General features: G+C 35.6%; 6 protein-coding genes and 1 long non-coding RNA gene across 9 annotated transcripts in view; all 7 read right to left on the bottom strand.

Annotated features, from left to right (window-relative positions):
* LOC108347511 (protein-ribulosamine 3-kinase, chloroplastic) overlaps nucleotides 1-4,378 on the bottom strand; it is a 10,046-nt gene extending 5,668 nt beyond the window's left edge. The window contains exons 1-6 of one of the 2 annotated variants that reach the window (XM_017586795.2): nucleotides 4,221-4,378; nucleotides 3,734-3,893; nucleotides 3,461-3,551; nucleotides 3,285-3,359; nucleotides 3,126-3,214; nucleotides 2,889-3,007 (exon numbers count right to left, since the gene is read on the bottom strand). In XM_017586795.2, the coding sequence (XP_017442284.1) occupies nucleotides 2,889-3,007; nucleotides 3,126-3,214; nucleotides 3,285-3,359; nucleotides 3,461-3,551; nucleotides 3,734-3,893; nucleotides 4,221-4,308 (622 nt within the window). In that variant the 5' untranslated portion in view covers nucleotides 4,309-4,378. The remainder of the gene's footprint in view (nucleotides 1-2,888; nucleotides 3,008-3,125; nucleotides 3,215-3,284; nucleotides 3,360-3,460; nucleotides 3,552-3,733; nucleotides 3,894-4,220) is intronic. The other variant, XM_017586796.2, reaches the window with a different exon arrangement.
* Nucleotides 4,379-32,820: 28,442 nt separating this feature from the next.
* Nucleotides 32,821-34,213, bottom strand: LOC108347288 (uncharacterized). Of its 2 annotated transcripts, none has more exons than XR_008245341.1 (3): nucleotides 33,643-34,213; nucleotides 33,201-33,327; nucleotides 32,821-33,069 (listed from the first exon to the last, which is right to left on the bottom strand). It is a non-coding gene; the product is annotated as an uncharacterized LOC108347288 (long non-coding RNA). The 2 variants fall into 2 exon arrangements; XR_001833855.2 differs by having other exon boundaries at nucleotides 33,892-34,213.
* Nucleotides 34,214-39,809: 5,596 nt separating this feature from the next.
* LOC128194073 (uncharacterized) lies at nucleotides 39,810-41,714 on the bottom strand. The gene is made up of 2 exons (XM_052868737.1): nucleotides 40,576-41,714; nucleotides 39,810-39,955 (listed from the first exon to the last, which is right to left on the bottom strand). Exons 1-2 carry the CDS (start codon nucleotides 41,332-41,334, stop codon nucleotides 39,875-39,877), a joined length of 840 nt encoding a protein of 279 aa, XP_052724697.1. The 5' UTR covers nucleotides 41,335-41,714; the 3' UTR covers nucleotides 39,810-39,874.
* Nucleotides 41,715-49,089: 7,375 nt separating this feature from the next.
* LOC108347248 (RING-H2 finger protein ATL79) lies at nucleotides 49,090-50,395 on the bottom strand. Its single transcript, XM_017586412.2, has 3 exons — nucleotides 50,052-50,395; nucleotides 49,590-49,687; nucleotides 49,090-49,478 (listed from the first exon to the last, which is right to left on the bottom strand). Exons 1-3 carry the CDS (start codon nucleotides 50,208-50,210, stop codon nucleotides 49,175-49,177), a joined length of 561 nt encoding a protein of 186 aa, XP_017441901.1. The 5' UTR covers nucleotides 50,211-50,395; the 3' UTR covers nucleotides 49,090-49,174.
* A 2,269-nt stretch (nucleotides 50,396-52,664) lies between these two features.
* LOC108346472 (probable xyloglucan endotransglucosylase/hydrolase protein) lies at nucleotides 52,665-53,318 on the bottom strand. Its single transcript, XM_017585550.1, has one exon. The coding sequence runs from the start codon at nucleotides 53,316-53,318 to the stop codon at nucleotides 52,665-52,667; it is 654 nt and encodes a 217-aa protein (XP_017441039.1).
* Nucleotides 53,319-62,317: 8,999 nt separating this feature from the next.
* Nucleotides 62,318-63,565, bottom strand: LOC108346470 (uncharacterized). The gene has a single exon (XM_017585548.1). It carries the CDS (start codon nucleotides 63,563-63,565, stop codon nucleotides 62,318-62,320), a length of 1,248 nt encoding a protein of 415 aa, XP_017441037.1.
* Nucleotides 63,566-63,585: 20 nt separating this feature from the next.
* LOC108346469 (uncharacterized) lies at nucleotides 63,586-64,938 on the bottom strand. The gene has a single exon (XM_017585547.1). It carries the CDS (start codon nucleotides 64,936-64,938, stop codon nucleotides 63,586-63,588), a length of 1,353 nt encoding a protein of 450 aa, XP_017441036.1.
* Between the last annotated feature and the right edge of the window lie 7,151 nt (nucleotides 64,939-72,089).

Genomic DNA, 72,089 nt, shown 5'->3' with positions numbered 1-72,089 from the left:
TGTTGAGGACGGACGTCCGAATAGTTGAGGCCGAACGGCCGAATAACTTGAGGCCACTGTAAGGCCGGATGATTGCAAGGCCATGGAAGGCCAAGTTGTTGAGGACGGACGTCCGAATAGTTGAGGCCGAACAGCCGAGAGTTTGAGGCCGAATGGCCGGATGGTTGAGGCCGGATAGCCACGAGCTTGAGGATGAATGGCCGAATAACTTGAGGACACTGTAAGGCCGGATGGTTGCAAGGCCATGGAAGGCCAAGTTGTTGAGGACGGACGTCCGAATAGTTGAGGCCGAACGACCGAGAGCTTGAGGCCGAATGGCCAGATAACTTGAGGCCACTGTAAGGCTGGATGGTTGCAAGGCCATGTCCAAATAGTTGAGGCCGAACGACCGAGAGCTTGAGGCCGAATGGCCGGATGGTGATGCTGGTTCATCTGCTGAACGTGTCGTTCCATAACTTGGATTTTATCTGGAATCGAGCGGTAGTGGTTCTATGAGGAACTCGTTGTTCACCGCCCGACCAAGCTGACAGTGATTCCTTTAGGAACTCGCCGTTCATCAACTTGGGCTTTGTCTGGAATCGGGCGGCAGTGGTTCCGTAAAGAACTCGTCGTTCACCGCCCGGCCAAATTGACAGTGGTTCATTAAAGAACTCGTCGTTCATAAACTTGGGCTTTATCTAGAGTCGGGCAACAGTGGTTCACTAAAGAACTCGTCGTTCACTGCCCGGCCAAATTGACAATGGTTTATTAAAGAACTCGTCGTTCATCAACTTTAGCTTTATCTTGAGTAGGGCGGCAGTGGTTCATTAAAGAACTCGCCGTTCACCGCCCGAATTGTTGAGGCCGGATAGCCGAGGCTAGATAACGGAGGCCGGATGGCGGATGTACTTGAGGCCGCACGGCCTAATGATTTGACATTGATGCCAATTTTGACCATGTACCTACAAGGCCTGAGGCCAGATTTTACCGATCGGTAGAGGCCACGGGGGGCCAAGAGGTTGAGGCCAGATGGCTGAGGCCCGACAACAGAGGCCGGATGCTTATGTACCTGAGGCCATGGACGGCCGAGCAAACGAGGGCGGACGACCTAATGATTTAACACTGAGGCCAGATTTGGCTATGTACCTATGAGGCCATGGATGGTCGAGCAACTGAGGGCGGACGATTGAGGCCAAGAACGGTCGTGAAGTCGAGGCCAAGGTAAGGCCGGACGAGTTGGGCCATGGACGGCCGTGAAGTCGAGGCCTAGGTAAGGCCGGACGAGTGGGGCCATGGTTGGCCGTGAAGTCGAGGCCTAAGATAAGGCCGGACTACTGGGGCCGAACGGCCGTGAAGTCGAGGCCAACGTAAGGCTGGATGATTGGGGCCTTCGACGGCCGTGAAGTCGTGGCCAAGGTTAAGGAAGTACCTGATGGTGAGAGTTTCTACAGTTCGGATCAATATGTAGGGGCTGAGTCGACGTACTGATGTTGAGATGCGTCCTTGTCTGGTTCCTTGTGGATCACTGGGGATGCCGCTCGGCCCCACGGTGGGCGCCAAAATGTTTCGGATATAGGGTTGACGTCTTATACTCAAAGCACTCAAGATTGTGTGGATGGCGGGACGGACCTTGAAGACTGGGCGGACCTTGCAGACCGGACAGACCATGCATTATTGAAGACCGGGCGGACGTTGCTCCAAGCAGACGGATGTTGGGATCCGGACAAACATTAAAGCGGACGGGCGATTCTTGAAGCGGACGGGTGTTGAAGACTTGTCGAACGTAGCTCCAAGCAGACGGACGTTGGGAGCTAGACGAACGTTGAAGCGGACGGACGTTGAAGCGGACGGACGATTCTTGTGGCGAACATGTGTTGAAGGCTTGTCGGACGTAGCTCCAAGCGGACGGACGTTGGGAGCTGGATGATTGTTGATGCAGACGGACGATTCTAATGGCGGACATGTGTTGAAGGCTTGTCAGAAGTAGCTCCATGCACTCCAGGTGGTCGTCCTCCTCCTTCTCCAAGCCGAGCGGGCACCTGTCAAAGGCACTCCGATGCTCAAGTTAGTAATGTAACCGAGCGGTAAGTAATGCATGTATATAGTGCATCGTGGTCTGAAGTCATACCTGAGACCTTTATTTATATTAGTTGTAATGGACTTTTACCTTTCGGTGGCTTAATGACAGTCCAATCGCACCTTAACCTTCATGAAGGGCTTAATGAGTCATTACTGTTTATAATCTAACCATGTAGTTAACCCAAGTGGTCGGCCAGTCGGTTCTGCTGGTCGGCCTGGATGGTCGGCCTGGATGGTCGTCCTGGATGATCGGCCTAACGGTAAGTCTGGGTGGACGACCTTGGGAAGGTCGTTCGGTCCACGTGTGGTCGGTCCTGGGACGACCGTTCGGAGGACCGAACGGGAGATAAGCGTTTTGGGGGACCGTTCGGTCGGGAGACCATACGGTACAATTACCATTCATTAAATTAATGGTTTGGTTGATATGAATCGTTCATAACTAGTGGCTTATTTTACTTGTATTCTAATATAAATAGATACATAGGATTCTAACAAATCAAATGAAGCAGAGAAGAGAAAAACAATCCTTAGAGAGCACAGAGAGATAAAGAATTCATTGAGAATTCTTCTTTGTAATTTTTGTTCTTTTCATAATAATAGAGATTCTTAAAGCCACCTATTCTTCTAAGATGTCAAATATGGATTTTACCATAACAATATATAATCTCTGCATAAAGTAAGTTTAGAAAAGTCAAATTCACTTTTTTCTTCTCTTTCTTCCCTATAAGAACTTATGGAAAAACTCGTCTAAATAGACTCACAAGGATAAAATGTTATGTACAAGCTAGAATTAATTAATAGGAAGAATAGTAGTATCAGAACAAATTGACCTTTTTCGTAAATGGTTCTGTCACCGAATTGGTCCAATAATAACTTCAACTGGTAACCCAATCTATGCTCTCCATAAAATTGAACCCAATCTGATGACCAGGTGTTTATTTGTGGAGTACTGCAGCATAATATACATTACATTCTCAGCAATCAATTAGAAGAAACAAAAGATGATAACTGATAACAGTAACATTTACAACAACAATGATAATTTTCATGAAGAAGGTGCATTAAACCTGCCAATGGTGTTATCTACATCGAAACCATAGCCTTTACTGGACTTTCCAGCTTTATGCATTTCAGCAAGCTTCCTCCCTAGTTCAGACTGAGAAGCTCCAAATGAAAATTAAGGAGCATACACTTTCCTAATCAGAAGTAATTTCTAGGTTTCTCACCTGATAGCCTCTAGATGCACCAAATTGTATGAATTCCATGATGATGAAAGAACCACCAGTAGGTAGCGGTCCAAACTACAACTCCTAGCAGCAAGTCAACTCAAGCTCGCTCCAGCATGATATAGATAGTAAATACTAAATTATAGCTGTCACGGACAAATGTTAAGTATTCTCACCTTATATGGCTTAGGTACACAGATAGTCCCGGTTTCATACATAGCTCCTAAACCAAGAGCCTCTGCTTCAAACATGGATGGTCCAATACTCCTGATATAGAGTTTCAACTTTCAACCACATAGAACTTGTCATATATAAGAAGCTTTTGCTCCAATACAAGATGATCGAAACAACACAACACATTCAAAAGCAAAAGTTAAATCATAAGGCAAAACTCATCAACTCAACCACTAAATCAAAAGGAGAAGTTCCAATCCCCCCATCCGCTATACCTGTTTGTTTTAACAAAGAAGGAACCGACATCAGTATCATAGCGACTGGCAAGATTGATACAGCCACCACCAACAGGGCTAATTTTGGTTATCTTTGTAGCTTTCCCTTCTGAAAGAATCCACTCACGAACCGGATCCTCACTCATGCTCATGCTGAACTCTAGCAAAGAACTATAAACTTAGAAACCACAGTTATCTTTCATCAAATAATATATATTTAAATTAAATAACTTAAACCAAAGTACAATTTTGTCCAAAAAAAATCAAACAAAAATACAATTTTCTTCCGTTTTCGTACATACCCTTCTAACAATTGAAATAAGAACTGTAAAAAAGACAAATTCATAAGAGAAATTGCGTGTAATAGATAAAACTGTGATTTGCTACAAATGCATAGACATCCCATAAAATTGTTTTAGACAGTGATTGACAATGTGTTGTAGAATAAATGAAATTAGAATGTACTGAAGTAACACAGTGGACGCACTTGGTGATGATTTAGTGGTTTTGGTGAGAGAAGTTGGAAAACATGGAGGAAGTGAAGTGAAGCATGTCGAAGAGGATATCAATCTCATCTCTCTTCTCCTATCTACTTCCTTACTCTATCTTTTCTTCTTTATACTAACAATCGCACGTTCTGAACTCACCCTAAAAAATAAAAATACAAATACAAATATGGTGCAGTTTATGCCAGAAATAAAACTTAAATACTCTAATATATTATTTTCTCCATAAGATAAATTCTCAATTTAGATCTTAAAATGTTTAATTTAGTTTTTTTTTTAAATATTGATCCGTCTGAATATATAAAAAAATACCAAAATTACATCATAAATTTTATGAGATTATTTTATTAATAACACCTTGCATGATAAAAAAAATCTTAAACAAAAAAAGTTTAGCACAAAGAACAATTTCTTAGAAAAAAAAAGTATAAATTGTTAGCTAAATGATGAAGAGGAACTTTTAAAGCACAAAAAACCAATTCACCATGTGATCTTGGTTATTATCCAATTTATCGAGTAAAACCATTTCGTTGCGGCCGCTCTTATAATTAGTATCAGAGCTTGTTTTGATAGTCATTCAATATTTTTTCGAAAATATCTGGATAATATCAAACATTTGCCGAGGGTGCTTCAATTGACAAACCCTCTCTTTTTGTTGGGAAAATTATGTTTTTTGAAAAATAAGATGCAAATATTTTTAGAGTATGTCGATTTAGATATTTGGGATGCTGTTATAAATGGTCATTTTGTTCCTACTATCACTATAAATAATATGCAGGAAACTAAGCCATTTTTACAATGGACTTCTGATGAGAAAAGGAGAGCTCAATATGATGTTAGGCCAGAAATATAATTTAATCTGCTTTAACCCTTGATGGGTTTTACCGAATTTCTGCTTGTAAAAGCGCTAAGGAAATGTGAGAAATTTTAAGAGTAACTCATGAAGGAATAGATGAAGTTAATCGTGGCCGAAATAGTTCTTTAAATAGGGAAGAGTATAATTCAAGCTCTTCATCAAGCACAACATAAGGCATTGGCAATATTGATGAGCAAGCATATATTTGTTTAGTCGCGAACAACGATATAGCTAGAAGCCAAGTAAGTACTTCTAACGATTCTAATAATTCTAATGATATCGATTTTGATGAGAATGAATTGCATAATACTTATAGAGAATTATTGATAGAATCAGAAAAACTAGATATTATTCATAAAAAGTTGAAAAAGGATTTTAAAGAATTGCAAAAGAAATATGAAAAATCCTTAGAAGAAATCGAAACTTTAAATAATAAAGTTTCAATTTTAGAAAATAATATATAAGTGTATCTGCTAAGTGTAAACTTTGCAATGAACATAAATTGAAAATTAATAATCTTGAAAAGTCAATTGCAGTTAAATCAAACAAGCTCCTAAGAATAAGAATAAGAGAACACATGGGATATGGATAGAAAACGATAAGTCTTATTCTATGAATAAAAATTGTGTAACATGTTTTTATCGTATGCAAAAGGAACATACTTCTAAAAAATGTAGAATAAAACATTTTGATGTTCCTAAAGGAAAATAACCTGTCTTTAACTTCAAAAGACCCAGATAAGTGTTTTTAGGACCAAAATATTATTTTTCTATTTTGCAGGTTATTTCAAAATTAAGAATTTTGTGGGTGCTCAAAAGTGAACATTTGTACTAAAAATTTAGTAAAGTATGGATTGTCTCTTTCTGTCTTCCTTAAGATGTCCGATTTAGGGGGAGTTTAATTTTGTTTAAATTAACTCACTTAGGGAGAGATAACAAAATGAACATTCTTTTTATTATGATGAAAGAGGAGGAGAAAAAGTTTAAAGTTTAAATTTATAAAATTTCAATTCAAATTTGCTTCAAATTTGAATTATTTCTTCTAAGTCCATATAATGCACTTTTTTTTTTGTCTAAGTTGTGTACATGCATATTATTACTAAAAGCTTTAAATCAAAGGAGTTTTTTTATCATCATCATAAAGAGGAGATTATTGTTAGAAAAATGATGAAGATGAAGTTTTGATGATGTCCAAATCAAGTCAAGAAAAATCAAGAATAAAAAAGATTTATTTGAATACTTGTTTTGCATTGTAAAGCTTTTGTAATAAGTATAATTTAATGTATAGAACTTAGTTTAAGAGTAGAAAATGTGTTTTGCAAAATCACTAGTAAATCACGGTTGCAAAATCATTATTCACGTGAATAGTAATTAATCAATTAACATGAATAGTAATTGATTAACGTTAATCGATTAACATGAATAGTAATCAATTAACGTTAATCGATTAGCACTTAGGTTAATCGATTAACACTAGCCGTTTTGAGTTGTTGAACTATTCGTTACTTTGTCTTTTAGTGGTTAATTTATTAACATTTAAATGAATCGATTAACACAGAGAGAAATGGATGAAAACGAATTTTGGAGGTCTCCATGGCTTGAGTCTATAAATAGACTCTCATTTCTCATTCTTGGAGACACATAACACTTAAGAAACTTTGTAAAAGTTAGAGATCTTGTGAAACTCTCTGGAGGCTTGGGAAACTTGGTGTTGGTAGAGTTGTTGAAGTGCTACTGTTGTTGTTGAGGAAAAGCCTATCATCCTTTGTGTGTCAAAGGAGGTGTAGAAGAATTGTCCATCCGTTGTTTGTTAAAGGAGGTGTTCTGAGGTAGCTGTCATCTTCTGTGTGTCAAAGAGGTGTTCATCCTTTGTAAAGATTCAGAGGAGGTTTTCATCCCTTGTGGTGTCAAGGGAAGGGAAGTGAGTCTCATTTCTTGTGCATCAAGAGAGGTATTTTCTAAACCTTTAAACTTGTATCTTTGTGATTGTATGTTTATTGGTTATGTGATACTGAATCATTTCTCTTGTTTTAGAGATTAACAACTGGACGTAGGGTCTGTTGATCCGAACCAGTATAAAATTCATCTGTGCAAATTTCTCTTTACCTTACTCTTTTTTTTAGTTAATTTTATTTGGTTAGTAAGTGTAATTGAGAGCAAAATTTTAAAACCCAAGAAACCAATTCATCCCATCATCTTGATTATTGTTCAATTTACCATGCAAAACCATTATGGGCAGCCGCTCTGACATAAATATATTATTTGTCATCAAATATCTTTTATGTTGACATCAACTAAATGAAATATTGGATGAACAATAATTTTTTAAATAATTACTTATTTAAATTTAGGGGTTATCATAAATAATAATTTGAATGATTTTCAACTAAAATTTTTTATATTCTTCGTTTAATAAAACTATTATTATTATTATTATTAGATTTATTTAAATATTAAAATATCCAGAAATTTAAATTTCTTTACTGAATCTTTGATAATTTTTTTTATCAAATGAATATTTAAATATTTTATATTTTTTAATTAAGTCATTTTCATTGGTTGGACAATGTACCTATTATCTTACTAGATCATTTTACTTCATCACTAACAATCTCTTGATTACTAACATGAAAACTATCTAAATATCATAATTAATGATCTTGTTGTTCACGATGTTTTCAATTAATGTAATATAACTTACTTATTATTTTATATTAATGATATAATACCATTTTATTAACAATCACATTTCCCAAAACAATTAAATCATAAAAACTAAATTAGAAAATATAAAATTTTAAATACTTAATAAATAAAAATTAAAAGACACATATTTAAATTATTATTATTGTTATTTGTCATATTCAAAATCATGACAAAATCTTAAATATTTATGAAAAAAATAAAAGATAAAGATAAAAAAAACATAAATTATAAAATATCTTAATTAAGATTTACTATTATCATATTTATTATTATTATAATTATTATTATTATTTATCACACTCAAAATTATGACAAAATCTTAAAAATCAATAAAAAAATAAAAAGATATTATAGTTCATTAAAAATTATAGAAAGAAATTAAAAAATAGTATATTCAACCAAATTTGAATCGAATAGTGAACATACTAGCACCTTAAATTATTTAACCTAAAATTATTACATTAATTGAATATATAAAGCTAATCTAGTTTTGAAAATAATTTTTTTCCGATTTATTTATTTTTATGAAACTTAAGTTTAGTTATATAATTTATTTGAGTTACTTTCTTCGTCTTAGTAAATTTATTAACAACCAGCACATAATATTATTTATTATAATCAAAACTATAATCTCTTAATCAAAATTTTCGGTATATCCTCACTTTTTATGTGTATCTCACAACAAAAAACAAAAAACTTAGATACGACAAATATTTAAAAGTGGTTAACATTCATGTACTATATACCTTATACCTGGGTAACCGACCGTTCGAGGGGAGTGTCATCCGCACCAACCGGTAATTCAGTGATCACGAGCCAGGTAAGATAGATGTCATTAATGACCAGTTAATATATTTAATGACCATATCAAAGAAAAATATATAGTATTTATGAGTGATTGGCAGATTATATTGCACAAATATATTGTATTAATGAATAATTAATATAATTAATGGGCTGGACAATTATGAGGCCAATAAATACAATATTAATGTTCAGGTAAAATCATCTTATTCCAAATAAATACACTCCCCTCGAACGGTCGGCTACCCAGGTATAGTACATTAAGCCCCCCAAGCCCCGAGCAGCTGTTTGCAGGTGCGAAAGGGTTTTATAAGTCAAGCAGTTAAGTAGTGGTAGGAACAGTTGGACCGAATGCGATTACGGGTGATTGTCTTCTTCTACCAAGGAGTTTTGTGGTCGAAGTTGATTCATTTGTAGTGTCATCGAGTAAGTCGTCGTTCCGCTCTGGGTAAAGGTGATTCGTTTGTGGAATCACCGAGCAAGTCGTAGTTGCGCTCTGGGTAGAGGTGATTCGTCTGTCGAATCACCGAGCGGTGCATTTGCTTCGCTCTTGGTTGAGATGATTCGTTTGTGGAATCACCGAGCGAGTTGTAGTTCCGCTCTAGGTAGAGGTGAGTTTTTGACTGCAAACAATAAGCTAACAAATATCTAAAAACATCTGGTATTATTTCTTGAATATCATATTACAAATTGTACTTAACTGATATGACCCCTAAGAGGTCGTTCCCTACTCCTGCTCCTACTATGTGAATCGTCATGCCGCCGATCGGCCCTATCAGGTTGCCGATTGTCTTCCCTCGGGGCCACCGTCACGCTCAGCCCTTAAAGCCGCCACCTTTGCCCTTAGTTCTTGCATCTGCCTTTGCATCTCCCGAAGCACATGTAACTAGAGCTGCTCTGCCATTGTGGTCTCAAGCTGGGTTTCTTCTGCACGCCTCGGCCCCACGGTGGGCGCCATTTGTTTCGGTTTAATTGGGGTCTGAGGTTGTTCGTCTTCAATCCTAACCTCTTCTACCTGCAGATATGCCCTTCACTATGCAAATCCGTTTGTCCAGTGTTTAAGTTAACTAGTAATCTAGTGATCGCGAGCCAGGTAAGATGGATGTCATTAATGACCACTTAATATATTTAATGACCATATCAAAGGCAAATATATGGTATTTATGGGTGATTGACAGATTATATTACATAAATATATTGTATTAATGAATAATTAATATAATTAATGGGCTGGACAATTATGAGGCCAATAAATACAATATTAATGTTTAGGTAAAATCATCTTATTCCAATTTACTATCAGAATACACAAGGGGCAGTTTTTTCTGACTGGAGCGTCGAAGTATTTTCTACAGGACCACCCTTGGCCGGGAGGACAACTTAAACACTGGACGAACAGATTGGCATAGTGAAGGACATATCTGCAGACAGAAGAGGTTAGGATTGAAGACGGACAACCTCGGACCCCAATTAAACCGAAACAAATGGCGCCCACCGTGGGACCGAGGGGTGCAGAAGAAACCCAGCTTGAGACCACAATGGTAGAGCAGCTCCACTTTTTATTATAATTTATAAATTATAATATATTGAAGCATTTATTTTATTTTGTTTAACTCATATATTTGTGAGTAAAAATATCCTTTACAGGAAGGTTCAGTCTTACTTTCAACCTTCTTAGGTTACACTTTTTATTATAATTTATAAATTATAATATATTGAAGCATTTATTTTATTTTGTTTAATTCATATTTTTATGAGTAAAAATATTCTCCACAGGAAGGTTCAGTCTTACGTTCAACCTTGTCAGGTTTCACTTTTTATTATAATTTATAAATTATAAATTATAATATATGGAAGCATTTATTTTATTTTGTTTAACTCATATTTTTGTGAGTAAAAATATCCTGTAGAGTAAAAATATCCTACACATGAAGGTTCAGTCCTACGTTCAACCTTGGCAGGTTCCACTTTTCATCATAATTTATAAATTATAATATATTTGTTTAACTCATATTTTTGTGAGTAAAAATAACCTTGGCAAGCTACCACCAGTATACTAGAACTCCCTATTATCACCACCAGTATCATCATATACTGGAACTCCAAGCTACCACAATATTCATTTCAGAATTCAAATTTAGCACCAAACATAATCCAGTTCAATGCAGAAAATGAAACAGGCTAGTGAAAATACCATAATGAAAATATCATCCACAAAGAAAATTTTCCTGCAAAAACAAAGCAAATGTGTTAATAACATTTGAAGTGAACGTTTTAAAGAGAAATGTAAGAGTGAGGTTTAACCTGTAGCATGTGAGATCTGAGATTTTTCACCAAGCAGCACTAAAATTGGGGATGGGGATCTGGACTAGAACCCTAGGAAATGACTTGTCAGACATGGTGGCGATGGTCTTGAAAGCATGGATGAGGGCGCGGTTGGGGTTGGAACCGCGACTCTACTAGCGGCTGAGGAAGGAGGAGAAGAACTTGCCGCCGTAGCCGTTGGGCTTGGTGATGACAGTAGACAAGCCGTCATCCGTGAGAAGAGGGTTAAAGGGATCGCCAACACGGTTGAGGTCGTTGTCGCCGGACTCGTTGGCGAAGGTACGCCCCTCGGAGGTCTCTTCGTTGGAGCGAGACTCAAGGACGAGGCTGCACTCGGAGCAAACGATAAGCGCAAGAACATGAGCTAGGTTGGAAGATAATGGCGAGAAGAAGGCACATGGGAGATGGGAGAGGAAGACGCTCTTGCGTGAGAAGAAGAATAGTGCAGTAGGGTAAAGTGAAAATATCAAGGCATTTTGAAAATAAGTAAAACGTATAAGCACATGACCGTTCGGTTAATGCCTCAGTTACTTACTTAACCGATGCCTAAACGTTCAACCGAGCGTCCCCTTTTGGGAGATGTCCGTTCGGTAACTACCTCGGTTATTCACCTAACCGAGGTAATGGACTGGCTGTTGCCTCAGTTATTCACCTAACCGAGGTAATGGACTGGCTGTTGCCTCAGTTACTTACTTAAATGAAAATGTTTTTAACAAATTTTTTTTTAACAACTTTTTTACAACACTTATGTGGTGACTTGTGATTGGTCCAATAAATTTAAATGGGCCAATAAAATAGTGACATGTAACATATTGTCAAAAAATTGTTATGAAAAGTTGTTAAATCTATGAGAGTCCTTGTCCAAATGGTGAAGAATATCCAAATTTACATTGAATTGACAGAAATAACAATAATGATAAAGTAAATTTCTTTTAGCTTTTTGCATTAAAATGTTAATAATGATAAAATTTTCCTACGTTCTTCTATTTCAAATAAATATTGGTTTTGAATTAAAAAGAAAAGTCATTATTTACGGTGATTGATGTTATTTTTTATCAATAATTATAATAACAGAGAATATCAAAGAAATGAAGTTGAAAAAGTTTTTAATTGTTTTAGAATTATAAATTAATATAGTAATGTTACGATCAAGTTTTTCAATGTGATTTTTAAATCGCCTTCAATAGGGTGACAATTTTTTTTTACGAAAAAAAAAACATATTATAATGAAAATTCTGAGGATGAATTTTTTTTTGCCTTCTCTAGTGTGTTAAGAGTTGATTCTTGAAAGTGATTCATTAATAGTTATCCAACTTATTAACTGGGGAGTCATTCAACAAATACATCCATTTTATGCTCTTGTTTCTTCAATAATTCATATGACTGTCAATATTGATTACATTATTTGGAATCATGTATTTAGAGAGACTAATTCAGTAGTAGATGGTCTTGCCAAAGATAGACTATCATTATCTTCAAACTCACCTATTATTCTTTTTAAATTTGCTTCAAATTTTCTTATTTTATCTTTATGTGCGGATAAAATTGGAACAATGTATTATCGTTAAATATATTTTATTCTTATATTTTGGATGAGAGTATTTCTTAATAAAAAAAAGCATTTATTTTCAATTTTGTTTCATTCCACATTTCTTTTATTTTAAATATTCTAAAACATAATAATTAGTTATTATATATTTTTTTAATTCATTGTATCGTTATTATATAGTCAACATCTAATTTTGTTTGAGTAAAAATAATAGAAAAAATAAGAGTAAAATTAACTTCCAAAAACAAAGGTTGTGTTCGCTTTAGTTTATTGATTTGGGGGAGTGAGTGAATGGATTTGAGGATGAATTGATGGTTGTGTTTTTTTAATGGATTTGGAGCTAAGTGAAAGTAAATTTAGAAGTAAAGTTTGTGAAAATTAGTGTAAGATTTGATTGATGTGACTTATAATTTTTTTTAATTGATAGAAATTAAAGATGATCAAAATATCCATAGTTATGAAAATAATATAAAATGATAATGATTAATATTATATTTAATTGTAAAAATGTTTATAAAGAGAAAAAAATAAAATTAATTATTAAAATTAATTTTTAAAATATAAAAAAATAATAATTTAGTAATCTTGCTTCTGGAACAGGACTCCATGCTGTTATCAAGAGGTCCTACGCAATCTAAAAGGTAAGTCTATAGTCTTTTTAAAATTATGCATTCACAATAAAGCATGATACTCCATGCTAGAGTTTGTTGCCATATAGAAAGCAAGGTACTTCTTTATTATAAAGATGGAAAACAAAACTTTATGTCTCATCTCAATTTAAAATAAGAAACCAAATGAAAAACAAGACAGATTATACTCATAAATGTGGACTTGTCTAATGCAATATAACTAAGCAGTGAGACATTTTGCTTTAGGAGTCAGGTTAAAAGAAAAGGCTCAAATCAACCAAGATAGAAAAACAAACTTACAATATTTCAATGAAAAGGTTTATAAACTTGAAATTTTAACTCTAGCCACCCGAAATCTATAACTCGAAATCATGGTCCACAAGAAAAATCATTAACATGTAGGTAGAAATTTTCATTTTGATCTGGTACTTACAGCCATGCGAGGCACGAATCTCCTATAACAGCTTACATTTCGCATGATCCTTGCTTGGATTTTACGCTCCAATACTGGATCAAAACCATCATACAAGCGCCATTGTTCTTCTATTTTGTGTCTAGTGCTTGTAATGACTATTTCAGACCCATCGAGGGCTAATTCCTCAGCTTCTATCCTACGCATGATCTTGTAAGTTGCATTTATTTCATCTCTCAATAGTCGACCTTGCTTTAGAAGTTGTTCCAACTTATCACGGTAAAGTGAGTGTCCAATAAAAAGCATAGAACATGTAAGGCGCCAGATAAAAGAGCAGCAGAGTCACCTGCATCTGCATAATGTCCATGGATGGCGACTGGCCAGATAGCATACCTGCTGCCATCAGCGCATGGACGAATGGTGTGCAGCCTTCTGGAACCAAATAAATGTGAGGGGGAACCGGATACATGTAAGGTGAAGCAGATACATGTGAGGGAAACCAAATAAAACCCAGCAGGACTCGAATACAACCATAGTTTAATTTCTTCACTGAACTCGAACCAAATACTCGAATGGGAACTGAATACAACCATGACTTGATTTCTTCTCTTCACTAAAATCGAATACCCTAACATGGGAAACGAATACAGCTCTTCAACTCCTTCTTCAAGCTCCGATCTTCATCTTCTTCATCTTCAACAACTCTCCATCTTCCTCTTTAGCCATCAACCTTCAATCACCATACACCAGCCTCCATTCCTGCTCATCATCTCCAACCAAACATGCCTCCATATCTAAAACTGTGTGTATGCTTTATTTATTATTAAACATGGGTTGGAGTTGAACTCGATTCTACAAATTTTAGATTCGAATACAACAATATTGTGGGTGATATTTCTTCAAATAAGTGCCGGCAAAGATGACATTTTAGACCAAATCACTCTAAATCTCATCTTCTTAACCGATGACAGAAAATGTGATATGTCGCAAATCCACTCGAATCAATCTTCGCCTATCCAACCAAACGAACATATTCCATCTCGCAAATTCGCGTTTTTCTTTTTTTAACAGTTCATTCATTTAAAGCGAATAGAGCAAAAATGAAAATAAGAAATAAAAATTATAAATTTTTCTTTTAATAATTTGAGAAAGGCCATATATATTTATATGCATTTATTTCTATTTTATTTTCTATCAATTTAGCTTATTTTATTTTATTTTAATTTATTTTTTTCGTTTATTTTATTTTAGCTTATTTTAATTAAGGTTCTGTACATACTATCAAACCTTTTTTATTTAGACTTAAACCTTAAATTATTATTATTTGTCACACTCAAAATTATTACAACATCTTAAACCGTTATGAAAAATATAGATAAAAAAACATCTTAAACATTATTACATTAATTTACAATCTAAAATTTTTTTCAGCCTCATTTCTTTGTTATTCTCCATTATTATTATTATTGATAGAAAATAACATTAATCACCATAATTTGTGAATAATATGAGTTTTCTTCTTAATTAAAAACTAATATTCATTTAGAATAAAAGAATAAAGTAGGAAAATTTTATCATTATCAACATTTTAATGCAAAAAGATAAAAGAAATTCACCTTATCATTCTTAAAATTGTTGTATGTGTCAATCCACCAATGTAAATTTGGACATTCTTTCCTTTGGACAATTACTATTTATCCAATATTTATATGCAGTCATTGATAATCTTTGAAAAGTCTTCCTTGCTAACTCCATACTTTGTAACCATGAAAGTAGACAACTGTGTTTACTGATAACTCTTTCAAGGAAATGATGATTTTCAAGAAAATGGAAATGGAAATGGAAATGATGATTTTAAAGAAATGATGGTTTAATATCTTTTGGATATGTTTCATTTAAATTGTGAAATGAAATATCAAAAGATAAAGAATTAAAGATATAAATAAAATAAAAGATAATAAGAAAAGATAAAATCAAAACGCAGTAATAAAAATAAAAGATAAAAATAAAATAAATTCCAAAAGATAAAGATAAAAAATAAAATAAAGATAACCATCAACCATATTTAATTATTTTATCTTTGATTTTAAATAAACCACTAAAATTTCTTTATTTATTAACATGATAAAAAAATATCATTCTAAAAACAAATATTTGTGCAATATCAAGTACTCCAAATTGATTAAATTCTCTGCAACCCTAAACGAATATATATATATATATATATATATATATATATATATATATATATATATATATATATATATATATATATATATATATATATATATATATATATATATTTAAACATCATTAATATTTTTATATTTTTAGCTAGATAACAATTAACCACTTTTAAATATTTGCAATATCTAACATTTTGTCTTCTTGTTTTGTGATATACATATTGAAGTAAGATATACAAATTTAAATACGTATAACTGAAAATTTTGTTTAAGATATTATCTTTTTGATTATAATAAATAATATTATGTGTTGGTTGTTAATAAAATTACTAAGGTGAAGAAAGTAACTCAAATAAATTATATGACTAAACTTAAGTCTCACATATAAATAAATAAATCGTATTAAAGAAGAGAATTTATTTTTGTTAGAATATTTACCCTATTTATCATGATTATATTATGTCTAGGGTTATCATGATTATATTGTGTCTAGGGTTATCTTATTTATCATAATTATATTGTGTCTAGTTATCCTATTTATCATGATTATATTGGGTCTAAGATTAACCTAATTATCATTTACATTTTATCAATTTCTTTTTATAAATAAAAGATTATGTGAGTGATCAATTAAGCCTTTAATAATTATTTGACAATTTCAATCTAAAGTATTTTCAAAACTAAATTATATATTAAATTAAAATTTTAGGTTAAATAATTTAAAGTGTTAGTATGTTGATTATTCGAGTTAAATTTGGTTGGGTATATTATTTTTTAATTTTTTTTCTATAATTTTGTAATGGACTATAATATTTTTATATCTTTTCATAAAATTTTAATGATAAATAATAATAATAAGTATAATAATAATAAAACTTAATATAAAATTTAATTACGATATTTTTAATTTATGTTCTTTTATCTTTTATATACTCCACCACATCCTTTGCTTCTTCCACCTCCCCAACCTTATGTAAAAAAATTTAATTACAAAAAAAACCTTTTTTTACCTTTTAACCCTATTTAATTACTATAAATCCTAAATTTCTACCATTTCCAACTTTCCTTCTCTCTTTCCGCAGCGCACCCCTAACTCTCCCAGCCTCAGTTCCTTTCATTCCACATTCTCACCCCACTCTCACCTACCCTACTTCACCTTTAGCTACTCTAAATATTTTACACAGAAAATAAATTAAGACAAGTTACTGTTTTTAGTTACTTAAGGAACGCCAAATTGTGATTAGTAGTTTATGTGGTTAATGCTGATCAAAGGTTTATTCTGCCATGACAATATTGCACGGCCATGCAGTGGAAAATGGTTGCAATTGTCGGAAGAGGAAATTTTGATTTATGTCGGCCAATTTTTGGCGGAGCATGGTTTGTTCGGACCGAAGCCACTCATTTTCGGTTTGTAGACGGTAACAACGGTGAAGGAGAAACTGAAACCCGTTGTTCAGTTCCCGGTTTTCAACTCGAAACAGGTTCATGTGGTTCCGTAAGTTCTCTAGGTGTCTCTGTTTACGCATGTGTGACCTTCGTGTCGAATCCATGTTCGATATCATTCTCGTGCGTTTTTGCTCCTCCATGAGGGACACAACCCAGTTGGACTGGTCCGAGGGCGATTTTTGGTCGGCAGGCGTTGTTTTGGGGTCGTCCGAAGCGAAACTGGAGGTGACGAGGTTGGGGCTAGAAGGGTTGAAAGACAAAAAATCTGGCCCATCCCAGGGCGCGAAATCATAGTCGAACGTGGGGAATGCATTTCCCAACAGAGAATCGGAAGAGGTAAGTTCAGAAAGCTTGGTCTGAAACTTGGGAGGGGGAAAGGAGGGAGAAAGGGAAGAAACACAACTTAGGGTGGTCGTATTTAGGGTGGTCGTATTTAAGGAGATGCGGTAGGGCTAAACCTATGTAATTGGGTAGGATTAATATAAAAAAATAAAGTAATAAAAAAAACTTAAAATAAACATGAAAACGTTAAACGGATGCTTACATCCGTTAGCGGATGTCAACATCTGTTTAAGGCAAAACAGATGTCGATATCCGTTTTAGCTTAAACGGATGTTGACATCCGTTGACGCATGTTCACATTCGTTTAACATTTTCATGTTTATTTTAAGGTTTATTTTAGGGTTTATTACGTACCTGGACGACGAAGTTGCTCTGCACTGCACCTTCACCACCCCACCGACCTTTGACATCGATGGATCAATTCCTTCTGCCACCACCTGCAACCTCTCACTAAGCAGAACAACTAATGAAACTTCACCATACTCTCACACCACAATTCTATCACAATGAAAGAATAAGAGGAAGAAGTGAAACATTAAAGAGAAAGAAGATCACAATGAAACAATGAGAGGATGAATCGAAAGAGAGGAAGAAGAGTGTGTTTATCGTCATGCATTCATGTAAAGGATTACAGTGAATAAAAGTTATAAAATATGAATCCTAAAAATAAAATTTTACTAATGATAAAACATGAATAGAGATGTGAAGGGATGGGTAAAATAGAAATGAGGTGGTGGAGGAAGAATGGGTGGTGATGGAGGGAGCAACACCCTTTATTTATTTGTTTCATAAATGTTTAAGATTCTATCGAAATTTTGAGTGTGACAAATTGTAATAATAATTTAGATCCGTGTCTAGTGTTTTTTATTGAGTAATTAAATTTTTTTATGTTTTCTGATTTAGTAGGTATGGTTTAATTTATTTGGACGACTTGATTGCTATTTTGTTTAGTCATATTATTTATTCTGGTAAGATTTTATAGCTAATATAAAAAGATATTAATGTAATATAATAAGTGAGTTTTATTGTATTAATTGAAAGTATTATGAATAACAAGTTGACTATGTTATTTGAATGACTTCCATGTTAATATCTATATTTATCAAAGAGGTGTTATGCTTACAAGATTGATGTAAATGATTTAGAAGATAAGAAGTACACTGTCCAAGAAAATAACTTAATTGAAAAATATTAAATTTTAAATATATATTTGATAAAAAAAAAATTAACAAGATTAAGTTAAAAATATTTAAATTTATGGATATTTTAAATATTAATTAAATCTAATAATAATAATAGTTTTATTAAAATGAAGAATATAAAAATATTGTGTTGAATATCATTCAAATTTTAAAAATTATTGTTTATCGCATATTTCATTTAGTTTATGTTAGTATAAAAGATATTTCATGACAAATAATATATTTATACTTTTTTTTTTCTGCGAAGTTTTGTTTAAGATTTTTTATAATGTGAAGTGTTATTAATAAGATAATCTCACAGAATTTATGATGTAATCTTAGTATTTTTTTTACATATTCAGACTCATTAATATTTCTTTCTTTAAAAACTACACTACACACATTTTAAGATCAAAATTAATTATTTATCTCACTTTTATTGATTCTGGAAAAAAAATATAATTAATAGGGGATTTAAATTTCATTCCTAACCTAAACTCGAATAAAGTATAAGGGTTTTATAATAATTAAGATATTGGACAACTATTTTAAGTCTTTAGAATTGTATTTTTTTTTCTCCATGTTAATAAATAAAGCAATTTTAATAGTTTTCTTAAAATCAAAGATAAAATAACTAAATATGGTTTATTGTTATCTTTATTTTATTTTTTATTATCTTTTTAATTTATTTTATCATTTTATTTTTATTATTGTATGTTGAGTTTATCTTTTATTTATTTATTTATATTTCTAACTCTTTATCTTCTCTTATTTCACTTCACTAAACATATCCAAAATGTATTAAACCATTATTTTCTTGAAAATCATCATTTCCATTTTCTTGAAAACTATTATTTCCTTGAAAATCATTGTTTCCTCAAAAGAGTTAATTAGAAATAAAATTGTTTTCTATTCATTGTTATAAAGCATGGAGATAGAAAGAAAGATTTTTTAAAGATCATCATCAACTACATGTGAATTTTGGATAAATGGCAATTATTCAAAGGTTGAAGAATATCCAAATTTACATTAGTGGATGAACACAAACAACAATTTTAATAAAGATAAGGTGAATTTCTTTTAGTTTTTTGTATTAAAATGTTAATAATGATAAAATTTTCCTACTACGTATCTTTATTCCAAATGAACGTATCTTTATTCCAAATGAATATTCTTTTTGAATTAAAAGAAAAGTCATATGGTTCACAAATTATGGTGATTGATGTTATTTTCTATATATAATAGTAATAACCGAGAATAACATAGAAATGTGATTTAAAATGTTTTTAATTGTTTTATAATTGTAAACAATGTTTAATGTTATGTTCAAGTTTTTCAATGTGATTCTTAATTGTGCTTTGAAGAGGGTGATATATTTTTCTTATAGAAAAAAAAATATGAAAGTAGATTATTTGAATGTTTTATTTCTTAAGAGCATGTTTATCTCGTCATTTTTTTTCAATATAAAAATAATCTTTTATTATAATTATTTATTTTTATAATAATAATAATTATTGTTATTATTATTATTATGTTATTAATATTATTATTTTATTATTACTTTTAATTAGATGTTAAAACTTTTAATTTTCATTTCACTTTTTACATTGTTATATTTTGTAGTTTAATTATCAATTGATAAACAAACATTTCTTTTTCTAGAGAGACAATTCAAAATTTACACGATTATTAGTTTGTTGGATTACCACCTTCAAAAGGATGTATTAAAATTAATTGTGATGGAGCTTACACTTAGGATGAAAAAAAGGCCGATGTAGGAGGCATTATTAGAGATTCTGATGGTGAATTTTTTCTTGCCTCTTCTCCAGTGATTCAGCAGCAGAAGCTGAATTATTTGCAATCAAGCTTGGAATAGAAATAGACATATCAATAGATATAATAACTTAATTGTTGAAAGTGATTCCCTAACAGCTATCCAACTTATTAATTAGGAAGTCATCCAACAAACACTATTGTTTTATGCTCTTGTTTCTTCAATAATACATATGGCTACCAATGTTGAATATATTACTCATGTATTTAGAGAGACCAATTCGTAAACAGATAGTCTTGCCAAATATGGACTATCGTTATCTTCAAACTCACTTGATATTTTTTTTAAAATTGCTATGAATTTCTTTCTTTTACCTTTATGTGCGGATAAAATTATTATCCTAAATGTATTTTCTTCTCATATTTTAGATGAGAATATTCCTTAATAAAAAAAATTCTTTTCAATTTTGTTTCATTATACATTTCTTTAATTCTAGATATTCTAAAACATAATAATTAATTATTTTATTATTTTTTAATTCATTGTATCATTATTATATTGTCAACACGTAATTTCCGTCTTAGCAACATTAAGAAAAAAAAAGAATAAAATTAACTTCAAAATAAAGCAAGAGGAAATGCAAAATGAAAAATTATAAAAAAATATATCTATTAATTTGAGAAAAAGGGCATATCTAATTATAGGTATTTATGTTTGTTCTACTTTTTGTCACTTTAGGTTATTTTATTTTATTTTAATTGATTTTGTTTTATTGTATTTTATTTTATTTTAGATTATTTTATCTTATCTTATATTTTTATTTTTATTTGTTTTTAAAAGGTCAAGGTTATGCAGACGTTATCAATCATTTCTTCTTATTTGCTATTAAACTCAAACCTTAAATTATATATTATTATTTGTCACATTCAAAATTATTACAAAACCTAATTCAGTTATAAAAAATATAGGTAAATAAAATAAATTAAAATAACCTAATTAAGTTTTATTATTATTATTATTATTTATTACATTTGAAATTATAACAAAATCTAAAAATTTTATAAAAGAAATAAAGGAATATTATGATGTAACATCCTAAAATTTTAATAGTAATAACGTTATTATAGGGTTAATCACACATTCAATAGAGCTAGAACAATAAAATATAAAACATATATGAGATTATCCACATATAACTTGAACTTGAACTTGAACTACCTGAAAAACACTAGAAAATGTTAAATAGTATTAATGAAAAAATTCTTTCTGCAACCTTTTTGATATAACACATAGTCCAGCTTTAATTATATCTTATGAAAACTTAGACGCTTCCCCTAATAAGAGTTGTAAATAGTGATTCCTTTTGACGTGCTATTCAAAAGGCACTCTACAGAGTTTTATAAGAACTTCCTTAGTTGAAGATAATCGTTTAGCTTGGAGAGTTCTTGTATTTGGAAATAAAGGCACAACTGTAAGTTTTTATAAGAGAAGCGTTTAGGTAAGAGAAGAGATAAATGCATAATTATTTTTATACTGGTTCACTCCAACATGTCCAGTTTGCTCCGTAGAGGGTTCCACTATAATCTTCACAAGATTACAATTGAGTATTCTCATCATTCCTGGTCTGAGTATTCGCACCACTCCCGATACTAGACTACTGCTGTAAGACCCGTATAAATAAAATGATTCCTTACCTTAAGCATCTTATTTTGTGGTATTAAATAATAAATTGTGATGAGAATCAATGTTGAGAAATATTTAAGGAAGGGAAGAAAATTAAATTAATATTGGTTTCATATTAATTTTCAAAAAAGTTTGAAAGAGTGTTGAAATATAATTGTTTGTGCTATTATATCAGTGGATGGAGCTTGGTCTAGTGGTTGATGTGAGTGTACATGGAGGGTGTGTGTTTGGTCTCAAGTTCAAACCCTCTTAAGACCAAAAAGGCTCCTAGCTCTTTTTAATTTCCACCTTGGCATGTGGATCCCACGTTGTGTGGTTGGCACTTTCGGTTAATGCTTCCATTATTTGATTCCTAAAGGGAACTTTCATGAGTGCTTGAATCATTGCTTTCTTTTTTCTCCACTTTGCTTGAGTGGGCACATGTTTTCTAGACTTAGGAGGCTTGTAAGTAAGTGACCTTTGGGAGGTTAAAGCTTGGAGAGTGGAAAATAGATTTTGCAGAGCAACCAAGTTGGTAAGAGAAAGGAAGAGCCACCCTAGCCTTGGAGTTTTTGGACATCACTTGTAGGAGACCAAGAGGAGTGGAAGCTTGTTGTCTAGTGATGAAAGAAACCTAAAAGCCTTTGAAAGCTACCTTGGAATTGAGGTAAGGGGTTTAACTTGGGATATAACATAGTGTATGATGGGTAGAAGGTAACAATATAATGTTGTTGCATGCTTTCTTCCTTGTGTGTTGGATTAAAGTTAACATGTTGAGGCATGTACTTTTCTTTTTGGTGGCACGTTTTATGAGTTTTTGGGTATAACACGCAGAAGCTAAAAATGAATTTTTGCGATTTTTCCCAGATTTATTTGAGACCCTTCTCGAAGTCCAAAATAGTCGTATGAGTAGTCAAATTAAAGATATTTCAGTCTAGTTTCCAGCAAATCAAGAATCAACTCAATTCGAGATAGGTAGAGAGAGTAATGAGCAAAATAGTCATCAAAGGTCAAAGCAAAGCATACCAGAGCGTGAATAAACTTCCAATTTTAATAATTTTACTACAGCTAGCTCTGTAGTCCAAAAATTTCGAGTTTTGTGTCCAAAGAAAGATATTTGAGTCTAGTTTTCAACAAATCAAGAATCAACTCAATTGGAGTTCGGTAGAGAGAGTAATGAGCAAAATAGTCATCAAAGGTCAAAGCAAAGCATACCAGAGCGTGATTAAACTTTCAATTTTAATAATTTTACTGCAGCTAGCCCTGTAGTCCCAAAATTTCTAGTTTTGTGTCCAAAGAAAGATATTTGAGTCTAGTTTCCAACAAATCAAGAATCCACTCAATTGGAGTTCGGTAGAGAGAGTAATGAGCAAAATAGTCATCAAAGGTCAAAGAAAAGCATACCAGAGCGTGATTAAACTTCCAATTTTAATAATTTTACTGCAGATAGCCCTGTAGTCCACAAATTTCGAGTTTTGTGTCCAAAGAAAGATATTTGAGTCTAGTTTCCAACAAATCAAGAATCAACTCAATTGGAGTTCGGTAGAGAGAGTAATGAGCAAAATAGTCATTAAAGGTCAAAGCAAAGCATACTAGAGCGTGATTAAACTTCCAATTTTAATAATTTTACTGCAGCTAGCCTTGTAGTCCACAAATTTCGAGTTTTGTGTCCAAAGAAAGATATTTGAGTCTAGTTTCAAACAAATCAAGAATCAACTAGATTGGAGTTCGGTAGAGAGAGTAATGAGCAAAATAGTCATTAAAGGTCAAAGCAAAGCATACCAGAGCGTGATTAAACTTCCAATTTTAATAATTTTACTGCAGTTAGCCTTGTAGTCGACAAATTTCGAGTTTTATGTCCAAAGAAAGATATTTGAGTCTAGTTTCCAACAAATCAAGAATCAACTCAATTGGAGTTCGGTAGAGAGAGTAATGATCAAAATAGTCATTAAAGGTCAAAGCCAAGCATACCAGAGTGTGATTAAACTTCCAATTTTAATAATTTTACTACAGCTAGCCCTGTAGTCCAAAAATTTCGAATGTTGTGTCCAAAGAAAGATATTTGAGTCTAGTTTCCAACAAATCAAGAATCAACTCAATTGGAGTTCGGTAGAGAGAGTAATGAGCAAAATAGTCATCAAAGGTCAAAGCAAAGCATACCAGAGCGTGATTAAACTTTCAATTTTAATAATTTTACTACAGCTAGCCCTGTAGTCCAAAAATTTCTAGTTTTGTGTCCAAAGAAAGATATATTAGTCTAGTTTCCAACAAATCAAGAATCAACTCAATTGGAGTTCGGTAGAGAGAGTAATGAGCAAAATAGTCATCAAAGGTCAAAGCAAAGCATACCAGAGCGTGATTAAACTTCCAATTTTAATAATTTTACTGCAGCTAGCCCTGTAGTCCACAAATTTCGAGTTTTGTGTCCAAAGAAAGATATTTGAGTCTAGTTTCCAAAAAATCAAGAATCAACTCAATTGGAGTTCGGTAGAGAGAGTAATGAGCAAAATAGTCATTAAAGGTCAAAGCAAAGCATACCAGAGCGTGATTAAACTTCCAATTTTAATAATTTTACTGCAGCTAGCCTTGTAGCCCACAAATTTCGAGTGTTGTGTCCAAAGAAAGATATTTGAGTCTAGTTTCCAACAAATCAAGAATCAACTCAATTGGAGTTCGGTAGAGAGAGTAATGAGCAAAATAGTCATTAAAGGTTAAAGCAAAGCATACGAGAGCGTGATTAAACTTCCAATTTTAATAATTTTACTGCAGCTAGCCCTATAGTCCAAAAATTTCGAGTTTTGTGTCCAAAGAAAGTTATTGAGTCTAGTTTTCAACAAAGCAATAACCAACTCAGTTGGAGTTCGGTAGAAAGAGTAATGAGTAAAATGGTCATCAAAGGTCAAAGCAAAGCACACCAAAGTGTGATTAAACTTCCAATTTTAATAATTTTACTGCAGCTAGCCCTGTAGTCCAAAAATTTCGAGATTTGTGTCCAAAGAAAGATATTTGAGTCTAGTTTCAAACAAAGCAATAATCAACTCAATTGGAGTTCGGTAAAAAGAGTAATGATTAAAATGGTCATCAAAAATCAAAGCAGAGCATAACAGAGCGTGATTAAATTTTCAATTTTATTAATTTTACTGCAGCTAATCCTGCTATCCAAAAATTACGAGTTTGGTGTCCAAAGAAAGATGTGTGAGTCTAGTTGCCAGCAAAGCAATAATAAACTCAATTGGAGTTTGGTAGAGAGAGTAATGAACAAAACAATCAACAAAGGTCAAAGTTGAGAATACCAGAACAATATTAAATTTCTGATTTTAATAATTTTACTGCAGCTAGCCCTGTTGTCCAAAAATTACGAGTTTGGTGTCCAAAGAAAGATGTGTGAGTCTAGTTTCCCGCAAAGCAATAATAAACTCAATTGGAGTTTGGTAGAGAGAGTAATGAACAAAACAATCAACAAAGGTCAAAGCTGAGAATATCAGAGCAAGATTAAATTTCCGATTTTAATAATTTTACTGCAGCAGCCCTGTTGTCCAAAAATTTCGAGTTTGGTGTCCAAAGAAATATTTTTGAGTCTAGTTTCTAATAAAAAAGAAATCAACTCATTTGGAGTTATGTACAAAGATTTATGAGTAAAATAATAAGCAAAAGTCAGTGTGGACAACATTTAATTTTACTCGTTGGGAGCACTTATCTACACTCTTTATCCAAGAGTGTGGGTAAGAGGGTATTGAGAATTATCTTCCATTGTGGGAAGAGGAAAGAATGAATTATGAGAATGAGAAGAGTGAAAGAGATGTTTGGTGAGTTGGGGTACATGTGTTTGATGAAAAACAGTGAAGAAGAATGAAAGTTTGATGTCTTGGGTAGAAGAAGAACATGATGGAAGAAGAATAGAAGTGGAAGATGGAGATGGGTATGGCTTGGTTGATGTAAAAGTGGCAAAGAAAAAAAAAAGAAAGGTGCTGGAAGAGGACCAAAGACCGTGAAGGAAGAAGCTTGGGATGGCCTTTGAAAGCAAAGAAAAAAAAAATGAAGGAATGGTGGGTTACGTAAATGGTAAAATTGTGAGAGTAAGCGTTCTGTCATTTCCTTAGAATTTTTGTCGAAATCGATGGTGTTCGTATTGCGATGCGATAGTGTGTAGAGTCTCTGCGGAGACTGAGGTTCGAGTGTCACCCTTTCCTCGTGCGCGGGGACTAGAGAGGGTTGAATGTCTCGCCCAATGACTTCAGCTCGTGTGAGTATAGTGCTCGGTGGGTGCGCCTAACCGAAGTTTTTACTCGTAATTCCTTGAGGAGTCGGGGAGATAGGTCCGAAGTTGCGATGGAAGACGGCTCGAATCACCCTGTTTTGCGAAACAGGTTTGGTACGACAAAATTCAAGGAAACAACAGAAGCTTGAGTAAATGATTGAGTCGTGAGTTAATACTGTGATGTATTGTAACATTGTGACTTTGATAGTTTGAGTGGTGATGATCTGAGTTATGAGTTGAATAATGCGTTGTAATGTAAGGTTGTGACTAGGATAATCTAAGTTGTGATATTTTGATATTGAAATTATATGCTATGTTAGGTTTTTCGTTACTCACCCTTTCCTTTTGTGGTTGTGGTTCCACCTACGATGATCGTACTTGTACGGGAGTAGATGGTGTTGCAGATGAGACAGAGATGAAGTAACACGACGACATGTTTTAAAGTAATTTATGTCTTTGAATAATGAATTTGATATTTGTAAGGTTTTAACCTTATGTTGTAAGACACTTAGACTTTGATGGTTTAGTTCCGCGATGTTAATTTAAAAAAAAAAACTGGCGTAAAATTTTGGATTTTGTTATTTTCTAGTGGCACTCTGTAAGGGGTGTTACAACCGCACCCAGATTTCCACTAAGTATTTGCACCACTCTTGGTACTAGACTACCATGCCTAAATTTCCACTAAGTATTCGCATCACTCCTGATACTAGACCACCACGCTTAGATTTCCTCAACTCAAAATGATTTCAGTTGCAAATGTTTTAATTCTCTCCAGAACTGCAATCAAAGATTGTTTACAAGTCGTTCAAACTATTACTCTCACAGAGAGGATGTTAATACAATACAAAGCAGTATAAACACTCGTAGATGTTTCTCTCTTTTCTCTTTCTCTCTTTTCTCTTTCTCTATTTCTTAGAATCAGTAAGCAATACAATAATGAAGCTTGAGAGTATCTCTTTTCTTCTTGTCAACACCTAATTTCGTCCGGATGAATAAATAAATAATAATAGAATTAATTTATTTTATTTTATCTTTATTCAAAATTTATTTTATCTTATTTTGTTATTTTGAGTTATTGTATTTTATTGTATTTTATTATATTGTGTTCTATTTTATTTTATTTTTTGGTTATTCTAATTTTTCATTTAGAGTTTTTTTTTTATTCTAGGCTGTTTTATTTTATTCTATTTTTATCTTTATGTTCTTTTATTTTAATTCATTTGTCAAATGTTAGAAAAAAAAAAGAGAAAAGAATGTTTGGTTTGGAGGGTGTGCTGGGAAGACGGGGGCAGAAACCGTTTCTGCAGAGTGCGCGGGGTGTTGGCAGAGACAATTTGAAGTGTACGGGGCTAGTACAATCCGTTTTGGAGGATACGGAATGGGGTACGAGCGATTTGGGGGCAGAGAGAATTGCACAAAACACAGAGAGCGAGCAGAGGGAAAGGGAGGATTCTGGTTTTGGGGAGAAAAGCAAAGGAGTGGATACTGCTTCTTGGGACCTTCATCTTGAGTCATCATCCAGTCACAGAAGGGCATCCACCATTGGCACCGGCAAAGAAAGACAAGGGCCAGAGGAGGAAGGAGAGGAAGTCACCGGATACTCGCAGCTAGCAGCAACCATAGAGCTCCGAGAGGTAAGCCTCTTGCTCACCTGTGTGGTCATGTATGCTTACTGCATAACTGCCTTTTATGCTTATTCCATTTTGCTTATGCTACGGTGAGTCTGCCACATTCCCCATTTTAGAATCTTGTAGCATTCGTTCATCCTTTTCCTCTAAGCATCAATCTTCATCCCTTCATGACACTGAACCTCCAACACCCTTCATCCATATTCACCCACTGCCACAAGCCATATTGACACCCACGGCCAACATCTATCATCTTCGTCCCTTCCCTTTTCGTTTTCACCTCCAACATTTGATCTCAAGCACACTGACACAATTCCCTTTTTGCTCACCACCCCATCTTCATCCTTACCTCCCAGCCAACATCCATCTCGTCTTCCCCACGGGATACCACCTCCAGCATCATCACTGTGAAATCCCCAGCACCACCATTCACCGTCACAAAACCCCTTCTTCTCCTCTCTTTTCTCCCATCCTCGGAACCCAATCATCCTTCCCCCCACTCACAACACAATCATCAACAAAACCCATTCGTCTCAACTCTCAACCCAACTCCAACCCTCAAGATTTCCTGCGCAAAGTTTTGATATAGCCATGGAAGAGTTTGAGTCTGTGGAGCGTGCCGCTAAGGTGGCGGCGGCAGCAGCGGAGAAGAAAAGGAGGGAGGTAGAGGAGCGAGGGCTTGGCGCGGCAACTGGCAGGATCTAAGGCAGCCATCGGCGCACTGGCGGCGGCCGGTCTTGGCGGAGGTAGTGGCGCACGTGTAAAGGAAGCAAACCCCTCCTTGGGTTGCCGTTTTCAAACGGAGAAGAGGGAGAGAAGGTGGTGGCGCCGCGGCCGGCAGTGGATCCGGTGGCGTTCGGGGTCGCCGGCGAGGCTGTGGGATGAAGTGGGTGCTTGAGTGATGGAGCAAGTATGTGAGGGAGAGACTTGGATCTTGGATGTTGAGTGCAAGTGATAAAATGAGAGGAAGGAAGAAGAACCCCTAATGAGTTTCTGAGTAAAGAAGCTTTGGGCCTAGGCCAAGAATTACGTAGCGCACCCCCACTACCCACTCGCACCCCTGTTCCATTTTGGGCTTCAGCCCATTGTGTTTCTGCAAACAAAAAAGGGTTTGGATCTGAGTACACTATTTCGGGATACACCCCAATTTCGTCCTTGCACCCCTGATAAATACCAAGCTGGAAAGAAAAGACTTTGACCCAAACTTAAGAACCTCAATTTCATTATGCACCTCTAGTTTTTATCTCCACACCCATATTCCTATTGGACTATTTTCTTGCTTTAATTTCATTTCTTGTTTTATTTCTTTATAATTTTTTTTATTTTGTGTTTTATTTTTATTTATTGGATTTGTTTGTTCCCCGCACTTTAAATATTAAAAAATATGATAAATCACAAAAATACAAAAATAGTTTTTTATTTATTTTCTAGTTTCTATTGTTTTATTTTAAACACTTACATAAATGTAATTTTATTTTATATATTTTTATGAGATTATTATTTTTATATTATAAAATTAAAAAGGGTAAGAAATAATAAAAACGTAAAATAAAATCTAAAAATAATATATAAAATAAAAAATAACAAAAATACGTTTTAAAGGTTAAGCACACGTGAGACCGCTCGCGTCGTCCTTGTGCTAAAAACCTCTTCTTCTTCCTTATATAAAATTTACAAAAATACGTTTTGAAGGTTAAGCACACGTGTGACCGCTCGCGTCGTCCTTGTGCTAGAAATCTTCCCTTCTTTCTTAAATAAAATTACAAAAATACGTTTTGAAGCTTAAGCACACGTGTGACCGCTCGCGTCGTCCTTGTGCTAGAAATCTTCCCTTCTTTCTTAAATAAAATTACAAAAATACGTTTTGAAGGTTAAGCACACGTGTGACCGCTCGCGTCGTCCTTGTGCTAAAAACCTTTTTCTCTTTCTCTTAAATAAAAATTTACAAAAATATTTTAAAGGTTTAGGCACATGTGTGATCGTACGCATCGTCCTTGTGCTAAAAAACCTTTTCTTCTTTCTTAAATAAATTTACAAAAAATATGTTTTAAAGGTCGAACACTCGTGAGATCATCCGCATCGTCCTTGTGTTCAATACCTTTCTCTCTTATTTAAATAATTAAATAATTATATAAGTACTCGTGCGATCGTCCGCATCAGCCTAGTACTTAATATCTTCAATCTAAAAAATTAAATAATGGTATGAGTGCTCGTGCGATCGTCCGCATCAGCCTAGTACTTAATATCTTCAATCTAAAAAATTAAATAATGGTATGAGTGCTCGTGCGATCGTCCGCATCAGCCTAGCACTCAATACTCTTAAGTCTTCCTAAATAAGTAGATAACGGTATGAGTGCTCGTGTGATCGTTCGCATCGTCCTAGTGCTTAATATCGTTATTTCTCTTTTAATAAATAATTAAAAATATTTAAATACCATTCTAAAGGTATGAGTACTCGTGTGACCGTTCGCGTCGGCCTAGTACTCATTACCTTCTTTTTCTCGAAAATGTCAAAAACAAATATATAAAATCTTCAAAAGCTAAAAACATCAACACTTTCAAACAAACAAACAATCTTTCTCCAGAAATACGTGATTCTTGATTCTCCATCAAAAGTGGAGATACGTAGGAGAAAGGTTAACCCTTGTCAGGTTCACTTCCCAAAAATCCAAAATCATTTTCAAACAAAATTCTCAAACAATTTCCTAAACAAAATTTCCAGCACAGTTTTCAAAAGAACTACGTAACCCTGATTTCTCATTCTGAATGAGAATACGTAGGAGCAAGGACCATCCTTGTCGGACCCAAAAAACTAAAAAATATATTTTGTCTCTTTAGATTTTATTTTAAGGGATAGTTAAACATTTTGAAAACCACATCATATTCGCGTATTTAGTTAAAGGTACTGCCTTCGGGCAGGCGTTGTAGGGTGCTAATACCTTCCCTACGCGTAACCGACTCCCGAACCCAGAATCCGGTTTCCGCAGACCATGCCTTATCATTTTATGGTTTTTCTATAGTTTTCCAGAATAAACTATGGTGGCGACTCCAAAATCTCTTTTCAAAACCCGTCATTTTTTTTGGATCGTCGTCCCGTCGCGATTTCCGGTTGCGACACTTCTCTTTTCTTTCCTCTTCTTCTCTTTCTCAGCTCATATATCATCTTTTTCTTGAGCTTTTTCTTTTCTTCTCTTTTGAACACTTCTAGGATAGATATTTCGTTGTAAGCTTTTTCTTGCTATTCTCTATCTATTCTCTTAATTATCTTCTTGATTTTTCTTTCGAAGGCTCTTCTATTTAAAGGCTTCTTGAATATATGTCTTTTAGACAGAGCGTTCGCTTTTATTCGTGTGCTTTCTCTTTCTTTGTGTATAGTAATCGTTGGATAAGTCAACTTGTCAAAACAGACATGTTTTTTCAGTAATTTGCTTGAAGTAGGTAGTATGTCATTTTAGGCATGGCTTCAAGTGAAGAACATTATGTGAACATCTCTTTTGTCTCTAACGTCCACTTCTGATATTTGATCTGAAGCTCTATGGATGTGTGTAGAATAGCTTCTCTGCAAAGAATAGAGTAAATTATGCATGCAGTAGATAGGTTTTTTCTTATTAGTTTTGATTTTTTGTTTTTAAACGTTGAGCATTTAATGTCATTTCACTGGTAAAAAATGATCTTTTTAACGCGCTATATACGCTTTCGTTTTGGAAAAACTGAAGCGTATAAAAATGCGGTAGCATTTTCGTAGTTATGGTGACATTATATGCCTCAGTTCATTGAGAACCTATGTCAAACGAGTATATTGTCTCGGTTACTGCTCATAACTGATGCAGTATCTCCTGCCAGAACCAGACATCCTATGAACCGAACGTTCTAATTCATTATGTCCATCCACAAGCACACATCCTCTAAAACCGAACGTTCCAAAATCCATTTTGGTAACCTCTATTGCCTTGGTTCCCTCTTAGCCGATGTTGTAGGCTCTTTTTTCCTTGGTTCATTGAGAACCAATGCCAAACGAGTATACTGCCTCAGTTGCAACTCAGAGCCGAGGCAATATCTCTTACCTGAACCAAACATCCTCTGAACCAAACATTCTAATTCTTTATTTCCTGCCACAAGCATACATCCTCTAAAACTGAATGTTCCAAAATCCATTTTGGTAACCTCTATTGCTGGTTCCCTCTTAGCCGATGTTGTAGGCTCTTTTTGCCTCGGTTCATTAAGAACCAATGCCGAATGGATATATGTTAACGGTTGAAAATAAGGTTATTTGTGATGTAATTTTGATACCAAATGCATCATTTTCTGCTTAGAAACTTGCTTGGAATCATGTTTTTGCTTTAGTTTTGTGAATAAGAGAGTTGAGGTTATACTTGATAATTTTATCACTAAATTCCCTTGATTTTGTAGGCTATTGGAATGATTTGAAGGAAGAGTTAAAGTACCAAATAGTTGGAATGCAAAAAAGTCAACCAATTACATGATTGTTTAGTGTCGTGAGTCTCTTGGGAAACGATACTTGGTCTTACCATTTATTATTACTTGATTAGATTCGGTACACTTGTCGAGGTCTTAACAATAGCATCGTAGGAAACCATCACAGATAAGATATTCCCTAATTTGGGTTGCATTCAACTTTCTTCCATTCAAACAATTGACACAAGGACATCTAAACTTCACTTCATCATCACTTCTACCCTCATTACGTTGCACAAATTGTATAAATTCTTCTACCCCTCTTTCGTACTCAACATTAATGCGCGGTAAATTAATTCAATTTCGATCCATACGTAAATATTCTACAAAATTACAATCATACAATCATACAATTATACAATATATTCAACATACAATAAATTCAATCATACAATTTATAAGCATTCAAATGATCAACTCAAACATTCAATCATACATACTTATTTATATTCAACATAAAAAAAAATTAAAATTATTAAAATAAAATTAAAAAACACAATAATAAGAACTTGGGAGTGTGAAAAACCAGACAACAACGGAGAAGACGCGACAACCCGCGTTCTGAAATAGATCAAATATGAAAGCAAAAAAAAGTACCTATACAAAAATACAACAAAACATAAGTTTGATCATCTAAAATAATAAAAAACGCATCAAACCAATGTAAAAACGCAAACAAAAAATGAGTAAACTCCGGCGACCAAAGCAAAATTTGATCGGATACACACCTTGATTATGAAAAATGAGAAAGAAAGTCGTTCTACAGCGACGATGACGGCGAAACTGAGGCATAAGGAAGCACGAAAGGGTTCTGTCTATGGAGCTTGCGCGGCGTAGGGAAGAAGTTGCATAAATCTGGAGAGGAAGAAAACTGTTCGCGTTTCAACAAACTTTTAAAACAACTGACAAAAACTACCCTAAAACAATATTTATTTCTCACATCTCGGTCATGCACACCCACCTCGGTGTCGTTTAATTCCAAAAAGGAATTGCAGATGTGTAGAGTTACAATTTCAACTCGTTTTCAAATCAAAACATACGTAATCAAACAAAAATTCAGAAACATTACACGAAAAATCAAGCACAGAAATCATAAAACAATCTAAACAGAAACACAGCAATGAAAAACAACTTTTATTCACGAGAAATGAAATTTACAATGGAAAGTACCGAACAAAACTCGCAATCGAAGCCACCATAGGCTGTCACCACCGTGAGTGTGCTCCAAATGCAAGGAGAATGAAAACCTACTCAATATAAAACGTAAAAAACCCTAATCTACACAGCGTAAGACTGTATCTGAAAAAGTGTGTAAAGGGTATAAGTGTTTCTAGCTATTTACATGATAAAAGCCCCTTTTATAGAAGATTCAAAGATAGAACAGAGAAAGAAAGAAAGAAAGAAAAAAAATGAAAGAACCTTCGTCGTATCTTCTTTTTCATCCAACGGCTATCTTCACTTTGGTCACAAATTCACTTCTACACCCTTTGATCACTTCAGTTTCCTCGCCAGTTCGACCTCCGCACGTGCCTCCGGTCATCTTTCTCCTCTCTAGGTAATTGGCACGAGCCATGAAGCTTCCGAGCTTTGCAATTCCTCTCTCGCTCTTTGCTTTGCCCTAGCTCGAGGCTTGCACAATGGGAAAATGAGGCTTTCGAACATTACCCGACCAAAGGCAGCGGCTGTCAACGAAATTCTGTTTCATTAATCACAAAACGACGTAGTTCCACTAATTCAGCAAGCCCAAAACAGTACAAAAGAAATCTGCCAGCCAAAGGAAGTGTTGAAGTGCGTCTAGTGCAACAGGCCAGATCAGAAATTCAAGCAGTGGCCCTATTTCAGCAGCAGTGTTCCAATTTGCTTCCAATCAACCCAAGGTTTGCTTCCAATCAGCCCAAGCACCCCAATTAAAAATGAAGTGCAGCAGCCCAATCCAGTGGCCCAACTCTTTTAAATTGATTCATCCCTTCAGCTCAATTGTACACATCAGCACCAAATCTAAAGAAAAAAAATCTAACAATTAAAAAGAAAGATTTTTATTAAATATTTTCTTAAAAAAAATAAAATCTCTAATTATTAACAAGAACTAAAAAATACTCCTAAAAACCTATTTTTAACTAAAATTATACAAAACTAAAGAATTTAAGAAAAAAACCTAAAACTAGCCTAATTCTTGACAATTAAGAAGAAAAACAAGCTAACCTAGACTCCTAAACACAGAAAAACATGCAAAAATGAGGAGTTATCAGGCCGTATACCCTCTATGGCATCGGTTAAAAAGGAACCGAGACATATACATTAGCGAGAATTTCAAAAATGCCACCGCACCAGGTTATGCTTCGGTTTCTTGTCAACCGAAGCATAATAGGTGCGTTAGAATCCTCCTTTTTTACTAGCTAAAAAATATTAACAACGTTGAAATTTGTAAGAGCCTAAAAAATAGTATGTTAGAGATGATAATGTGTTTTAAATAATAAGACTATGTTATTTTAATGCTAAAAGTTTAAAGTATAGATAAATTATATATAAAAGAGTTTCCTTATCTGAAAACCATACCATCTTTTTAGATATTTGTTCTTAGAACTCTGTCCCTTTTCTTTATGAATTATGACTCCTTGTTCATCTATCTGAATATCAAATATCGCTTGAGTGATCCTTAAGGCGAGATATTATACTTAAACTTTTCAAAATCTGTGAAAGAGTAAGTTGATTTATGCTTTTTTTTTCCTTAGTTTGTGCATTTTTTTCATGCATGTGAGCTACCTTAGCTTGCATGTGATGTTTAAGTCCTCTATAAGACTCTCTACTGATCAGTGGTTCTAACAATGTGTACTGATCATGTTTTTATTATTTGTAGGTGTAGATAGAGTGTTTTGTGCTTGTGGAGCTGTGTTAGGACCCTTTTGAGTTTTTGGTCATCTTTCAGGTAAGGGAAGCTAGTTACGTTAATTTTAACTAATAAGCAAGCTTTAATTGTTGATTATAGGCTTGTATGGTAGTTGATTTGTGTAATTGAGTTGTCTGATGAAATATGACCTGTTGAGGTTTAGGAGCTTGAGTTGCCCTTAGCGATGATGTGATTGAAAATTTTCTATGTTGAATGATTGAGACTGTATTTGAAGTAAATTGTGTTGTTGAATAATGTGTGATCTGATAATGGGTTAATTTGGTATCTTTGGTTAGTGTTAGGATTGCAGAGGTTGGTGAGGCATAAATTTGTAGAATTCTTATTCGAAAAATTATGCAAACTCGTTAGGCGAGTATATTCTCATTTGGTGAGTATATTCTCGTTGGACTAGGTTGGAGCCAGAGAGTTATTGACTTGATTTTCGTTGGGCGAGATATACTTACTGAGAGAAACCAAAGTTAGGGGATTCATTGACTTGGCCTTTGCTGGACAAGCTCAAAGTTAGAGAGCTACTGACTTAGTGGTCGTTGGGTGAGAATAGCCTTGTTGAGCGTGACCAAAGTCAGAGAATTCACTAACTTGAAAGTGGTTGGGAAGTTTCGGTGGACGACTTTTGTGATATTTTAAGTCTGTCAGATTTAGTGATGATCTTGCTAGGTGAGCTATCTGATCGCTAAGCGAATATACTTTTAAGTACCACACGTTGTGCGAATATACACTAGTAAAAAATAGGCTTTTTAACTCGCCTAATAGGCTTCGGTCAAAGAAAAACCGAAACATATACGAAAGCGGTGGCAATCTTGTATTTTAGACGAACTTATATGCCCCGGTTTATGAAGAACCGAAGCATGTAGTGCATATTACCTCGTTTCAAAAGCATAACCGATGCCTAATACTATGTAATAAAAGTCACCTGACCCTCTGCAAAACTGCGTTTTGGCCTGACACATGATCTAGTGCTTCGGTTCTAAACAAAACCGGTGTTGAAATAGGTTTATCCCTCGGTTAATGCAGAACCGAGGCCTAAGATTATGTCAAATCCTACCTTTTTTACCTGACCTACACTGCACCCTACTGCTCATTTCTCCTATTGCTCAAACCCTACTGCTCACTTCTTCACCCAGTTCCTCCCACAACTAAACCACACCACTGCCAACCCCAAATCTGGTGGCGGAACTTAGAGAGGTAGACCGCGCAGTCGGCGGCGGCGGAGGAAGAGCGGCGCGTGACAGAGGAGAACGTGAATAGCGGCAACGTGTCGATGACTAAGGCAACGACGGCGACGGTGGACGAGGAGTGGACAATCTCCGATGAGATGCGGCGGCTGGAGGAGAATATCGACGTGGCGGAGGCGGATGCGGAGGGCGCGGTAGAGGAGGAGGAGAAGTGGCGGAGGCAGCGTCGATTGAGGTGGCAGAGGAGGAAGCGAATGGCCCGAGGACAAATGGCGCAGGGACGAACGGCGTAGGGACGGGGGCCTTGTGGCGGTTTTTTTCTTGTTTCAGAGTTTGGGTTTGTTTGTTCTTTGAATGAAGAAGGTACTTCACTAGTGGTGGGATTTTTGGGTTTGAGGAATTTGGATGATGCTGAAACGTGAAACGTGGTTTCTGTGTGCAGGTAACGCTCTTTTGAAGTTCAGGCAGAGAATAATGGGTGACCCTTTTGGTGCTTTGTCAAATTGGGTGGATGATGATTCATCTTTTAACTCTTGTAATTGGTTTAGAGTTGAGTGCTCAGACGGGAGAGTTGTGGCCTTGTACGTGCTGATTTTTTTAACCCTTTTTCTCAAAAATTGCTTATTTGTAACCAATGCTATTTTGAACAATAGTTTCCTCTGTTTTGAAATTTAACTTGAGTGATTTTGTGCTCGAGAATTTAAAGGATCTCTGCTTGCGAAACTTATCCACATAAATTCCAGAGATTCAATATGATTGGCTAAAGAAGAAGAAAAAAAAATAAAAAAAGGATCCTACTGCCTCAGTTTAGGCGAGGCAGTAGAGGGGGACAAACGAGTCCAGTTCATTAGGAACCGAGGTATAATCTTACCATTTTATGCTTCAGTTCTGAACCGAGGCATAAAGTCTACCACTTTTTACCTCGCCTGAAAATGCCTCGGTTCAGGAACCGATGCCTATCAGCGAAAATAACCACTGTCGTTTCCCCTGACTGCACTAGTGATAATAGTCTTGTTGGGCAAGATTATCAAAGTCTAACACTACTTTTACATGTGTTTTTTCTAGTTTGTGTTGTTTAAAGTTTGTTTTGTGAATGTTAATGTGATGACTAGTTTGTAATGTTCATCTGAGAATGGTTAGAACCGATCTGAGGAGGAATTTGTTGTGGTTTTGTTTAGTGTGTCCTTTGACATATGAGAATTCAGAAAGTAGATATCCTGATATACTACCAGTCATTCAACTCATATAGAGATGAATGGGGTGGAGGAGAGAATGGTAGGAGGTCTTTACCCTACACTTTGGGTCTTAGGTGTCAAAGATTAACATCATGAGTAGTAGGGTGCACTAGTACAAAAACAGCGTATAACATCACACGTTCAACGTCCAACCAGTGAATAACCAACGTTAAAAATGAGCGGTGGCATTTTTGGAAATAAATGCAATTATTAAGCGTCGTTTAGAATTGTAATTCGACGTAAAAGGATATAAAACGTCGAATGACTTTTAAATTCGACGTCAAAAGGTTAGTGAATTCAATAAAAATTTGAGCGGGAGCTTGAAAATTCATTCACTTTATCTTAGCGTGCGATACCCTCTTCCCTTCTCAAACTTTTCTTGAACGAAGTTTGACAAGCATCACATGTAATCTTTCTTTCATTTGATACAAATGCATGTTAATTAATTACTTTATGTATGATTTTTGTTTGTTTTAACCGATTATTTTCGTGCTCTTGTCCTTCATAGGCGCATTCTGCTTTCTCTCTCACTGTGACGAAACTTTATTCTGATGAACCCACCTTTTGAAGCTTATGTTGGAACAATCGGTACCGTTATAGAGTTGCGCAGTGGAATAAAATATTCGGAAAGCGTGTTACGGTCACAAATCAAGTTTTGATGGTTCGTTTTAGAAAAACAATTTTCTTAGAGAAAATTAATCAAACAGTTAACATGCGTAAAAGGTAAAGAGTATAGAGAGTAGAAAAATTGATACACTGGATTTTTATCCTGGTTCGAATCAAAAGATTCTACGTCCAGTCGTTAATCACTATAAATAGTGATTAACCTTTTTCACTAAAAATGGTTTCACAGATTACAACTAATAGTGAATAAAGCAGATAAATAAACCTTCCTTCGACGAACGAACAGGAAGAAGAACACTCTGCCAACTCGAAGAGAAACACTCCGAATATCGACAAACGAAACGCGAGCTTCTCCTATTCACGAGACCAGGCAGAGCACCTTGCTAACTCGAAGAGAGCTTGCTCCGACTATCGACACACGACACACGAGCCTCTCCTGTTCACGAGACCAAGCAAGGGAACTTGAACTATAGCTTCTGATAACTTCCTCTGACAAACAATATTCTACAAGAGCTTTTGTTCAACAACGTTACTATTGATCTTCACAGAAACCCAATATATAGCTAGCTGTTCTGAATATCTAAGGTTAAGTCTCAACTGCCACGAATAATCGATTATTGTAAGTGATAATCGATTATTTAAGTCCGTTACAGGGTTTTCAAAATGTGATAATCGATTATATGAAGTAATAATCGATTATTCCTGTATGACTCTGTGATAATCGATTATTGTCATTCCATAATCGATTATTGCAGTTAAAAATGCAAGTTTACAAGGTTTACAAGAATTTCCTACTACATTTAATTTCTACAAATTGCTTTTAACTAATTCTAATATCTTCTTCAACTAAAACTTCTTGTAGCATCATCAAAACAAATTTCTTCAAGATTTACCAATACTCCTTATTGGTAACAATCTCCCCCTTTTTGATGATGATCAAAAATTCAATTTTAAAAGCAAGTTTGGCTTACCTGCAAAACATACAAGCTAACAAACAACAAGGTTAGCAATACCTGTAATAATTTATACTTCTCCCCTTGTATTATTCTTCTCCCCCTTTTTGATCAGAAGCAAAAAGACCGGATGTTAAAGGCTCCCCCTAAATATGATCTCCCCCTCAATTAAACAAAGGATGCATATGATCAAGAGATCATTTTATTTATGAAAATAAAGATTACATTATAAGAAGACACATAACAGAAAAAATTATAACATAGATGAAATGGCAAGTAAACAACAAAACAGTCTCCAAAAAAAAAAAGTTTTTTTTTTTTTTTTTTTTTTTTTTTTTTTTTTTTTTTTTACGCTGTGACTTAAGATAATCGATTATTACTTTAAATAATCGATTATGTGCGAGCCAAAATGTTAAAATCCAAATTTTTGAGGACGAGATAATCGATTATTTACGTTAATTTCCGAAAAACACAAATTTGGGCCAAATTTTCAACTTTAAGACACATCTAACATTCATAAATCATTTCAAAGCTCTTAAAAAAATACCAGGATACCATAGAGTCTTCTTTTCCTTTTGAAAAATTAACCTGCAAAACCAAACAATAGAGTTTTGGTCCCCATAATCTCATTTGGGTCCTTTAAGATTAGAGACAATTTACTTTATAACAGGAATCCAAGCATATTTTCCATTTGGAACATCAAAATGTTTAATTCTACATTTGTTAGAAGTGTGCCCCTTTTTCATACAATAAAAGCATGTGACAACATTTGGGTTTCTATAAGACACAATTCCTTTTTCAACCCATACCCTACGAGTTCTTATCACTTTAGACTTTTTGTGTAAATGCGTGTTTCCACTTCTAGCATTGCTTCTCTCAAAGTTTGTTTTGGCATGTGACTTAGACTTAGTTGCCTTTGCAAGTAAATTCTCAAGAATGTCAATATCAAACATATGACTTTTACACGATAAACATTCAACAGGTTGTACAACAACATCAGATTCAGATAACTTAGTTTCTAGATTACTAACTTTGTTTCTCAAAACAACTTCGTCATCTAGTACTTTTTCATACTTCAATTTCAATTCATTATGCTCTTTCTTTAACTTTTTATGAGCAACATCAAGTTTTTCAGATTCATTTAACAAATCAAGAAATGCCTTTTGTAAATCAAATTCATCACTTGACTCTAAGCTAGAATCACTTACTTGGCTTCCTGCATCTTCTGAGTCTGCCATTAAGCACAAATTAGCTTCTTCATCTGAATTGCTTGAACTTGAAGAACTAGAAGCATTGTCTTCCCAAGCTATGTAAGCTTTCTTCTTCTTTGAAAATTTTCTCTCCTTCTTTTCTTCACTTTTCCTATTATTAGGACAATCAGTCTTCATATGTCCTCTTTCTCCACATCCATAACATTTAACGCTTGATGGAGATCCTTGATTTTCTTTCCTTTCTCCATGGTATTTGTCTTTTCCCTTTGCTTTCATAAATTTAGCAAACTTCTTAATCATAAGACTCATGTTTTCCTCATCGTTATCGGAATCATCATCCTCAATTCTCTTATAACTTTTTCCTTTTGAAATTTCAGATTTGAAGGCAAGTGTCTTTCTTTTGCCTTGATCCTCTTCTGTAGTTAATCTTTTCAGCTCAAGCTCATGCTCACGAAGCTTTCCAAAGAGAATCGCCGTTGACATCTGAGTGAGGTTTTGAGACTCCGAGATGGCAGTCACCTTTGGTTGCCAAGACCTGTCTAATGATTTCAAAATTTTCACATTCAATTCATCAGTGTCAAAAGTCTTACCTAAACCTGTTAGGTGGTTCACAATGTGAGTGAAACGCTTCTGGACATCAGAAATTGGTTCTCCAGGTTGCATTCTGAACATCTCATACTCCTGGATGAGTGTATTCTTCCTTGCACGTTTCACGTCGTCTGTACCCTCATGTGTGACTCTGAGGACCTCCCACATTTCCTGTGCTGTCTTACATATTGAAATTCTATAAAATTCATCAAGTACAACTGCAGATGAAATAATATTACGAGCCTTAATATCAAATTGGGCTCTTCTATTTTCCTCAGGAGTCTAGTTAAAGTATGGTTTTTCTACTTCTACACCATCAACAGTTCTTTTAGGAATATAGGGACCATTTAGCACAGCTTCCCAGATGCCTCTGTCAACAGACCCCATAAAAATTTTCATTCTGACTTTCCAGAATGCATAGTTATCACCAGTAAAGAGTGGTGGTCTGTTGATGGAAGCACCCTCGGCATATACTTGATTTTGATGACCGGCCATTTTCGAAAGAATTTGAAAAAATATCAAAGCAAGCTCTGATACCAATTGTTGGAACAATCGGTACCGTTATAGAGTTGCGCAACGGAATAAAATATTCGGAAAGCGTGTTACGGTCACAAATCAAGTTTTGATGGTTCGTTTTAGAAAAACAATTTTCTTAGAGAAAATTAATCAAACAGTTAACATGCGTAAAAGGTAAAGAGTATAGAGAGTAGAAAAATTGATACACTGGATTTTTATCCTGGTTCGAATCAAAAGATTCTACGTCCAGTCGTTAATCACTATAAATAGTGATTAACCTTTTTCACTAAAAATGGTTTCACAGATTACAACTAATAGTGAATAAAGCAGATAAATAAACCTTCCTTCGACGAACGAACAGGAAGAAGAACACTCTGCCAACTCGAAGAGAAACGCTCCGAATATCGACAAACGAAACGCGAGCTTCTCCTATTCACGAGACCAGGCAGAGCACCTTGCTAACTCGAAGAGAGCTTGCTCCGACTATCGACACACGACACACGAGCCTCTCCTGTTCACGAGACCAAGCAAGGGAACTTGAACTATAGCTTCTGATAACTTCCTCTGACAAACAATATTCTACAAGAGCTTTTGTTCAACAACGTTACTATTGATCTTCACAGAAACCCAATATATAGCTAGCTGTTCTGAATATCTAAGGTTAAGTCTCAACTGCCACGAATAATCGATTATTGTAAGTGATAATCGATTATTTAAGTCCGTTACAGGGTTTTCAAAATGTGATAATCGATTATATGAAGTAATAATCGATTATTCCTGTATGACTCTGTGATAATCGATTATTGCAGTTAAAAATGCAAGTTTACAAGGTTTACAAGAATTTCCTACTACATTTAATTTCTACAAATTGCTTTTAACTAATTCTAATATCTTCTTCAACTAAAACTTCTTGTAGCATCATCAAAACAAATTTCTTCAAGATTTACCAATACTCCTTATTGGTAACAGGTTAGTTTTTGTTTTCGTTTTCATTTTCGTTTTGAAGAACTTATTTGTTGAACTTGTTTGTTGTTTTTTTAACTTGTTTGTTGTTGTTGTTTAGTTGAACTTGTTTGTTGTTGTTGTTTGATTGAACTTGTTTGTTGTTGATACTACACTACACGTTCATAGTTCATGCTTTATAAAATACAAAAAACTAAAATTTGTTGTTTTTTTGCTTTTCAGGTCTCGTAGAGTTGTAAAAAAAGATCAATATTAATTAAAAACACAAAAAAAAAATTGATTAACGTCAAATATTTACAAAATTCGACGTTAAGTTAACGTCGTATATTAACAAAATTCAACGTTAATTTAATGTCAAATTTTTTAAATTCGACATAAATTTAACGTCTCCTAATATGACATCGTTCGCGAATTTGCCGTTAAAAGCCCAAAATATTCGACGTTGTACGAGATTTTTGTACTAGTGGTGATAACTCTTGTGTTTATGATTGTACAAAGTATAAATACTACTACGGATGCACATCTACATTGAAGCTATATGTCAAAGCATGTATCCGGATAATTGAGTCTAGAGTCAATTTTGTGTATATGTATGTTCATATGAGTATAATATGTTATAAATGTTGAACTAATATGTTAAATGCTTAAAGTGTTTTATGAAGATTTCTTTTGAATACTAGTCCTTCTTTTCTTTTCTTTTCTATGTTATTCCTCTTTTGCAATCATCACCTATTGGTGTGAGCAAAGAATAAGTTAGGTGTCAACATGCTTTTAGCATATGTCGAGGATGCTATCAAGTGATAATTTCTGTTTTAATTAGTTGTTTGTATAGTAGTTCTAATCTTTTGAGAAACTTGTTTTGTTTTTCTGTGATTTTGTACCTATAATATGTTAGTATAGTTATTAATATAATTATTATATATTATGGATAATTGTATTAGTATTTTGCATGTTTTCTGTCTATCTAATGTGCATTATCAGAATTATAATATTTTGTTTAATACCTTATACTATTAAATAAGATTTTACAATATATATATATATATATATATATATATATATATTATTTCTAAAATATAATTTAAATAGTAAAATAAGAAAAACATGAATGGTTTATTGTCGATGAAGAAAAAAAATATTTATATATAATACATTTTGTGGGAAATAATGTTTATTTTTATGTATTTATTTATCAATCTTTGAAATTATTAAAGTTTTTTAAAAATATTGCATATCATATTTTGGGATACTTATTTATTTATGGATTAAATATGTTTTTAGTCCCTAAACTATCAAACGAATTTGTTTTTAGCCCCTCTTTCAAATTAAGCTACATTTTGGTCCTTCTCCTTAAGGAAACCTTAATTTTTCGTCCTCCAAAATCAACGGCATTAAAAATCAGCTGAGATGGCTAACGGTGGTGTGTCACGTCATTTGTTTTTTTTCTCACACTCTCCCTCCATTCTCTCACTCCTACTCGCTTTACTGAATCTTCTCCTGACTTAGTCCAATTCGGCACCGCAAACCTTCAAGAGAGAAGCTGACCACCTTCAAAGGCACCACGGAATGTCCGATCCGACATTCGTCGCATGCTCCATTCTCGCGCCAAGGTCATTTTCTTTTTCCGTCAAATGAAAATCAACGTCAACGTCCAATTAGTTGATTCGTAATGCACGAGTTTGTGGTTTGCGTAGGTTCCATTTCAAGTTCCGCTCGAAGTGAACGTGGTTCTGATTGGTTTCAACAAAGACAGAGGTTACAGATAAAACATTGACGCGCATCGATTGGAACAGTTTCTCAAAAATAGCTTTGTATTTAGGCTAATTGTTGCCCCCATTATCCCTATTTTCTTACTGATTGAATTTTATTGAAAGTGAAATTGCAGCTCCCAAGCTTTATCGTGGTGGCTACTGTTTAACTGTGACTCTGTGGAGTTTGCTTGTTTGGGAAGGTTGAGTTAAGTGGATCAGTAGAGTTCTAATTAACGATGTTTTGGTCTGAAATTAGATAATTTTAGCATAGGTCTAAGTTGTGGAATATTGAAATGTAGAGCATGGCCATTAGAGGAGATCTTATTGCTTTCTTGAAATGCATATTCTAAAAGATTAGTTTGGTTCAACTTCGTAAACATTTGCAAGAGATGCAAATAAGAAGAAGATAAAAATGTGAAATAAGCTTTCCTACAATTAGCTAATTTATAAGTTAATTTTCAAAAGTTTTTTTCATTTTAACTTTTTCAAAAGCCTAATTTTAACTTATTCATAAACTTATTTTAACTTATCTTTAAGTACTGTGTATGGAGAAATTTATACAACTAGATCCAAAGTTAAAGGTTTCGAACCACATAACAACTGATGAAAGTTTGACCATGTCCATATTTTTATACTGGAGAAATAATAGTCAAGATTGGATTCCCAACCTAGGAAGGCCGAGAGAGGAAGAATTGAGATTTTGTTTAGATGAACTTAAATACCCTTGTAAATAAAGACCAGTCGGCTTTGTTTGAGAATCAAACTGTACTTTAGAAATCTTATGGATCGATTAGACTGTTATATTTTGGTATTGTTGTTGAAGCATATTCTACAGTTGGACATCTTTTCTCATGTTATTGTCTGTTTCTTTGTACAGGACATCATGTACAAACTGCTAGATATGAACACTAATAATTTAAAATCTAATTTTAACTATAGGCTGGGCAGCCTAAACTGATAGCACTTGAGAAAGAACTGAAAGAAGCAATGGTTCCTGTAGGAAAAGCAAGAGAGGTAATTGTGTGGTCCTTTCTTTTTCATTGCCACTTTCTTTTGTTTTATTGTATATGGCACTTGCTAAAGCTTATCACAACTTGCAGACTCAGTTTGGAAGAGAGGTACCTTTGTTTTAAATTGAATTCCTCTGAGCCATGCAGTCCCCCTCCTACAACGAGATCTGCTCCATCATCCAAGCCCCTCCGTCGGTTCACCACCCCAGTGACAAAGACTCACACCATCGCTATGTCCTATCTCTCCTCCTCCAACCTGACTCCAGCAGTGTTCGTGAAGCCCTCACCAAGTTCAAACCTACCAGCAAAATCACGTGTCTCGTCTCCACCTACTTCGACCACAGCGAAACCACCTCTGACTTCTGTCTCTGCCTCCTCCTCACCATCCTCCGCGCGCGCGACCTATACGCGTCACTCTCCCGCCTCCTCTCCGTCCTCCCCGTCGATGGGTTGCCGCTTTCCCAGGCCCAGTGCGACCACGCCTACAACCTCTTCCTCCAATTTGACCGCCAGGAGAACCCCTTCGTGCTCTCCCACCTCCACCAGCTCCACAACAGTTTCTCCCAATCTTCGCGCACATCATGGAAGGTGCCATGGTGCCACTGAGGGTGGCCGATTTCTCTCTTGCGACGCCGAATTGGACTAAGTCAGGAGAAGACTCGTCAAAGTGAGTAGCAGTGAGAAAATGGAGGGAGAGTGTCAGAGAAAAAAAATGACGTGGCACACCATCGTTAGCCACCTCAGCTGATTTTTAATGCTGTTAGTTTTGGAGGACGAAAAATTAAGGTTTCCTTAAGCAGAATGACCAAAATGTAGCTTAGTTTGAAAGAGGGACTAAAAACAAATTTGCTTGATAGTATAGGGACTAAAAACATATTTAACCCTTTATTTATAAAAGGTTTAAATGTTTACTTCGTCCCATGTTAAGAGGTGAATTTCTATCTAGTACATGGTTTTAAAAGTGTAGACATTGTGTCCTAGAGTTGTTAAAATTGTATGAATGAATTCCTCTCCGTTAAATTGACAACAATGACGTTAACTTCATCTGACGTGGAGCATTTTCCCCCCTCTCTCCTCTTCTTTTTTGTATCACCCAACTTTTTCTCTCTTTTCTCTCTTATCTCTCCTCGCTCTCCTCATTCCACCACCTTGATAACGACGAAAGCGATGAAGTCAACCAAACTTCTCTCCTCCGTTTCAATAGTGACGGCGCTGCTTCCTCTGTCACGGGAAGCTACCGCTCCACCAGCAGCATCTGTGAGATCGATTTCATCCCCTCCGATGTCGTCTACGACCTCCGTTGCATCGCCGAACACATGGTCTCCTTCGGCTACTTGCGCGAGTGCATCCAGGTGTATGGCAGAGTCAAGAAATCCTCCGTCGACGCCAGCTTCCGCAAGCTCGGTATCGAGAAGCTCAACATCGGCGACGTGAAGCGCCTTCAGTGGGACCAGCTCGAGAACAAAATCAGGCGCTGGATACGAGCCACGAAAGTCTGCGTCAGTACGCTCTTTAGAAAAAGCTGGGTGTTACAGAAAAGTAGAGGAGAGAGAGGGAAAAAGTGCTCCACGTCAGATGAAGTTAACGTCATTGCAGTCAATTTAACGGAGAGAACTTCATTCATAATATTTTAACAACTTTAGGACGCAATGTCTACACTTTTAAAATTGGGTACTAAATAGAAATTCACCTCTTAACATGGGGATGAAATAAACATTTAAGCCTATTGTTTAATAATACACTTTGTGGAAAATAGTCTTTATTTCTACGTAATTATGATTATATTTATCAATCTTTAAATTATTCAAGTTTTTAAAAAATATTGCATATCATATTTTGGAAATATATATATATATATATATATATATATATATATATATATATATATATATATATATTCGTTTAGGGTTGCAGAGAATTAAATTTATAGATTTGGACTATTTGATACACACAAATATTTTAAGTTTTTAGAATTGTTTTTTTTATCCATGTTAATAAATAAAGAAATTTTAGTGGTTTACTTTAAAGTTTATCTTATTTTCTATTTTTATTTTTTTCTTAAAAAATAATGAGAAAATGAAATGAATGAATGAATTAAAAAAGAAACTAAAGGTAAAGACTATGCACATTTATCAACCATTTTCCATATCCAGATAAATCTTAAACCTTAAATTATTATTATTATTATTATTATTATTATTATTATTATTATTATTTGTCACACTCAAAATTATGACAAAATATTAAATATATTTTTTTAAAATACATAAATGATAAAAAAAATTAAAAATATCTTAGTTAAGTTTTATTATTTTTATATTTATTATTATATATTATTATTTATCATATTCGAAATTGTGACAAGTTTTAAAATTTATAAAAAAGATGAAGGATATTATAGTCCATTATAAAATTGTTAAAAAATTTAAAAAATAATATACGTAACCAAATTTGATTTGAATAGTCAATATAGTAACACTTTAAATTATTTAACCTAGAATTATTACTTTTAATTGAATATACTAAATTAATATATTAAAGATTATTTTGTAAAATGACAACTTGCTCAATCAAAATAATAATAAACATACAATTTGATATGAAACGATATCTTGTTCTACTTTTTTCTTCAAATATCAAGAAATTCTCCAAGTTTCTTTAGAATGTTCATCCTTACAATGGTTGCATGAAGTAAGTCAGTATATACACAAAATAAGGTAGTTGAGGGAGTAATCATTAATTAACCTCCCTACCCAGTGTTTATGTTGTAAAGGAGCCTGTTAGATACAATGCTAATTTGTATTGTTGTTGAGGTGGAGCTATACGCAACTTTTATTTTCCAATGCTCAAACATTTAAAAAAAAAAATTAATGTCAATACTATATAATTAATATAAAAATTGATTGAATAAATGATGTAAAAATGGCTAAATGTATATCTTTATATCAATTGTTTATCTTATTAAAATCTTTCGTTTACCCTTCCATTTTTAAAAACCTTTCCTCCTCAAATATAACATTATAGTATAAAAATAATCAAGTCATAAGTTAAAACACAAGTTCATGTATATACTCTCATTCTATTTATTAAATATACTTAAATATGAAAATAAAATCCAATTTTTGCTATCTCAGATAATGTATATAAAGTAATAATTCTTTAAAAGTATGAATATCTACCAAATTTAATTCAAACTAAACTTCGTTTTATACTTATGGGATAAATTTAGTTATTAATTTACTAAATACTTCTAATTCTATTAACTAGTTTATCATTTTTTTTCTATTTTCAATTAATTTTTTCCAATTTTTAACTTATATATGAGATTTTTTTAGAAGAAAAACAGTCAGAGATTTAACATCAACAATCTTAAATAAGTCAATATAAAATATTAGAACATCATTTCGATCCTAAAGCTCTAAACCATTAGGTTAATGTATCTTTCTACTTATATATTATTCATATTACTCATTCTTAACTAATACGAGACATCTAACTTATTTTGAATTTTTAAAATGAGTTTTTTATTTTAGAAGAAAAACATAAAAGTAAAAATTTGAGCAAAAACATTGAGAGGTGATTAGAAACACATTTAGAGCACTTCTAATTATTAAATAAATTTTATAGGATTTTTTTTTTATGAATAGAAAGTAATCCAAAATTATTCGATACTCAAACAAAAGTATAAAAAGATGTGTTGTTAGTATTTAGAGCGAATTGCAAGCAATGTTCCTTTACATACACAAATATTAGACACAAACTAGTTTTCTAACATCCTATCTCTCCCAAAGTTGATTGTAGAGATATCCTAGAATTAGCTTCAACCTGTCTCTCACTGTCTATGTTCCTTTCTGAAATATCATTGGACTCATCCAGCGAATGTCTTATGGTAAATGTTACATGTCTCACATGTTTTGATTCAGAAGCATTTTGCAGTGACAAACGACACACTGGACAAGTTGATTGTTTTCTCAGCCACATATCAATGCAAGAAAGGTGAAAAGTGTGGCCACATTTTGGTATGATGCGCAATACTTCTTTTTCTTTGTACTCTGCCAAACATATCACACACCTGCACGGTCAAATTCAATAATTTATCAACATTTTTATCCCAATTCAGAAAACGTCTTAAGAACATTGTCTAATAATACCTACGAATTAGAGACTATAAACTAGACTTAACTGTGTGCTTCCCGTTGAAACGAAGGCTTCATGGTTGAAACTCAAAGTGGGGATTGCAGCAACAAAAGCAGGTTCAGGCTCATTACCATGAAACTCTGACTGTCATGTAAACACTGCACAAGTTAAAATCTGAAGCACCCAACATAAACAGAACGCAGACATAAAGTAAAAGTTCTTGACATGAAAATATACATTAAAAGGAAGTATACATGCTAATTAATTAATACAAAGCATCCATTTCTTTATCTATTTGAAATTTTTCATCACATGTTTCCTCTGCAGAATTTTATCACAGGACTTCACATAACATTGCTGCTATCGTTAAAGATTAGAACGATAAACATGATATACAATTAGAATCCATAACTTTACTAATAAGAGTTCAATATTTTCATTCATTACCAACCACAAATCATGTTAGTTAACTTGCAGAATGAACTGAAACGAGGAAGAGAGAAATTACCCGTTCTATGTCTGTTCTTGGTTCGATTTCATATACTGTTCGTACTCCAACTCGTTCGTGTAGTCTTCCACAAATTATTCTTGTGCAAACGAAGACAATGAACGTTGCACTCAACCCAAACCCAATGATAGTAGTCACCAAATTGGTATCAATACCCATTATAGGTATATCCACCCACACAACCAATCTTCGAAAGCAAGCCACAAACCTCAGAAGCTAAAACAAAGGACAGAACCACCAAAACATCACTGACATCCACTTCAAATATAAAACCACACCAGAGCAGAGTGCACGCTGGTATCACATAAATACATAACCCACATGCTTCAAGAGATAAATAGCATGATAAATAAGAAACAGAAAAAACGATTCACACCCAAATTTTAGGCCTTTATTAAAATCTTATTTTATTAATTTTAGATTTAGTATATTTGGTTTGATTTTGATAAAGATAAAATAGATATACATAATTTTGATTTTCCTTTTTATTTAGGAAAATATTATTTTATTTTATTGATATAAGATAGAGATATGTTAATTACATTTTATTTTAAGTTAATTGACATTTTATTGTCAATTTTTATTATTTGTAATTGGTTTAAGGTTCTATCTGCATATCTGTACTTCTTTAAAAATTATCAAGGTTCAATGAAAAATAACCTTAATAAATTGAAGAATATTATTATTTATGTGGGTCAAGTTTTTTCTAACAATGAGAACTCTTGAGAAAAGACTAAAAAATATGATTTTTTTTTTTTATGGAATCCAAGTGGCTTTGGTGTGACCCAAAGGGAAGATGGATGGTGGGGAAGAGAGGGAAGAGATGTGGAAGAAGGACGTTCGTTTTTCATTCTGTTGTTTATTGGAATCATATTCTTGGTGGGGTACACGCCATGATTTGACCATCTAACGACAAATCGAAGGGTTGAGACGTAGAAGGTGGTGGATGTCGAATCTTATGGTTTTTGGCTGCAATAGATCTCAACGGTGTGGAAGAAAGGACAGCATAGTTTTTAAGGTTCAGATTCTGACAACTCTCTTATTTGCCTTGCTCTGCTCGTCTCTTTCTTTATTTGCTTGTGTGTCTCACAACTTTTAGGATAAATAAACTCTTCAGAAATTGCGGTGGTGCTAATTTCTTCAAGTTCTGTCATTCCTGAAAGTACGAATAATAACAATAATAAAATGATGATGGGAAAGTTTTCCACTGTTTCTAAGTTGTAAGTCAAAAAATGGTAACATTTGTTCAAGTTGTATATTTTGGAAGATGGTCAAGTTATTCTTATCTTCACATTTTTATATATTTGCTTAATCTGATAGTCTTAATAATTTCATTAAGTGATAAAGTAAGTTGAAGAATAACTCGGGAAAACCAACTTTAAAATTAGAAAGTGCTTGTTAACGATGAACACCCTTTCCTTTGAAAGTAAAAAAACCATCCTTTTTTTTTGTCAAGCATAAATTAAAGTACAATAAAGTGATTATCATTGCAACTTTTAAAATAATGTGAATTTCCTTTTCTCTTTCAGGTATGCCTTTCTATAGTGTTTAAAGAATATTTGCTTATTTTAAGTGTTACTTTACTCACGATTAATGAATGATATCCCCTTCATTGAATTAAGAGTGTAAAACAAAACAATATTGTCAGTCAACACATTCAAAAGTGCTTCTACATTTTTTTATAATTTGAAAAAAAATTGTCAATATTTATTTTTTACAAAGAACAAGAGGTAGTATTATGAATCTCATTATTTTATCAAATTGTGATGAAATTTTTGAAGAATAATTTGTGTAATAAAATAAAATTAGTAATTGTGTGCCATTATGTTGATCCATCATGCATAGAAATTTAACATTGCATGCATATATAGCTAGCTAGCTAACTTCAACTTCCTCTCTGCAACAGGGTACACATGTGCATCACCATGATCAACATTATGTTAGAAAATATTGTGTTGATTCGAATCATATACATAAAAGGTATTAAACTTGGTTCTATTATAAAATTGTCTCAACCATATACATAGACAAACAAAGAACATTAGGTTTATAGAATAAGATAATACTTGCAAAATTAACAACACCAAACCATAATTTCCTCTTTCTCATGTCATACTAATTTTGTTTCTCATGGAAGATTATTCACAAAATGTAATGTCTAGAAAAACACTGAATTCATTACCATGCAACCAATCAAAATCATAAAGTTGGAGAAGAGTCCCATTTTTAGGGGATTGATTCACCAACAAGTTGAACACTTTGGTTTGGATAGCTAATTGACCATTGTTGGACTGATTTAGCTTACTACCTGAAGTTAGCCAAGGTAAACATGTAAATATGTTTTGGACAGTCCAAGCAGATATGCAAATCCATACCTTTTCCACATCAAAAAACATCACGTTTAGCATGTTACGTTTCATGCTTGATTATTACTTTTAACAATTTTAGTTTTCATATTTCAACAGTGATTTAAACTGAGATAATTCTTAATTTTCACATTTAAGTGAATCCCAGCCTAACCAAACATACCCTAAAGAACTTACATTACCACATTCTCACATTCTCCATTAACATCACTTGCAGAAAAGAAAAAAACATAAACCCACAAGATTGTCACAACAAAAAAAACAACTCACTAATCATCAACAGCAGTGCCAACAGGAACATGAATGTTCTTATAAACACAAACATAAGGCTCGTCAGCTCCAGGTACTTCCCACACCACTTCCCTCCGGCGATCCCACTAGCGTCCCAAATCGAAGCGTACAAAAACATAGCTTTCTCAGGGAAAGTTTTTCCCTCCTTCCTCTCATCCCTCCTAACCACCCTTCCATCCACGCGCCACTCGATCGCATCGCTCCCCCACGCAATGGCGTACTCGTGGAACCCCTCGGAGGCGTCGAACCCAAGATGGTGGATCCTTTCGTTGTTGCCCGCGCCCCCACAGAAGAAGTTTGTTTGTACGAGGGTCCTGTCGCGGCCCAGAAACTCGAAGTCGATCTCGTCCTGGGACTTGTCGCCCTCCTGGGAGGAGAGGTAGAGGTTGAAGTTGAGACCGTTGGTGTCGCCACCGGGGCACTGGATGAGAGCAGAGAAGGTGCCCGAGTGGAAGCGCGTGGGCGTGCGCCACCGCGCGCCGCCACGGATGTCGTAGGTGAGGGTGATGGTGTCGGAGATGGAACAGTGAGAACAGGCCTCGGGAGTGTAGTCGACGGCGATTTGCTTCAATGGTTGGGTGGCGTGAGAGAGCGGAAGTTCATCCGCCATTGTTGGAGTGTGTGTTGGTGAGTTACTGAATGGAATGGAAATGCATGCAGAGAGTCGGTAAGAATTAAGAACTTGTTACACGACAACGGCATCGGACCTCTGGCAGGCTGGGCCTTCAGCCCCGTCAGCCGAACCATTTTGTAAAAACTTTACAAATTTCGATTTAAAATGTTATGTTGCTTATTTACTAGTAACATTTTTCTTTTAATAACAGTGATAACATAAGGATATCTTATATTCTTATAATTAAATTTTAAGTATTTGAAATAATTATTTTTTAATTTAATTCATATTAAAATATTATTCTTTTCAATATTTAAAATACTTTTATTTAAATATAATATGATTTTATTTTATTATGAATAAAATTATATGATTATTATTTTTTGTTTTGTTATCTTTAAATTATTGATTAATTTATATATTTTTTTTTATCTTTTTTTAACTTATTTTTAAAAGAGATATAAATAAACAAGTTCATTGAGTGAAAGAAAATAAGAAAAAAAGAAGTTAGTTGAAAGAGAAAAAAAAATATACAACAATCATTCTAACAAATTAAGGACTAATGAATGAAAGGGAACAATATACTCCCTTCACCATCTTATTTTCTCCTTACAACTCTTCAAATTTTTTTTAATTCTAAATTTACCCTTTTTACTTTTATCAATTTTATTTTTTATTTTTTAAAACCCTAATCTCAATCATCTCTCACTTTCACTTTTCCTTTCACTCTTAGCAGCAACCCCCACCCCCTCCCCTCCACTATCACTTTCTCTCTTTCTCTTAATTTCAACTTCCGTTAACACAACATTTTTCATTTTCTTTCAAATTCCGCGAGATTCACCGAACACCCAGGGATTATCGAAGAGAAGTTAAGCTCCTGTGGCCTAAACAGTTTGGTTTACAATGACAAGGGTTATCTCCTGGTGGTTCAGAGTTTCAAGTTTAAGCATAAATTTTTAAGTGGGGAAATTTTTTTTAGCAAATTATATTATGGAATCATGATACTTCAAAACTCATCAAAAGTTATAAATGTTTTAAATTTATACCATGCATAATTTACTTTTTCTATCAAATTTTGTGTTAACGGAAATGGAAATTAAGAGAAAGAGAGAAAATGACATGGGGGTGAGGGCTTTAAAACTGGAAGGAAAAGTGAAAGGGTTTTTGAAAAGTAAAATTGAGAGGGGATTGAGATTAGGGTTTTAAAAAATAAAAAGTAAAATTGGTAAAAGTAAAAAGTAAAAATGGTAAATTTAGAATTTGAAAAAAATTGGGGAGGTGTAGGGAGAAGATGGGGTGGTGGAGGAAGCATCACTCCCAACATAAACATATAAACATATAAGCAGGGTGTAGCCCAAGTCCTTACATCTCAGTTTTTTTAAGGGTTAAATATGTTTTTAGTCCCTCAATTATCAAGCACTTTTGGGTTTAATCCATCTTCCAAACTTTACTTCATTTTCATCTTTCTCCTTAATGAAACGGTAATGTTTAGTCCCTAAAATGTAACAACGTTAAATTTTGACTGAGCTAGTTAACGTTGTATACTCAGAAACTCTCACTCTCTCCACAACCATCATCACCTCCTCTTCTTTTTATCCTCCATCACCAACAATGCCAGCATCTCCGACAGCACGTTCGATCCTTTCCTCCCTCCCTCCGCCGCCAAACCTCTTCTCTCCTCCTCCCATTGGAAAAAGTGTCGCGACCTTTGTCAAACCCTCCTACCACTGCTCCAAGAAAAGGTTTTTCCCCTACACCCTTAAAAAAAATAATTTTAACCACAAACAAACAGAGAAACTAATGTTGATTTCTTTTTTTATTCAAGAAATCACACGTGAAACAATCCATCAGAGTACTAACAATAAGTTTGTATGTATTCACTGAAACCTTGTTGGCATCAAGATCCTGATGATGCTTGAGTTTCTCTCGTGAGAAAACTTGTGATTAGGATTACAAATTTTGACACATTTTTAGAGTAAATGGGAGATGTGGAGAAACTTGTTATTGCAAATCCATATTTTTTCTGAAAGTTGTATAGAGGAAGCTTCAAACATGGATTTCATGAAATTGCTTTTTTAGATCACTTCACTCATGAATCTAACTAGTTTTTCAGGGTTTCTAGTCATTGTCTCAGAGATTGCTATCTATGTAGAAGATTAATATATAGTCCTCTGGCATTCACTTCAGTTGTGACTTCAGAAATAATGTTCTCATTTCTCAAGCTGTAACTTCAGCTAAGTTACAGCGTATAATGTATATTGGCCTTGTAGAATGTGATCCGCACATTATTGATTGATTTCTCCTGAATAATGGAGAATGGTATTTTAATATAGGTTTTTTGGGATTTAACATATAAATTACTTCCATCTTCAGCCACCTAATACCAGCTCTTTATTTTCTGCTGCTTTTTTCTCAATTAACCTTCATCATTCAATCATGTAAACTTTCTTTTAAACTTCTAATTATGAAGCAAACAATTATGCTTGAGATTCATTTTCATTTGCCAATTGGCTATTTGTTTCCATCTAATGCTTCATAAGATTGTTTTGTTACAATATAATAATAATAATAAAACGAGATCAATTAAGAAATTATTTCATATTTGTTTCGGTATGAGGTATGGGGACCAAAATACCAACCTAACAATTCTGGATTCCTGCTTCTGATCAGCTTGCCTTCGACGTTGTTGATCCTCCGAGGAAAGCGGGCTGGGCACCTGAAAAAGGCACTCCAACGCTCAAGTTAGATCAGAACTCTCTCTGTCTATGTATTTCTTAGTTCAAAAGTGAATGGAATCTCTCTAAACTCCTTACCTCCTCCTTTTACCCATTACCTGGATCTATTGGAAGTGGGCAGTAAGTGAGTGGTGGGTCCCTCCACTTCTGGTGCTTTGCCGTTACTTCTTACCTGGATCTAATGGAAGTGGGCAGCAAACGTGAGTGGTAGGTCCCTCCACCTCTAGTGCTTTAGCCATTATTAGGACCTTTATCACTGGATCAGTTTATTTCCCTGATTCGCGGTGACAGTGTCTTTTTGTTCGTATCTGCAAAACCGCTTGACCTTTGTGTGAGAATTTTGTGTCGCGACATCAGACCATAAATGGTCTATCGCCAAGTGATCGACATCTAATCGTGAACAATTGATCCTCAATGGTCGACATCAAATAGTCGATCGTTTAGTAATCGTCGATCATCAGATGATCGACATATATATACTAAGTTCTGTGGAAGTCGACAGTTGCCAAGCGCTCGAAGTTAAATCGGAAACGGTAGACCATCAATGGTCGACATACCAGTGCTCGACATCAGTTCAGACGTGTGTGGTGAACAATGGTCGACATTAAACGGTTGATCTTCAAGCGGTCGACATCAGTTTAGTTGTGTGTTGACGATCAGTGGTCGACATTTAGTGGTCGACACTTAACGGTTGGTTGTCGAGTGGTCGACATCAGTTCAGATGTGTGTTGGTGAACAGTGGGTATCCTATGGTACATGCCCCCCGAGTCCTAGTAAATAAGCGTAAGTGTCGCTTACGTGTTTACTAAAGGACGTTGAGTAATGAGTTATTTCGGGGTCTCGATACGCACCGTTTTGACGTTTAGATTTTTAGGGTTTTCCCGCTCTCTTCGGGTAACGAAAAGACGCGGAAGGGCAGCCGTTGGATTAAGAAGAATCGAACGGCGCTGACGCTTGACCTCCCAGCTTCTTCAACACGCTTCTGAGGGGGAGTTAACCATTTTGCGGGAAAACAGAAGTGAGTTTTGTGTGTTGTGAGCGAGGAGATTCATCACCAAACCTCTGATTGTGCTGATTCAGGAATTCACCAGGTAACCTTCTAATTCGTTTTAGCGCGTTTAGTTCTGATAATGGAAGGGATTGGGTATAACGTTGCTGATTGTTTGTCGGAACCGTCCTTAGCGGCGGAATGTCCTGAAGTGACCACCGTTCCTTACGGTGAAGCTGCCTTTGTTTATGGGAATGTTATGAGTGAAGGTCCAGAGGGACGTTTGATGTCTCCGATTAGCGGTGATGAATATCATTGGGCCGCGAGTGAAGTGAAAGGGCTCGTGAGTCAGTTTAGGAGTAGGGCAGTTTTAGATAACTGGATAGAGAATAGCTGTATTCTGAGAACCCTAGGGTATCAATCTTGTGTGAAGTTGGTAGCTTGTCGGGAAGATGAGAGGGTTTGTTACGGTAGGGAGAACTCTGCAAGCGAGTTTTTTTACTGTTACGGTTCCCCCTTTTATGACCTGTACTTGAGATTGCCGTTTACCCTCTTTCAAATGGATGTGTTGCGGACCTTGAATGTCGCCCCCAGTCAACTGCATCCCAACAGTTGGGCATATCTGCAAGCATTTACTGTTTTATGTCGGGCGATAGGAATTAGATCGACAGTTGGGTTGTTTCTGCACTTCTTTAGGTGTCGACCTGGTGAGAAGAAGGGGTGGGTGTCGTTGATTTCCGAACCGGGTAATGCTCTTTTAGAGCTATATCTACAGTCGTATAGAGGTTTCAAAGACAAGTTTTTTAAAGTGTCGATCACTGATGCCGGGAGGAGGTATTTTTGTGGTGGTGATGGGAATCCCAAATTCCCATTGTATTGGACGCAGGACCCACTGAGGTTCACCTCTTGGCCCGAAGATAAGATGACCCTTGAAGAGTTAGAAGCTCTGAATGTCCTGACCTTGTTGCCCCGTCCCTTTTCCTCCCGTGAGCTAATTAACTGCCTTGAGTTCGATGATGCTGATGCGAGAGTGTTTGGTATGTGTCTTTGCTAGATATATTTGAAAGTTGTTTTGTTGTTGCTGATTATTGCATACTGTGGTTTGAACTTTGTTTTGCAGAAATAATGGGAAGGAAGGGGCGTGGCATAAATTGGTTTCAATCCATCGGCGGCGAGAGGAAAGCTGAAGCTATTCGCCCAGAATCGTCTTCTGCACGTACCGCCGGCCCCCAACGTACACAACCGCAACAAGATGCTCCAGTGGTGGTGTCGTTGTCGACTGATGAGGCAACAGTCGTCGAACAACCTCTGGTTCGAAAGAGGAAAGTGAAGGCAGTCGACACTAGCGGTGCAGTGTCGAAGAAGCAGAAAGAGGTAGCGGATGAGCCAAAGCGTCCGATTCCTCTTGGTGTATGGGATTCTTCCTTCACGTTGGGCCATAAGGTTGAGCTCAACCTGGACAGCTCAGAAAAGGCGGTCATAGAAAACATGAGCGAGCAGCAAATTGCTGATGCCGCGCTTGAGATGTCGACTCGGGTCCAGATGTTGACTTGGCATATGGCATATGCTTCTGATAGAGGTTTGCTTCGGGCTGAGCTGGAGAAGTTAAAAGCTCAACATAAAGAAATTGTTGAGACTCATGCTGTTTGTGAGTCGAGGCAGAAGCGATCGGAGCAACTCTTGAAAGAGGCTGAAGGGTTGTTAATTGACGCCCGTAATGCTGGCCAAGCCTTCAAAAAGGAGCGCGATCAGATGTCAGCTGAGCTGGTGGAGGCCAAGAGGGCTAAAGTTGATTTGGAACAGGCCAAGAAGGAGATGGCAACCCTGATGAAGGAGAGGGATGAGTGGCGTGCGGAAGCCCTGGAAAGCAAAGATCTATGGAAGATCTGAAGGATGCAGTAATGCTTGAACATACTAGGGGCTTCCGGAAGGCTTTGAGGCAAGCCGGCCATCTGCTTAAGGTGTCGACCGAGGGAGTGGAATTTGACGTCCAGAAGGACGTGTATGAAGGCGAATTAAAGCCTCTCAGTGAAATCCCAGGGGACGCCTTCATGGGAGAAGAAGAGGTTGAAGAAGCGGCAGCGGCAGTAGGACCGGCTATCGAGAACACTACTGATGTTGTCGGCCATACTGAAAACATTGTAATAGATTAGGATCTTTCCTGGGTGTGTAAATTTAAACAATTGTGTTTGTCTAAATATTTGAAATTTGATGATATTCGAAAATTTTGAGATTGTCGATGTTTGATTTCCAAATTGCATGTGTTGACTGATGTTGAAAATTTTCTCTGTTGAAGCCAATGTATTGAATAAGTATGTTGAATGGACATATGTTGCAGGTGATGGTCGACTGTCGAGCTGTCAGTTGAACGTCGATGTCGAACCTTTTAATAATGTCGAGTACAGTCGTCGAGGATGAGATCCCAATATGAGAATTCTGGGTGTTCGAGGGTGAACATCTACCAGTGGGAGTGTATCCCGAGAGAACTGGGTGTTCGAGGGTGAACATCTACCAGTGGGAGTGTATCCCGAGAGAATTGGGTGTTCGGGGGTGAACATCTACCAGTCTGAGGAGTTCCAAGTTTTTTGAAAAGCGGTCGTGCCTTGGGTGGGAGATCACGATCCTGAATTTGACATAGATAAAAATATAGAAGAAATGGAACAGTAATGATAGCGCAATGTATATTTTCAATTGAAACAGAAATGAATGATATGCCATTGAAGAGATGAATGCTAACTAAAATAATATTTGAGGTGAGTAGCATTCCATGTGTTGGGAATGGGCTGCCCGTCGAGAAGTTGGAGGCGGTATGCGCCATTAGACATCTCCTCGGCTACACGGAAAGGGCCCTCCCAATTGGCGGCTAGCTTACCGTGTGTGCGATCTTTCCTAGCCTCTCCTCGTTTCCTCCATACTAAATCGCCACTTTTGAAGGATCTGGGTTTGACCTTGCTGTTGTAACGACGACTGAGCATTCTCTTTTGTGCCTCGGCCCGGATGGTGGCGATCTCTCGACGTTCAGGAAGGACGTCGAGATTCATTCGTAGCTGTTCTTCATTGAGTGACATATCTGTGATATTTCGTCTTAATGAAGGTTCTCCGACCTCGACCGGGAGCATGGCATCGGTGCCATAAGTCAGGTTGAATGGCGTGTCTCCTGTGGATCCGTGAGGAGTGCATCTATATGCCCACAAGACCTCTGGCAGCTCCTCTACCCACAAACTTTTAGCTTCGCCGAGTCGTTTCTTTAATTCAGTGAGTATGGCCTTGTTTGCGGCCTCGGCTTGGCCGTTCGTTTGTGGATGTTCGACTGATGAGGTGATATGTTTGATGCCCAAACTGTTAAGGAATTCTTCCAGCTTACGTTCGATGAATTGTCGACCATTATCAGTAATGATTTTTTGCGGCAGACCAAATCGACAGACGAGGTGCCAGATGAATTTCTGCACCCGTTGGGCACTAATGACGGACAATGGTTCGGCTTCTATCCACTTTGTGAAGTAGTCGACCGCAACAAGGAGGAACTTGTTTTGTGCTTTGGCAGGTGGTAGTGGTCCGACTATGTCGAGACCTCACTGAGCGAACGGCCATGGGGCGACAATACTGTGCAATTCCTCTGGCGGTGCGTGAATTTCGTGGCCATGTGCTTGGCAGAAGATACACTTCTTTACGAATTCGTCACAATCGTGGTCGATCGTGGGCCAGTAATATCCTGCGCGAAGAATCCGGGCCCTGAGTGTTCGTTTGCCTGAATGGAATCCACATATCCCTGTATGTAACTCACGTAAAACGTAGTCGGCATCTTCCTCGGATATGCATTTCAATAAGGGAGTGCTGTGCCCGCGGCGATAAAGGTCGTCGCCTATGCACACAAAACGTGCAATGCGTTTGGAGTCGGTCACGCTAATGTCCTCTCCTTGTTCTTGTTTCATCATAAGATCTTTGACCTTTAGGCGCCAGTCTACTCTAGGGGTCGACATGTCGATGGCGAGTGCTTCCACGACTGGGTGGTCTAGCGTCATCTTAATTATTGAAGATAACTGTGCTCGCTCCTTAGAGTGAGTCAATTTAGACAAGATGTCTGCCCTTGCGTTTTGGTCCCTGGGTATATGGACGATGCTAAACTCTGTGAAGTTTTGAAGCAAGGTCTGAGTTTTGTGGAAATAGCGCAGCAACTGATTATCCTTGACTTGATAAGTTCCGTTCATCTGTCCGACAACCAACTGCGAATCCATCCGACACTCTAGGCAAGTAATCTGGAGCTCGACGGCTAGGGATAGACCAGCAATTAAGGCTTCATATTCTGCTTGATTGTTGCTGGCATGAAATTTGAACATGATGGCTTGCTCTATAATTAAGCCATCCGGTCCTTCCAGGAGAACACCGGCTCCTCCTCCCCTTTTGTCTGAGGAACCGTCGACGCTGAGGAGCCACTTTAATGTTGAATTTCCAGGTGGGGGTACTAATTCGGTGGCGAAGTCTGCCAAATGTTGACCCTTAACGGATCCCCGTGGCTCATAGCGGAGACCGAACTCTGACAGTTCTATCGACCATGAAACTATGCGTCCCGCTAAATCGGGTTTACGGAGTACCTTAGCAATAGGATGATCGGTACGAACTATTACTTGGTGGCTTTGGAAGTATGGTCGGAGTCGACGCGAAGCCGTAAGGAGGGCCAATGCGATCTTCTCGATTTGAGAATATCTCTCTTCCGCTCCCTGAAGTGTACGGCTGACAAAGTATATAAGCTTGAATGATGGAACCTCCTGTATCAAGGCAGCGCTTACGGCATGATGGGATGCCGCAATGTATAGCAGTAAGTTGGATCCAGCGTCTGGTCGAGCCATAATGGGAGGGCTGGTGAGTATATGTTTGACTTTGTCGAATGCTGCTTCGCAATCGTCATTCCAATGCTGTGTGGTTCCCTTTTTTAGACTCTTCAGAATGGGTTTGACATGTTCGGCTAGCTTCGGTATGAAGCGAGACAAGGCTGTGAGTCTACCCACCAGACGTTGTACCTCCCTCAGAGTCTTTGGAGAGGTCATGTCGAGCACGGCTTTGCACTTATCCGGATTAGCTTCGATGCCTCGACTGGTAAGCATGAAACCCAAGAATTTTCCTGCTGAAACTCCGAAAGTACATTTGGAAGGGTTGAGACGCATGCTGTACTTGCCGATTTGGCCGAATACCTCTTTTATATCATGCAGGTGTTGTTCCATGGAGTTGCTTCTGATTACCATGTCATCGACATAGATGTCCATGCAACGTCCTATCTATTGATGGAAGACTTTATCCATCAGACGTTGATAGGTAGCCCTTGCGTTCTTCAAACCGAATGGCATTACTTCATAACAGTAATTAGCCTGTTCAGTGGTGAAGGCTGTTTTGCTCTGGTCGGGTGCGTACATGGGGATTTGGTTGTATCTCGAGTACGCGTCGAGGAAACTGAGTATTGTATGACCGGACGCTCCGTCTACCAAGCGGTCTATGCTAGGCAAAGGATATGAATCTTTGGGGCATGCTTTGTTGAGGTCGGTGAAATCGACACACATTCTCCACTGGCCGTTCGACTTTTTGACCATAACTACGTTCGACAACCATGTGGTGTAAGTTAACTCCTTGATGAACCGGGCGTTCATCAACTTTTCCACCTCGACCTGGATGGCTTTACGCTTCTCTTCCCCGAACCGTCGTTTCTTTTGTGTGACGGGTCGTGCTTCTCGGAAGATGGACAACTTGTGTGCCATGATTCCAGGATGGATTCCTGGCATGTCAGCAGCTGTCCAAGCGAACAAGTCTGCGTTCTCTCGTAATATACGTCCCAGATTTTGTTCATCGTTAAAGTCCAGGTTCCCACCAATGGTCGTAGTTTTGTTCGGGTCCTTCGTTAACGGAAGGAGTTTGACATCGCCCTGAGGGTGGAGACGGTCCTCTGTATTGGTTCGCGGGTCCAATTCGATGGCCGCTATATCAGCCCTTCTCGACTTTCTCATGGGTACAAGAGGGGAGAGTTTCAATCCTGCAACATAACATTGTCGAGCTGTTCGTTGATCTGCCTTTACAGTGCAAATGGTGTCGCGCTCCGTAGGAAACTTCATGGCTAGGTGAGGGGTCGACACGATTGCCCCAAAGGCATTTAGACAGGGTCGTCCTATCAAAGCGTTGTACGAAGTATTGGCGTCGACCAGTAAGAATCGAATTCTGAGTTCTGGTGCTTCTAGAGTTATTCCGAGTCGTGTTCGTAGGTCGAGGTATCCTCGGGTGTCCACTCTTTCTCCTGAGAAACCTACAATTTGTTCGTTAAAAGGGGCGATGAGGTCTTCGGATAGGTCCATCTTTTTAAAGGTTGACCAAAACAGGATATTGACCAAACTTCCCTGATCAATTAGAACCTTGCTGACATCGTATCGAGCTATGCTGGCGGTGATAACCATGGGGTCATCATGATCAGGGTCGGGTGCATGGAAGTCTGCGTTGGTGAACGTAATATCAGGGATCGACCGGGGTTGTCGGTCGACCATGTGCACTGATTTTAGATTCCTCAAGCTGCGTTTCCTGGCTGAAGAGGATGCTCCCCCCCCCCAGCGAAACCACCGGATATGGTGTCGATCCGACCTCGGACTGAACGTTCCCGTTCTATCCGTCGAGGCGGACTACGTGATCTCCTGTGGCGTCGCTCGACTCTGGGAGGCGATCGCTCGGGGCCTTGTCGAAAAGGACCTTTTCGAGGGGAAGCGGTGGCTTTGGTGGAGATTCTGTCTTTAACGTAATTTTGGAGGTATCCTGCCCGGATAAGCCGTTCCAGTTCGTCCTTCACCATATTGCATTCTTCAGTGTCGTGCCCATGATTCACGTGGAATATGCAGGCTTTACTATTATCCGCGTTTTTTGGGGTGGCCTTTCGTCGTACGGTTAAGAGTTCGGCCTGTAATGCCTCTTCGAGCACCTTCGCCCTTGGTGCGTTAAGGGTGGTGTAATGATCATATTTTGATATCCATCCCAGCTCTTTTCGAGGTGCACGATCCGGTTTATAATCGTTGATGGGACGTTTGAATGGCTTCTTGACGTCATGGTTGGAGGTATCTTGTTGCTGCTTCTTCCGCGAATTCCGGAGATCTTCGATGCAAATGAACTTCGCAATGGTGGATTGCAGTTCTTCTAAAGATGCGGGAGGGTCAGCATATAGTTGTTCTGCAAAATGTCCCGGCTTTAAACACGAAGGTAGATTGCTGATGATGAAGGTGTGATTGATATTCTTCACACGCCGGGCGGTTTCATTGTATCGTTGCATGAACGCCCTCAACGTCTCATCCTTCTCCTGCTTGGTATTCACCAGCTCAGCAGCAGTCATCTCCGGTTTTTTATTGGTTGCATACTGTTTTCGGAACAGAGTCTCAATTGTTGCAAAACAATCTATTGAATTTCCTGGAAGAGTGTGGAACCACTCTAAGGCATCATCCTTAAGAGATAAGGAGAAAGCTCTGCAAATGACTGGATCGCTGTCGATGTAGAACGCCATGGAGTCTATAAAGTTACGCATATGATTGTCAGGATCGGCGGAACCATCATAACGGTCCAAAGCCGGGGGAGGTTTATCCGGCATGTGTGCTTGCATGATGGCATCTGTGAATGGGAGCAGATTGGTGATACGCACAGAGGAGGGTCCCCTTTTTCTCCCAGCTAAGGAATCAGATGGCTCTCCATGATGGCTCCCTTCATTATTGTCATGCCTGTTAGAGGCTGACAATTCTGGCGGTGGTTGTTGCGCCCTCAGTGCTGCCAGCTCTTCCGTCTGCTTGCGTTGGATTTCATGTTGCTCCCGTATAGTTTGTGCTTGCGCCTCGATCTGTGTCTGCAGCTGCTGGATCAACTCGCGAGTGCTGAGATCGTCCATAGTTCCGGTGGTCGTAATTGGGCTTTCCAATCTCATTCCCCACAGACGGCGCCAAAATGTTTCGGTATGAGGTATGGGGACCAAAATACCAACCTAACAATTCTGGATTCCTGCTTCTGATCAGACCATTTCCATGCTATCTTGCCTTCGACGTTGTTGATCCTCCGAGGAAAGCGGGCTGGGCACCTGAAAAAGGCACTCCGACGCTCAAGTTAGATCAGAACTCTCTCTGTCTATGTATTTCTTAGTTCAAAAGTGAATGGAATCTCTCTAAACTCCTTACCTCCTCCTTTTACCCATTACCTGGATCTATTGGAAGTGGGCAGTAAGTGAGTGGTGGGTCCCTCCACTTCTGGTGCTTTGCCGTTACTTCTTACCTGGATCTAATGGAAGTGGGCAGCAAACGTGAGTGGTAGGTCCCTCCACCTCTAGTGCTTTAGCCATTATTAGGACCTTTATCACTGGATCAGTTTATTTCCCTGATTCGCGGTGACAGTGTCTTTTTGTTCGTATCTGCAAAACCGCTTGACCTTTGTGTGAGAATTTTGTGTCGCGACATCAGACCATAAATGGTCTATCGCCAAGTGATCGACATCTAATCGTGAACAATTGATCCTCAATGGTCGACATCAAATAGTCGATCGTTTAGTAATCGTCGATCATCAGATGATCGACATATATATACTAAGATCTGTGGAAGTCGACAGTTGCCAAGCGCTCGAAGTTAAATCGGAAACGGTAGACCATCAATGGTCGACATACCAGTGCTCGACATCAGTTCAGACGTGTGTGGTGAACAATGGTCGACATTAAACGGTTGATCTTCAAGCGGTCGACATCAGTTTAGTTGTGTGTTGACGATCAGTGGTCGACATTTAGTGGTCGACACTTAACGGTTGGTTGTCGAGTGGTCGACATCAGTTCAGATGTGTGTTGGTGAACAGTGGGTATCCTATGGTACAATATTTATAATAATAAACTCCAGAAAACTTCTCATGACAAAATGCCACAATACTAGACCAATCTTGACTTCAAATTCTAATATGAAGTCTCAGTGATTGGTATAACAAATAATTAAAAGCCTTTTTATATCCATAGGTTCTTTTATACATCCAATGACCCAGTAGGTTGGTAAGAGACCACCTAAAAATTGACGCTCACGAAGAGTTAAAGTAATTTTTGTTGCCTCATGCAATCTGAAGTTCAGGTCCCATCTGAAGGTTGTCTGGCTTTTGATTTCAATGTTAAAGATTCTTTTGCTGGCAACAATGGATTTCCATTGGCAAGTAGTGTAGACTATAGTAATCCAAAATATAAAAGATCGCCTGATGATATTTCATCTCCGTTTGGATTATCTGAAAGTGAGGAATCTAGAGCTGGGGAAAACAAAATAAAGTAGAAAGGAGAGCGCAGCGTCGCAACACTTTTTCTAGTGAGAGGAGGAGAGAGGAGGTTTGGCGGTGGAGGGAGGAAAGGACTGATCTTGTCATCGGAGACGTTGGTGACCAAGGATAAAAACAAGAGGAGGTGGTGGTGGTTGTGGAGAGAGTGAGAGTTTCTAAGTGTACAACGTGACACACTGTTAACCAGCTCAGTTAAAATTTAACATTGTTACATTTCAAGGACTAAATATTACAATTTCATTAAGGATAAGAATGAAAATGAAGCAAAGTTTGGAATAGGGACTAAACCCAAAACCGCTTGATAATTGAGGGACTAAACACAAATTTAAACAAATCACCAAAATCCATCCTATCACATATAAAGACAAATGAACTACATTGTAGTGTGTGTATATATATATATATATATATATATATATATATATATATATATATATATATATATATATATATATATATCGCAAAATAATTGATTTCATGCACTAACTTTATCTTATTGATTATCTTTACTACAAAAAAGAAGGGTATTACCGAAGGCCACAATTTCTCGGAAACAATCAGAACCTGTCGGTAATGACCTATTACTGATGGCCTTTGCCCTTCGGTAATTACCAAGGGCGAAAGCCTTCAATAAATCTTTCGATATGATCCAAGAAAAACTAAATCATATTTGTATTTCTTATCCAACCAAACAAACCTGCATAAAATGTTCACAGCACAGACAGACCTGCAATGGCTTTCCATGCCATGGTTTTGGACATTTGGTTCATTCTAGCTACATCCTTCTTGCTTTTTATGTTATTGTGCAAAGTGTGATCAATATGAAGTTTTTTATAAAGCAAAGAAGGTATGTAAGAAATCACTATAGAATTTGCAATGCCAACTAGGTGGGCACTCCATGTTATGTTTTGTTTGCAGCATATCACCAAACCAATTCAGAGAAAAATGCATAATACTACATACATTTAACAATATGACATCAAATTCTTCATCAGCCACTTCATACACAATATCCCCGTCATTTCCAAAATAGAGAACTCACCTCTACGACAGCGACACCCCCAACTGTATTAGCACCTCCAATAGTCTCCCCTTGCGATAGTTGAAGAAGCCCTCCACTGCAAGCCCCTTTGTCACAGAGCCCCTAGATTGCCCTCAATCTACGATAGTATGAGTCCTGGTCACACCGCCATAGCATCGTCGTCACGCCTCGACAGCAACCTCGTCACTCCGCGACAACAACCTTGTCAAGAAACACCTTCGGTACTTTCCTCACCCTCCTTCCGTGAATGACCACCCTCCTCACTGGCACTCTCCTTACGTTGACACACTGATTGAAGAGAAAAGGGGTTAGGGATTAGGGGATTAGGTGAACTCTGACATGCTTCGGGTAGAGGGAGAGATGAAGACTTTGGGGGAAGTTGCGGGAAAAAAATTTGGGAGAATGGGAGAGGAAAATCTCAAATCCTTATTTCATTAAGTTCATGCCTATACCGACGACTAAATGCCTTCGGTAAATTCGCTTCCTATTACCGTAGGCCATAAGTCGTTCGTAATCACCATCACACTATGACTACCGGCAAATCCTTTGGTAAATCAACTTTACTGAAGGACCAAAAGCCGTCGGTAGTAGGCCCTTGGTAATAGCGCAGTTCTTGTAGTGTTTGTTCACGTCATAAAAACAGTCATTGAAAAATAAACATAAACAACTAATAAATAAACGAGTGTAAATTAATAATAACTTTAAGCATACTTAATTAACTCTTACATAAAAGACCTATGCAATAATATATTACACCAAGCTAGTATATCAGCTTCACACCATCACAAAACAATCTCATTTACATATATTTAACCTAAACTCAATTATATAGATTTATGCATTCGTTCAGACTCTAAAAGTCTTGCCTTACATTTTAAAAAAAAATCCTTAAGTCTTACAATCCAATATTGGAACCTAGTTCCTTCCTCTCTCATGACAAGATGAGTTCACTTATAGGTTAAAAGAAGGGATTCATGACACCAAATCTAGTTATAAGAGTCTTCTTTCCTCTTTACCACCTAGACTTCATCCTTTATATAGGTCTGAAAATCTAATAGAGTATAAGAATAACTTAAAGATAAGTGTGCTCAGTTACATAACGCTATATTCACTTAGCATGACCTTCTTCTTAGGGATAATATGAATGTACAACCAATCACAACATCAAAACACTATATCACATTTCATTTATATTAAACACTTCTTTGAAACATTTACCTTAATCATATAAATCTCTCTATAATTTTCTTCTCAAATACAACACCTTTACAATTTATAGACTAATCCAATGAGATCACACACTCGCTTAGTGAATAGTTTTTAGAGGTTCACTTGCTTAGTGACTAGGTGTCTCACCTAACGAATTCAACACTGAAATCAAATTCAGGATAATTCGCTCGACGAAAACAAATTCACTCAGGAAGTTTTTCTTCGTATAACTCTTTGACGTACTCTTGTCTAACCAAATAGTGATTTTTAAAATATAATAGGTTGAATGAATATATAACTTTTATATATAAAAGAGATGTTCTCGTATAAATAATTCAAATTAAAATTTAAAATGAGTAAATAAATTGAAATTAAATAATTAATTAAATAAATGAGTAAATATTTAACATGGTCTTAAATTTGTATAAAAAAAAATGAAGATTAAAGCAACAGTTTCATAGCTTCAAAATAATTTTAAATATATCATAGTATTAGGCAGAAGTTATTATAAGTGTCATCCTCTTAGGAATCTATAGTAATAGCCAAAATTTTCATGGAAATGTTTTGTGCAATGAATTCAGGATTCCTTTAGTAAACATGTATCTTAAAGAAAGAGAATATAATATAATAACATCATATGATAATGTAATAAAAAAATTAGATAATATTATGATAATATGAACTATGATTAAATGACAAACTTTTATTAAAATGTTATATAAATTTTTAAAACTGTTTCACTTTTTCTTTTATAAATTATGGAAATCATTAAAAGGTAAATTTTAACAAAATTATATAGATATAACTATTTTTATGCTATAAACTATATAAGGTTTTAAAATTATAATTAATATCTTAAAAATATTTAAATTGTTTTTATTTAATTTAATACTTGAATAAATAATATTATTTAAATTTATGTGTCAGATATGAACATAAATAATATGTTAAATAAAGAAGTATGATATATATATATAATATTATAAAATAATATTAAAATTTTATATAAAATTTAATTTAATTTTTATGTAACTACTTGTTTAAAAGTATAAATAAACTGTAGAGATTTTGTATAACTGTATTAATGTGTATATATATTTTCTTGTCTTAATTAAGTTTGAAGTCACTAAAGAAATATATCTTTTTATTTCAGTCGTCATTAATTTTATTTATATAATATATTAAGCATTAAAAAAATATTTATCGATTACATTTTTATTATTTTTTTTTTCTAATAATTGACATGATTATTATATTATCACGATCTTACTTATTTATTTTCAAATTTCCAATAAAAATAACAAAATCAATTTGTAGTTTTACATTAGTAATTAATATTATTTTATGTTAATATTCACTTCAAAAGTTTTCGCTTGTAATGGATATCATAATATTTTATTTTAGCTTATCCAAACTTTCCCTTTTTTTTAAACAACGGATGGAAATAAAAGTTCAGTCGAGGCAACTTCCGATTCATTAATTTCTAATTGTAATTTTCTAATTCTATTATTTCCTCTGGATTATCATTTGGTCAGTGATTTTAAAGGTTTCCATTTTTTTCACTTATGCTACAATATATTTTATTTTATTTTATATAGCTTCCATTATGTTATGTTACTTTTTAAGAAAAAAATTTAATTTTTACTTCATACGAGTTTTATCACTTTTTTTTTATAATTTTTTTGTTTAAACTATAATGAAAGTATATTTTATACAATAAAAGTAACTTTTTACTTTAGTGATTGGAACTCTGATTCATTATTAAAAATCTTAAATTTAATATATTATCATGTTAGCTTTATAATGCTCTTTCAAACCAGTTTCTCAAAACCAATTCAGTTTGTTAATTTATTTTGTTAAGTTATTTTTGTATTTTTAGCTTGTATTTGTTTTTAAGATGAATTTGAAACAGTGAATTTGAGTATATTTAAAGAGAAAAGATGAATGAAAATTGAGTTGTTTAGATTAAGAAAAATAATGAGAAAATAAGAAAAAAAACTTGATAAAGTTAATGAATAGTGTTACGGGTTTGATAGATTGAAAATAATTTTTAATTAATAAAATTAGATGATTATTATTTTATTTTTGATGATAAAAGTAATTTTCAAAAAATGTAATTAGTGTAAATTATATTAAAATGAAACATTGTTTATTTTTAAAATAAAATTTTATCTGTGAATTTGTTTTGGAATGAGTTTAGTTGTGAATAAGGAACTACACTAGACATCATTCAGATACTCAGTTGACCTTAGTCTCATGCTTCATTTGATAAAAGAACATGACATGTAGATAGTGTCATTTGATAAAAGAACATGACATGTAGATAGTGTCAGGTCGAGTTGATCACATACAATCTTGAAAAACTTCACAAAATCCCAACTATTGGGATGAAGCTGACTAAGGGCCATAAAATGAATGGACAAAAGATCACTCTTAAAAACAAACAAAGGAGTGAAATGTCAAAATCCCTAAATGCTCATAAACATAAACAAAATTATCTTCATTCTCACTAGGTCGGGAGAATACCTCACCACTAAGAGAATGGGAAATGGTAGTGAGCTCGTCAAGGCAAAAGTTTAAAGTAGTCATAAGCTTGACCTTTGCCTCTATAATGAACTTAGAGACATAAAATGTTACCTCGTCCTGAATCCAAGTATACTTAGAGTCCCTAATAGGAGGAAACAATCACACCTTTTGGCCCCTAGTATATGCAACTTAACCTACGTCACAAAAGGTGAGCCCCTTTTCCTTTTAGTTGCATTCTTCTTCCTTTGGGAGCCACCATAGAAGGGGCGATAGAGAGGGGCTCTACTAAGGAAACCCTCTTATCAGAAGGGTGAGGAGAATTAGGAGAGGAACCCTCGCTCATAGGAGTAATCTTTATGGAAGCAAATTCATTCTTCAAGCTAGAGATCTCCACAATTCAGAATGGATGCAGCGAAATGAATTGATGAAGGAAGACGCAGGTGCACTTCAAGTGTTTATGAAATGGTTCAGTGGAGGTTTGGTGAGTGTGTGAGGTTTCTCAAGCTCAGAATGCCTTCCAAGAGGGAAGGAAGCTAGAGGAAGGAGTGCAAAATAAGCACAAGAAGGTTTGAACTCTGAGGATAAGCCTGGAGTAAAATCAACAGCATTTCATTATCTCTTCAAAGTTTGATTTTACAAAGGAGAGTGCCTCCCTTTTATAGGTGAAGAGAGGACTCTATATCTGATCTACAAGCTCTAAAGAATGTCAAAAGAAGTGTGTTGAAGACGCAATCTAAGCTTGGCTCGCAAGTCTAACACGAAACACATTAAAAACGTGTTTTTAAAAGCTGAATTCTGGTGCATTTTGGCTAGGCACAGGCTGGTAGTGGCTGGGCACGATTTCCAATCCGGAAGCTAAATTCCTTTGTTATCCTAATCCGAAAGGTAACTGTTCTAATCCAGAAAATGCCATTTTCATTACTTCTTTTTCCTCCCTTGCTTCCTTTGGCTCACCAAGCTTCTTTGGTTGA

This window comes from Vigna angularis, chromosome 9, assembly GCF_016808095.1.
Source record: "Vigna angularis cultivar LongXiaoDou No.4 chromosome 9, ASM1680809v1, whole genome shotgun sequence".
NCBI classification, from domain to species: Eukaryota; Viridiplantae; Streptophyta; class Magnoliopsida; order Fabales; family Fabaceae; genus Vigna; species Vigna angularis.
Note: the sequence above shows the minus strand (reverse complement) of the source record. Positions and strands in the feature narration are given on the sequence as shown.

Coding starts and splice junctions, on each gene's coding strand:
- LOC128194073 (XM_052868737.1), bottom strand. CDS start 41,334: ATGTGGGAGGTCCTCAGAGTCACACATGAGGGTACAGACGACGTGAAA. Junction 39,956..40,575: donor CAGAAGATGCAGGAAGCCAA/GTAAGTGATTCT, acceptor TTGGTTTTGCAG/GTTAATTTTTCAAAAGGAAA.
- LOC108347248 (XM_017586412.2), bottom strand. CDS start 50,210: ATGGGTATTGATACCAATTTGGTGACTACTATCATTGGGTTTGGGTTG. Junction 49,688..50,051: donor CAAGAACAGACATAGAACGG/GTAATTTCTCTC, acceptor TTTACATGACAG/TCAGAGTTTCATGGTAATGA. Junction 49,479..49,589: donor GTTTCAACGGGAAGCACACA/GTTAAGTCTAGT, acceptor TTGACCGTGCAG/GTGTGTGATATGTTTGGCAG.
- LOC108346472 (XM_017585550.1), bottom strand. CDS start 53,318: ATGGCGGATGAACTTCCGCTCTCTCACGCCACCCAACCATTGAAGCAA.
- LOC108346470 (XM_017585548.1), bottom strand. CDS start 63,565: ATGGTCGACCGACAACCCCGGTCGATCCCTGATATTACGTTCACCAAC.
- LOC108346469 (XM_017585547.1), bottom strand. CDS start 64,938: ATGGACGATCTCAGCACTCGCGAGTTGATCCAGCAGCTGCAGACACAG.